The following is a 67,356-nucleotide window of genomic DNA, read 5'->3' as shown; positions in this document are numbered from 1 at the left end:
TACGACGACGTGTTCTCCGTTTGGGAAACCATCTGGGCGGCCAAGCACACCTCCTCGGAGCACTTCGTCCTCTTCATCGCGCTGGCACTGGTGGAGATGTACAGGGACATCATCCTGGAGAACAACATGGACTTCACCGACATCATCAAGTTCTTCAACGGTAAAGCCGCGTCGTGTACATACGTAGATGGTGGAGTGCGTCGGGGATCTTCTCCGAGCAGCGGCGACGGATGAGATGAGGTTAGACAGGGATCTCCGATGTTTGCAGATGACATCGTAGTAAGTCCAGGGAGCAGGTGGAGGAACATCTGTAGAGGTGGAGGGATGAAGGTGAGCCGCAGCAGGACAGAATACATGCGTGTGAATGAGAGGAACCCGAGCGGAGCGGTGAAGGTACGAGGCTTCTCCGCGGTTTCTCCTCCGATTCGCCCGATCGGACTCAAACTAGCAGGAGAACCAGATTGAAAATAGGTGAAGAACCCAGGCGGCGTGCAAGCTCACCTTAGATGATCCTCGGACCGCCCGGCGGGAGATAACCTCCACAAACTCTGGGTTAGGTCATAGAAACGATCCAAAAGTCAGATATCGAAAATCCTACATCTGCATTGTCTGACTTCACGTTGTTCTCCTCAGAAATGGCGGAGCGGCACAGCGTCCCTCAGGTCCTGACGATGGCGCGAGACCTGGTCCACAAGGTGCAGACGCTCATCGAGAACAAGTGATCCTCCGCGACCCCCCCGCTTCTTTTCGTCGTCGTTTTTTTTTTTAATTTTCAGCGCTGAATCGTTTGCAAAGACACGAACGTCCTCGCCGGGAGGAAGGATCTTCTCCGCATCTCCAGATCGTCCAACCCGCAGCTCCCCTCTCCCTGGTATCTCCAGCAGACTGGACCGTCGGCAGTAAATGTATTTCTAAGTATCCACCCGGTGAATGTACCGCTTCAGGATGTTGTTTATTTTGCCTTAAATGACGCTATTCTTTCAGGGACACAGCAACCAAATCATTCACCGTGTTGTCATCCTCCTGGCTCGCATCACGCGCCGCCACCAGCGTGGAGAGAAATATTCCCGTACGTTTCGGGTCGTGATCGAGGATTTGCGATCGCGAGCGCCGAGCGCGGCCGAACACGGGGTCGTGCTCGTCGTCCGTTTTCTCGAAGACCAAAACCGCGGCCGTCCGTTTTGCGTGGCGGCGGTGGAGATAACGGTGGTTCTCAAAGTCTTCTTCTCCTTTGGGCTTTGCCCTTCACAGCAGACCCACCTTCTCCATCTCACCCTCCTCTCTGGATCCTCCTCTCTCACGACATCCATCCATCTTCTCCTTGGTCTTCCTCTAGACCTCCACTCCCAGCATTCGTCCACCAATATATTCCCTCTCCCTCCTCTGTCCATGACCTGACCATGTCTCCAAAACATCTAGCCGTCCCTCTGATGGACTCCTTCCCGATCCTCTCCATCCCGGTCCCTCCCAAAGAGAACCTCGGCTTCTACATCACCAGTTCTCAAAGTGCTGGGAGACAATTCTCCTCGGAAACATCTCGCCACCGTCTCGAGCTGGGGTGAAGCATACTGCCTCGTGGACACTGAACACAACAGCTGGAAGAAGAACCTAAAATAAATTCCTTCATTCATTCTGTATTATCCTGCAGTCGGGGTAGCAGGTGGGGCTGGAGTGTATCTCAGCTGTCATTGGTCCAGAGGTCCATCACCGGGCCGTATGTTGAGACGTCCAACCGTTCACCCTCTCATCCGGACCATGTAGGGTCTCCAGTGAACCTCTCGCATGTGTTTGGACTGCGGAGGAACCCTGAGGAACCCCACGCTCCACACAGAAGGGCCTCCTGTGGGAATCCAACCAGGAACCTTCTGGGAGGCTCCAACCACTGAACCACCGCACCACTTTCCATCAAAGTGCCACACAAAGAGGAGATAGTAGTCCCGTTGCGGACGACCGGTTCCCGCTCTCCAGGGCCTCTGAGCCGACGTTCAGGTTAGATCTTCCGTGATCTTTCCTCCAAAAACACATCAGATGGCTAATTTGGCGTTTATCCGGCTGAATGCGACGCGTCGAGGTGTAAACTCACGTCACGTGATGCCGCGTCGTGGACGAGACCCGGCAGGTCGACCCGCCTCCGCTCCATGTTTTTCCGGCGAGCTGGTTTTCGAAGAGACGGCGGCGAGTCCCGGGCGCCCTGGAAACAAGCGGAATCGGGAGTCGATCCTTTCGAAGGCCGCCGTCTGATGGGTTCGGCCTCGAGAACCGACTCCCGCGCTATTTTTCTTTTGAATAAAACGCGCACACTCACGCTTGGTGTCACCAGTGTTTGGATATCACCGCTGACGTGTCTCCATTGGACCTTCTGAAACATGTTGCTGTTTTCGTGTATTGCCGTGTTTGTTGTCAGAAGATACGAGTCATCGCATTAAAAAAGAAGCTAGAACATAAAGTATTTACTCGATGCAATACAACGTGGCTGTATTGGCTGGATGGGAAGGTTAACGGGACACACATTTAGGCCATTGGAAATAAATATAATTTATTTTTTTCTGTCTTCTGGAAAACGTCACCTGTTATAATTAATCTATTGTGTATTAAAATAATCTATTTTGCATTCCATGTGTTTTTCAATGGATATTATTGTCATCCTTACCCGATCTTCCTATCAGATCGCCGGTCTCAGCGTTTTGCTGGTTGTTCCTTTTCAGAAAATCCCACCCAACTGAGATGATCAGAAAACAGCCAGAAACCGTTAGATTCCATTAAAATAAACAAAAAGCAGAGAATCTGCAGCCTCTGACGGCATTAGCAAAAACCCAATCAGTCAAAACAATTGGTAAGCAGTTGTAAGACAACCAGCTGGTTTCCTTAGAAAATGATCAAACTGACGGGGGGAAACTTTTACTAAATGTGCTCCTCCACGATTCAAGTTTTGAGGCCCAAAGAACGAAACAGTCAAAAAAATTTAAATTTGCATTTTATTGGTAAAGAAAAGGAAAAAAAATGTAAAATAAAACAAAAAAAAAATAACAATGCATACAAATTATAATACACCGACAGGCCGCCTCCGTCTGAGGGTCATATATTTGAGAAAAAAAAAAAAAAAGTAAATGCAAATAAAAGTAAATAAAAAGAAACACATACATACAAACACACACAACCCGAGAGGTGCGGCTCACAGTCACGTGTCACGACGCTAAAAAAGCTGGCGAATCCCACCTCTCTGAATCGGGGAGAGTCGGACGCCGATCGGCTTCACAGGTTGTCACGCTGCCGGTTCGCAAAGACGCCACGGGTTACGGAACTGATGAGGCCACGCAAAGGAACGGTTGAACGCCGGCTGCCTTGAAACCTCGTCGCAGCAGAGCCGCTTAAGAAAAGAAAAAACAACTCCGCTGGGATTTGAACTAAGACAGGCGTTTGAGAACCCAGAAAAGGCGGTTAAGGCCGTGAGAAGGAGCGGGGATTTGTCTGGGGAGGTTCCTGACCATGGAATGTATGCAGCATGAAAACATCTTTTCCAATGTGGAGGCCTGAGGTCCAAAAAAAGACAAAAAAAAAAAAAAAAAAAAAAAGTAAATGTACAAAAACATTTTCCCCAGTTGCTCTAGAAATGGCCGCTCTATCGATAATGACGGGGCGGCGGGCTATGGGGCGGGGGGTGCCTTCGCGGCGGCGGACTATGGCGCGACATGGGGTGGCGCGGGGGCGACTGGTAGCGGGGAGGGGGGGACCCCCTGTTATGGTAAGGGGGCGAGTAGCGACCCCGGGATCTGGAGCGGGACCGCGAGCGCCCCCAGTTCGGGGTGCCCCTCTCCTCGAAGACGCGGATGTACGCCGTTTCCCCCTGCGGACACAAGGAGCATCGTCACCGCCTCGACTCTCACACACCGCATCTGTGTGTGTGTGAGTGTGTGTGTGTGTGTGTGTGTGTCGCTCACCTGATGCGAGCGGAACTCGGTGCGGTCCAGCCGGCGTAAGGCGTACTCCATGTCCTCGCGGCGGAGGAATTCCACCACGCCCTCGCCGTCTCTCTGTACATCTGCAAAACAAACATCTCCCGCCTCGCGCATATGATCCTTCAGATCCTGCCAACTCCCGCTTGGTGGTAATCCTGAGATGTGAAAGACAGATATGAAAACGTTCCCGTGTTGACTTTAAACATCGAGAGGGTTTGAATTAAATATTACAGAAAAAAAAAAAAAAAAAAAAAAAAAAGGGAAATCAAAACATTTTGATCAACTGCATGAGAAAAAATCCCAATTTTGCTCCTTGTGGGATGTGATCTTATGCCAGTGGTCACGTCAAAGAGTTTTTGCAAATTTGAGAGAAATGTGACACAGCAAATAATGAAATGCAATGACAAAATGACACCTACCGGTGACTATAGCCGCTGTTTGGGATTACGCTGCAGACATGACCGATTTTCAGTAAACTGTTTTTGATTTCATGACTTAAGGAGCTGACTTGACCTCATCCACTTAGTCCCCTTGACCTCCAGTCCGCCATGTGAGAGAGAGAGTGAGACTCATATCTGCCTACGATTCACGGTGTCCATCTACTAGTCCTCCGGTCCGCCATGCCAGAGAGAGCGAGAGAGAGAGAGGGGGACCACATCTGCCTACGACTCGTCATGACGTCCAGCTACTAGTCCCTCAGTCCTCCGGTCCGCCGTCAGAGAGAGAAACTGATCTGCCTAGGACTCTTTTTTTATGTCCGCCTTCCTACTGGTCCCTTCCACTTCCAGGATGGCGTGCGAGAGGGTTACTGACTACCTGGCTACGACCCATGACGTCCACCTACCCGTCACTATGACGCGGAACTCAGATCTTCGAGTGGGGGGTCCAAATCGTCCTCTTGGTCCTCCTACTCCTCCACCTCCACCTCCACCTCCCATAGGGCCAAATTTAGAGCCAGAGGATCGGGGATATTCCACACGGAGCTTGGAGTCTCCATATCCATATCCATTCCTTCCAAAGACGGCATCGTCCGCATCCCTAGGAGGAGAGAGCAAACAACTCCTTACCAACGTACGCCTTCGTCGCTGCCGTCCGTTCCAGGCGCCGGTCGCTCGGGATGGCATTTTAGCTCAAGACTTAAGGTGTCCAGCGGCGGGCGGAGGGGGGGAACGAGATCGCACCGTCCTGAAAACTCACCGTGGGTCCTCAAATCGGATGAAGGCAAACGGGATAGTGCCCCTATTGTTCTTCAGTTCAATCTCACGGATTTTTCCGTATTTGTAGAAGAGGTCCTCAATGTCTCTCTCCTGGACATCCACAGGGAGATTGCCCACATAGATCCGGCCGTCGGACATGGTGGCGGTACTAGTTGCACTGCTGACACAGAATGGGGGGAGGGGAGGGGCACCTGAAGACTGTAAGATCACGTCTTGTTTGCACAAATAGCTGCGGAGGTGGTCCTTATCCTAATCCTAGATCCGATCCATTACTTAGTCCAGACGCCTCCAATTCCTTCAATTTAGACCCGAATAAAACCCTACACGCCGGGACTCAGCCAAGATAGTGGTAAATGATGATAGAAATGGCAGGGGACCTCGGATCCAAGCCTGCAAGCTTGAAAACACAGGGTGATGAAGGATAAAGAGGTTATATAGATTATAAAGTTCAGTGTGAACAGCAACTACACAAGAGACCTTAGTCAACCCGTGAAAGACTAGCTGATAAACGGGTAAGAAATTAAAAATGCTTCAGACACACTTAAACCCCATTCAGTTTTTCTATCCCAGCTGAAATGCATCGATTTCTCCCCCCTTTAACGACTGAAATGATTCTACATTCAAAACAAAATGCACACTTTTGCTCAGTTAGCTTTTTTTCCTTCTTCTTCTTCTTCTTCAAGGTTGAAAACACATTCTTTCCCTGGGAGGTTTTAAGAAAGTGGGCACCTGTCAATTCTTAATAATATGAAATTTACAGGGTGTAAGAAATATCTAACTTACAAAATACTGCATAAGACAATAAAATCTACACTGCGGTTGATCTGAACGATCCCACAGAGACACATTTGCATGATCAGGGAGAAATATTTGCTAACAGTCAAACATTTACTTTGAAAGTGAATGCATGAATCACAAAGAAGCACAACATTTACAAATACATGATATATGGGTTTAAATGCTTATTTCATGATAAACAGGTGTTCTGATCTTCACACTGGACACTTGGGGAAATAATTACACTTGCAACAGACATGGATTCATTTCACGACTGGTAACATTTGTCTTTTCCCCCCCAACATCATGCTGCTCTGGATTGTTTCATGATAGATAATTAAAACTGCACCTGAGCTGAGATAATCCCCCAAACAAACGTCAAAGACGAGGATAAAGCCGGATAAGATGCCAAACAGATATGTAATTCACTGTCTGTTTAGCTTCTGTTTAAACAGCCCTGGTCGTAGCAGATGTGTGTGTTTTTGTTGCACGGCGATGATGATACGAAGGCTAAAACACCGTGGATCGCATGGAAGTAATGCATTTTAACGCTATTCCTTCAAAAAACCTAACAATGTCTATTGCACGCCATGAACTCACAATCGGTGCAAAATTCTATGGAACACAGAAAATATCATTTTGAAGCTTAACGGTAAACATTTATCGTCAACAACAGATTGTATGGGATTTTTTTTACACAACGTCGTTTTGGGATGCGAGGGCGGAAATGCGGGCGATGTCGATTTCCCACGAACAGGCCCGAAACGTGGACTGTGACGATTGAATGGCAAAAGAAATATCAATTATAAAATTACCAACTGTTAAAAAAACGTCACTTTAGATAAAACTTGATGCATAACCGGTTTCCCGCTTAAGTTGCAATTCCCGAGTCAGTTGCCGCAGCGGGCCGGCCAGCGTTAGCTTGTGGCTAAAGCTAAAGTAGGCCGCAGATGCCTAACAATAAGCGCCTGTAGGAATAAAAGCCCAAGACATTTTAGAATTCGTCTGAGCAAGACAAAATATACACCTCTTACTTTTTTTAAATGAATGGGAAATATATTTTCGAGGTATATTATCTGCTCAAGAAAATACAAATCAAAAGCTGGTTTCTTTGTTAGGAATCTAAGGTCAGCCCGCTAAGCTAACAAGTGTCTGTGCTACAATCACCTCAAATCTGAAACTCTAGCTTAAACATGTAACTGTACGATTTGTGCTGGATTTGAAAATTAAAAGTTGAATTAAGTCCAGTCCGCAATTACCTTTTAAAATGAACAGGGGCCTCTTCCTTTCAATATTTTACAATTCGAGCAGAGCGCTGCTTCCTTCTAAGTTAGCAACATTAGCAAGCAGCCAAGAACATCGCGGCTTCTTCTCCTTGTCGTTTCCGGGACGCCGCCCGCGCGGTGCTGCCCCCTTGCGGCCGCTACGGGTACTGCAGGCAATCGGTAAACAACATTGTGACCAAGTATATAAGTAAAACAGACTTAACACTTATTTAAAATTATATTTTACGATCATCAGCTATACAAAACTCTAAGAAAAATTCGCACTCAGAAAGAGCTTTATTTCCACTTGGTTTTAATGTGGAAATGTTCATGGCCTGTTGGTGCAATAGACAAAAATAAGACAAGATAATACAATAATAATTTACTGATCCCCATAGAGGGAAGTCTTTTTTTCACGACAGGGCAACAATAACAATAAATATTCATATAAATAAGAGACGGGCATAAACGGGCAAAGGATGAAAATTGATAACAGACTGGCAACAAGGATAAAAATAGATAAACAGACTGACAATACAAATCCAAATGCACTGTGGTCCGCAAAGTAAGACTTTCATCATACAGGGAAACATGTGTCCACACTGTACATATGAAAATAAACACTAGGCACCTTGAGTCTTGAACAACAAGGACAAAGATAGATAAGGGAGTGAGGACCAGACGTGTGTGAATGAGTGAGGCAAGGAGGTCTTGGAAGCACAGATGCACCTCCGGCCGGTCAGAGTCGTGTGCCGTCCGGCCTGCCGTTCTCCGGTCTGACGGACCGGACCACAGCTCGTGGTGCAGCCAAAGATAGCTCCAGCTTTGTCCTTCACCCTCCCTCTCTGGTCCATGGTGGCCAAGAAGAGCGCCCTGGCCACCATGGAGCGGCAGAAGGTGTTGAAGAGCCCGCTGCAGACACCAGACGACCTCAGTCTCCTCAGGAAGAACATCCTGCTGTGACGTTTCCTGGAGATACCGGCTCTGATTATCTCGTGTTTTCGCCAAAATGTATAGAAACCATCGACAAAGTGACACTTTCTCTGATTGAACTATTCTTGAAATACGTAAACAACATGTCAAACGCCACCTCATGACAAAACACAAAACTCAATATCGAGACCAAAGTCCTTGGAAAGCACCAGAGCCAAAACAAAATGTCAAATCATCTTCTTAGTCCTCTTTGAGTCCAGCCAATCGCCTGCCTCGATGGAACCGACGGCCAATCGCCTTCTTCCGTCGAACCCAACTTCCTGTCCTCTTCCAGTCCATCCGTAAGCCTCCTCGGAGCTCGGAGAGGATCGGCAGAATCAGCGGATTCTCATTCTTCTTTTTCTGCTCTTTAGATTGAACTTGATCGTCATTACCCATGTAAGAGTAACAAAATGCAGTTTGCATCTAATCGGAAGTGCAAAAAGCAGATGTGCATATGTTCAGAATGTATGGTATTTACAGATGAACGCAGGGTTTACAGAATAAATACCATTTTTAAAACATGCATTTTTTTACAGCTGGTGCAAGTAGAGATGGATCATTGTTATGTGCACGTGATGTACAAATAGATTAGTGATTAGTATGATTAACAGATGGCAATATACAACTATAAATACAGTAACTCTACAGAAAGGATTATAAAGAGATGTGAGATATGAACAATTATACACAATGTCCGGGTACTCCGGTTTCCCCTTCCACTGAAAACATGTACGATAGATCAGGATGAATGAGAGTGTGTTTGTGAGCGCAACTGTGGGACAACGGATGCAAACCAGCCCATGGCTACAATCCGGAGTGGTGTGTTTACGTGCATGTCTCACGTGTGTTCACTAACATGCACTGTCCCAACCAAATACACAAATATATGAAAAAGTAACCCGATGAGCAGCTGCCAGATGCTGTTGAGGAGAATAAAAGTTATATAAACTTTATTGATCCCCATGGAGAAGGTCTTTTGTCACAGCAGCGTAACAGTTATAGCATCAATTAGAAGATAGTTAAATGATAGCAAAAGACATGTAGACAGCAGAGAGAACTACAACGACTTCAAGGATAAGAATGGATAATAGAATGGAAAAAAAATATGATTAGTTACTCTTAGTATTGCCATTATTAATAAAAATACTATTATTATGTGCTCCTCTGGGGTGCAGGAGGTTCCCAAGAACCTTCTTCCAGACTGCAGTGGCATCAGCTGTTTGCTTTGGCGTTTTCCGACAGAAAACGCCGATCAGAAAATTTTCATAAAATTAGAATATTGTGATAAAGTTCTTTATCTTCTGTAATGCAATTACAAAAACAACAATGTCATACATTCTGGATTCATTACAACTGAAACATTGCAAGCCTTTTATTATTTTAATAATGCTGATTATGGCTTACATCTTAAGAAAACTCAAAAATCCTATCTCAAAATATTAGAATATCATGAAAAAGCCATTTTTGTTTTTTTAATTGCATTACAGAAGATAAAGAACTTTATCATAATAATCTAATTTTCTGAGACAGCCCTGTATATGTGCTCCAAAAAATAAAGGCAACTCTAAAATAACATGAATGAATGAAATATTCTCACGAATCACTTTGTTCTTTGCATAGTTGAATGTGCCGACGACAAAATCCCACCGAAATGATGAATGGAAATGAAATGTCTGAACCCACGGAGGTCTGGACTCCAAATGGAGGTGTAAAAACACACTCCAGGCTGATCCAGCGTTGATGTAACGTCCTTAAAACAAGTCCGGATCAATCCGTGTTGCTTCCCAAGTGGACACAAGTGTGGTTGACTTGGACTTGCATTGTTTAAGGGTTCCCTTGTTTTTTCAGCAGTTTAGTTCTTTCTATTTTTGATCACTTCTCTTGCACTGTCCTCTTCTGCTGTGTGTGCTTGAAAACAAGTAAAGGAACATTCCTTGCGTGTCTGTCTGTGTGTGTGTGTGTGTGTGTGTGCGTGTGTGCGTGATGTGACGTCATAAAAGAGAGGCCACGGCCTGTGAGATCACGGCAGATTCGCCGTGGAGCTAAAATTAATAAAAAGTATTTATTTGTGAAAACCCTGGCGGATTGTTTTGCACTTTGCGTGCACGATGATCTCTGACGTCTTCTTTTGCTGGAGTTTTGTTTTTGTTTTTTTGCATGAGCGGAAGTGTGTGTGTGTGTGTGCGTGTGTTTGGGGGTGGGGATGGCGTGCACGGCCCCGCCCCCTTCCCGGGGTTCGAGCTGAGCGCTTCTCACGCACGGCTCACGCACGTCCCGTTACATAACAGCGGAACATCAAGTGCGCATCCGGAGTTCCGAGGCGAGCAGAGGCGAGCAGAGGCGGCGCAGACATGTCCTTCCCCCGGCTCCTGGCCGCGCTGCGCGGCACGACGATCCGCGCCGCCCCCGGGAGGTGCAGCTCCACGGTGGTGTCCACCAAGAGCCAGGAGGAGAAGCAGGAGAAGCTCGGGGGCTGCGCCGTGCTGGAAGCCGAGCCGGTGGAGCTGATCCGCGGCCACCGTGGAGCCGCCGGCCGGAAGGCGGCGGCGGGGGTCCGGGTGGACTTCACCAACACCGAGGAGGCCTACCGGAGCAAGAGCACCGGGGAGCTGCTGCGGAGCCTCATGGTCTTCAAGCTGTGCGCGATTGACGTCCTCGTCGAGAAGAACAAAGAGGTAACCGGAGTTGTGTGTGTGTGTGTGTGTTATAACTTTGTTATTGCCTGAAAAACGCTCAGGTTTCTGCAGGAATGTGACGCCCCTCTTGTTTTGTCTCCAGCTGATGGAGCTGAGCAAGAAGATCCTGGGCAGGAAGCTGTTTGAGAAGATGATGAAGATGACCTTCTACGGCCAGTTCGTGGCAGGGGAGGACCACAACGCCATCAAACCTCTCATCAGGAGGAACCAGGCCTTCGGCGTGGGCGCCGTGTTGGACTACAGCGTGGAGGAGGACCTGACGCAGGAGGAGGCCGAGAAGAAGGAGATGGAGTGAGTGAACGTCCGGAGAAGTTTCACAGCGGACACCTGATGCCAGTTAGAGTTACGCAACGCGGCGAATAGCAGAGGGCGGGGGTCTGGGTGGGACGGCACGCAGGCTTAAATCAACACGAACCAGCGGTCAGGAACATTAGAACGTCGAATGCGTAGAATTATAGCGAAAAGTGAAATCTCCAGACGTTGTGATGGTCCTCCAGCTTCACTCGGACAAACAGCGACGTTTCCTTCAAGCCCATCAGGACGCCAGTGTGAGTTATTCAGGGCGCGGCGGTGCCTCCGCCCCATTGGCCGCCCGCAGACCAGCCCCTCTGCTCCGATTGGCCGGCTGTGCGCAGCCCCCGCCGCCGCCGAGCTGAAGAAAAACAGCCGTCCTTGTATAGAAACCAGGATCCCAACGTGGGTTACGTAACGCCCCCAAAGCAGAAAACAAGATTGTTTTTTAACTCGAGGGGATCACTTTCATATCCAGTCAGCTCTCCGTTCACATTCTAGGAGGAATAAAAGCCTCGTAGTAACAAACCCGTGTAAAGTTCTTGTGGAAACCTTCTCGTCCCGGCAGCTGCAAATAGTCGGAGGTCTATATATGATGGTTGTGTCCGTATGATGTGTGAAGGAGAGGCCGTAATATCTGTCTGGAGGTTCTCAGTCAGCCAGCTCGTGGTGAATTCTTGTGGAAATCTTGGATTTCTTCCCCTGAAGATGTTTCAGCCCCCCGTCCCAGAGGCTTCTTCGCTTCTAATGAGCTGTGGCTTTCGGGCGGGTCTGGGGTTTGGTGGTTTGTTGTGCAAATGGAGGAGTTGATCTGCGGATTCCGGGTGTGAGGAGGGTTGTTGTGCTCGTGGGGAACAGGAAACTGAAAGTTATGTTGAGACAAGATGACCCAAAGATCTCAACAAGAGGTCACCGTGACCCGGACGGCTGAGAACCTCCACAGAAACCCGTGGAAACCACATGGAAGCTCATGAGCGGCGTCGCAATGTGATGTTTCTGCAGCCGTTGTGGTTCTAACGTGTTCCTCTCCCCGCAGGTCGTGTGTGTCCCAAGCGGAGAGAGAAAGTCCAGGTGTGTGTTTCACCCACTCATGCTGTGAGCGGTCGGTGTCGTTTGGTTTTCCCAGCCGGTGTTTGTCGTCCCGGGTTACCTCACATGCTCACATGCTCCCACCACAGCTTCCCCTCCCGTCTGGACCCCGCCGGTTCAATCCGGAACCCGGCGGGGTTTCAAATGTCGTTGTCTTTGCTGCTCTGGCTAAAAATTGATTTCCTCATAGCAGCGAGCACAGCGGCAGCTGAAAAGGGGAATGAGTCGAATGGGATTCCTGCGGATGAGGCGCTCTTTAATAAACACAACGTTGCCCGGAAGCAAAACGCTGCGACGACAGCGGCGAGGAAACAGGACGGTTAGATTGAGCTCGACGCGAGGCGGCCTTCTGCCTCGACCGGAGAGCCTGTCGTCCATAACAGTGACATGCTAATAGCTAACATGATACAAAAGTCCGTAAAGAAAACACCGGGAGCCACATGACCTTTTGGGAATTTAAAATGAATCAACACGGCATATAATATTATTATTCTTTTGCCTTCATGCTCTATGTGTTGCATTTTTTTTAAATCGATGAACAACATTATTTTTACTTCCGGCGTTGTCTCGGGCAGCCGCCTGCCAGAGTTTCTCCTCGCCTTCTTTTTCCTAAATTTTCTACTTTTTTTTTCTATTTACTTCTTCTTGCTTTAGTAACAATTCAGTTAAGAATTTTTTTTTGGAATATTCAAATCTTTCTACTTTTTAAGACCTTAAAACACTTTATAGCCTTGACTTTGACACTTTATAGTTTTATTTGTGTTTCTTATTCTCCCTCCTTCCTACTATTATTTATTATTGTTATGTTTGACTTGAAACTCTGGCACAACCATTTCCTTCGGGATAAATAAAGTTGTTCTTATTTTTAGTCTTAACTGCAGAGAAAACAAAATGACATTTCTGCATTGCAACAAAACAATTTGAACTACAAAAAAAGGCATCGGGTCTGAGGTTACGTCGAAGCAAAACACTCAATTTCTATTTGGGTCTTTCTTGTATTTATGAAAACAAACAGCAACCTTAAATGATCCACCGGCAGCAAAACCAAAAATGCCGTCTCTTTCTGCGTGTGGTCATCTTTTCACTGCAGTCGCTTATTAAGAGCCATAAAAATATTTTATTTTGATGTTTCAAGATAACCTTCACATTTAAAATGACATTTCCAAAATGAAATAAACTCAAATAAAATACATTGTAATGAAATGCTAGTTCATTATTTTCAAAAGCCGCAGGGAGTCGCGGGTTGGCGACCCGTGCAATAGTTGCTTTAATATTCATAAAATAAATAAGAATGGAAGGGGCCTCAGGAGGAGACTGGAGGTTCCTGTCATGCACTGACGAAGGGACACCAAGAAACACAACTACAGGCAGTTATTTCTGATTTATTTGTCCATAACATCCCTACGATATCGGCCAAAGAGCAGGAACTCTGAGGAAACGAACGTAGCGTTTAATATGCTAGAAATATAAGTATCTCTTGAAGACAGTTTGTGCTTTAGCGCCATGCTAAGTGTGTTTGCGTGCCCGCAGGCGCCGATCACCGGGAGAACCAGTACAAGGCCCACCGCCGCTTCGGGGACCGGCGCGGGGGGGTCGTCGGCGCTCGCACCTACTTCTACGCTGACGAGGCCAAGTGTGACAACCAGATGGAGACGTTCGTAAACTGCATCAAGGCCTCCGGTGAGCGGGAACCCCGGAAAACACCCAAAACGTCCCCAAATGTCGGGATTCAGTATCAAGTCTTGATAGCGAGTGGGAGGTGGATATGAAGGACGTATCCAGTATCTGAGCACAGGAGGTCAGCTCTCTGACACACACACACACACACACACACACACACACACTCTCTGAGCTAGGCAGTGTGCTGGGTCACACAGATATGCAACCATTCACCCTTTCATACAAAATCATGACAGAAATTCACTCATTCATTTCCAAGTTTTCTAAAGACATGACGTCATTCAGCCTCTCATTCACACGTCCTGCAGAGACATGAAGTCATTCACCCTTTCATCGACCCCTCACATAAAGACCTCCAAAAATACCTCTCATTCACATGTCATAGAAAGACTTACAAACATTCAGCCACTCATTCACAAGTAAAACAGACTCACATCATATACAGACACGCAACCATTCACCCTCTCATTCAGAAGTTCAAAAATTCACTCAGTCATTCAGGTGTCCTCTCATTCACATGTCACATGTAGAGTCATCTTGCTATTCATACGTCCACCAGAGACAGGTGACGTTCACCCGTTCATAGACCCCTCATATAGAGACCTACAAAAATTCACCCTCTCATTCACAGGTCCTACAAAGACCTACAAAATTCACCCTCTCATTTACATGTCATGGAGACATGAAGCCATTCACCCTCTCATTCACACGTCCCTACACACACATGCAACATTCACCCGTTCATACATAGAGATTTTTAAAAATTCACTCATATCATAAAAAGACACGCAGCCATTCACCCTCTCATTCACACGTCATACAAAAACCTACAAAAATGCACTTGCTCTTTCACGTCATAAGGAGACACGCCCGTGTTTTGGGCTGTGGGAGGAAACGCTAGAATTGAGATGTACAGTTTACTCTTGTTTTTCACGAGGTTACGTTCCAAAAAGAACCCGTGATGGGCAAAATCTGTGAAACCTTTATTTTTTTTTACAATTATTATACAATTAAATACTCTATTATACATTGAAAAGAAAGAACAAACCATTTTACAGGCTTAATCATTTGTTTCACAAATAAAAGTACTGTACTTTAGAAACTTTTTATTCAACAAATAACTTCTGAACTGTACTGTCAAATAATAATATTAATCATCAATGTGAACAGAAGGCTTCAAATAGCGGAGATTAGCTCCGCCCACCTGACCCAAGTAATTGGATTAAACGGGAGAAAATTAAAAATGATTATGAAAAAAATTGCGGACAGTTGCAACCCTTTTTGCATCCTTATTAAAACTTATCGCTGCTGTCGTCCTTATGTTTTTTTCTTCCTTCTTTATGGAATGAACAGAAGATTAATTAATTCCGTAATGGCGACCTACAGCCGCATAGCTTTTAGCTTCCCTTAGCATGTCCAGAAGTTTAGCTTTATCTGCCATAGATAGCATCTTCCTGCCGCAGGTGCTTTTGTTGCTCCAAAGCGTTTTGTCAACATTATTGGTTTTAGAGAAACTCGAAATTGCGAGAAAATTTGCACGTACGTCATGTCAATTTGTCAAGCTGTTTTACGTACGTGTACATATTAAACCGCAACGTTATTGACGCACAGGTAGAGGAGAAGCGGAGTGACTTTTTAGCCAATCAGAATGCAGAACACGATGCACCATGCAAATCTGTGAAGTAGCGAAACCGTGAAAAGTAAACGGCGTTCTAGCGAGGGATCGCTGTACTTGGATTCGCCCTCTCATTTCCGTGTGATATAGAAACACGTTCACCCCATTCAGAAGTTGAAATGTCGGTCTTGTGTCGCAGGTGGAGCGTCTGCGGATGGATTTTCCGCCATCAAAATGACGGCCCTGGGACGCCCCCAGTTCCTGGTAGGTCTTCCATTCCTCCGCTCATCCTAGCATGTTCTGGAAGGGTTCAGCTTCACGCGAGCGAGATGGGCTTCACGAATCTCTCGATGTCCAGCTCCAGTTCTCCGAGGTCCTGGTGAAATGGAGACGGTTCTTCAAACTGCTTGCAGCCCAGCAAGGAAAATCTGACATGACGGTCCTGGAGCAGAAGCTGGAACGGGAAGCGCTCAAGGTGGGTCTCCGGGACCTTCTCTGGTCCCACGAGGCTTCATCCACCTCCGTGATGTTCAAAGTGTCTTCGGGGCCGAAGGTGAATCGTTGGTGTCTCCGCAGGAGAGTCTGAAGGCGCTGGGAGTGGGTTCTGGTCCAGACATTGAGACCTGGTTCACTGGAGAGGAGCTGGGCTTGTCGGGGTAAGGACGCGAGAAGGTCCAAAGGTCATCCGGCCTGTTTGGACAAGCTGCATTTACTGGATTGGTTACGCCTTTTTTTTCCAGAACTATTGATCTGCTGGACTGGAACAGTTTGATTGACGACACCACAAAGATCTCCAACCTCCTGATGGTGCCAAACCTGGAGGTGAGATAGTCATTATTTGGTATTTGGCCCAGAGCTGGGAGGTGGCTGGGAGTTATTCTGAAGGTTCCCCTGGTTTCTCCTGGTCCATCAGAAGGTGGACGCTCCCCCTGTATGAAGAAGGAGATTCCAGTTTTGGCACAAAGCGTTGATCTTCTTTAAACTGTCCTTTTGAGAGCTCTAGCGGTTAGCATTAGCCTAGCCCCTAGTTTTGTTGCCACGGGCTGAGGGATATCCCATGATACACTCGTGTTTCTTCGTCAGCACGCGATCATCACCTCTTATCTTCTCCAGGGTCCAGGGCTCTCTCATGCCACAGCTTTCCAGGCGGCGTGTCTTGATCTTCTGCGGCGTCTCACCTGTTATCCACCATTGCTAAACCTTTTATGAATACTAAAGCTACGATCGTTTCATTTCAGCGATTAGCATGTAGCTGCTGGCGCTACCGGTACTACTAGATCACGAGAACCTCATGAACTTCATACCTCCTCTGCTCTATGTGGAAAGGGGAATTCCACAACCAAGTTGTGATTTGGCGCAGTAGAACATCTGACCTGACTTGACTGTAGATCCCACTTGGGACATCAGATGGTCTTGTGGTCACCCTCTGGAATGGGTGAGCGTTTCTGTGAAATGGGATAGGGGGGGCATGGTGGCCAGGCTCCTCCCCCTGCATGTCCCGTGGTGCCTCCTCTGAAGTTTGATCTTTCCACTTCACGGTGTTTGTTTTTTCCTCCAGACCGGCCAGCTGGAGCCGTTGTTGAACAAGTTCACAGCTGAGGAGGAGAGGCAGATGAAGAGGATGCTGCAGAGAGTGGACATTCTGGCCAACGTGAGGACAACAAAACTCCCAAGTTCTGATGAGTTTGTGGATAAGGTTAAGGGCCTATTGGTCCATTGGACAGTGCTTCCACCTCATGGCCAGAAGGTCCTTGGTTGGATTCCCACCTGAGACCTTCCTGTGCGGGGTCTCCATGCACTCCCCTTGTCTAGGTGGGGTTCCTCCCACAGTACAAACTCTGGATGGAGGTTCACTGGAGACCCTACATTGTCCAAACGTGTGGATGAGAGGGCGAAAGTTGTATGTCTATATATGGCATGTGAAGGAGAGGGCGAAACTTGTATGTCTTTATATGAAATCTAGATAAGAGAGTGATTGGTTGTGTCTGCATGACATGTGAATGAGAGGGCGAAACTCGTATGTCTTTGTATCTGTCTGTGGAGGTTCTCAGTCATCCAGGTCATGATGAATTCTTGTCGAAATCTTCTTGTCATGGCAACTGAGGTTCAATGTCTTCACTTGAAGACGTTATATTTGGAAGGCAGTTCTATTTGGAAACTCCCTGTAGGTCATTAAAACTGAAGAAGCCTCCGGGATGAGGGCCGAAACATCTTCGACGGAAGAAATTCAAGTCATTACATTACATCTCAGTCACTTGGCAGACACTTTTAACCAAAGTGACTTTCAGTGGAGATGCCAGGGACTGAATCCAGGACCTCATCTACCACTGAGCTTCATGCGACACAGGTCCAGTTGCCAAGACAAGATTTCCACAAGTATGTCTTTAAATGCTGAGGTAGCCTCAAGCTCCACCGCTGCCATGAGTGCAGCGGAGATAATTGAATGAATGAATAAATGACAGCCAAACAAGCTGCGATGCTCGGAAGTGATGGAACACGGTTCCGTGTCTGCCATCCAGCACGCCTTGGAGAACGGGGTCCGGCTCATGGTGGACGCCGAGCAGACCTACTTCCAACCGGCCATCAGTCGTCTGACGCTGGAGATGCAGAGGAAATTCAACCGGGAGAAGCCGGTGATCTTCAACACCTACCAGTGCTACCTCAAGGTGACTCCCGCCGCCCTCCCGTCGCTTTCTCGGAGTTCTAAAACCCGAGAAGGAAACGAGTTCTTCGGTCCTGATTCCTTTGTGTTGTGACTTCGACGCTTGCAGGAAGCCTACGACAACGTCACCGTGGACGTGGAGCTGTCGCGCAGGGAGGGCTGGTACTTTGGTGCCAAGCTGGTTCGCGGAGCATACATGTACCAGGAACGAGCCAGGGCGAAGGAGATCGGCTACGAAGACCCAATCAACGAAGACTACGAGGCCACGAACAGGATGTACCACAAGTGAGTTCAAGAGAGTTCTCGGGGTTCTTGGTGATGAAGCTCGGGGGGACGGAATCCTGACCTCCTCGCTCGTCCAGGTGCCTGCAGTACTTGCTCGAGGACATCGACCACAGCCGGAAAGCGAACATCATGGTGGCGACGCACAACGAGGACACCGTGAGATTTACCCTGGAAAAGTAAGTTTGCCGTGAGCCGTTCGGGGACGGGTTGGAGAAGGAGGACGATCCAGGACCTGAACCAGGACCAAAGTAGTCCTGTAGAACCTTCTAGCAGTTTCTGCTCACTCTCCCTGTAAATCCCGTTATCTACAACCCGTGGAGTCCCTCTTGGGATCTGGAGTTTGAAATAAATTCGGGCCGCTCGGTGGGCTCCTCCACCGCTGAGCTCCTCAACCACTGAGCGAGAAGGTCCTCGATGTTCCTCCAAAAACTTGCAAGAGGTTAATGGGAGGTCCTGCGTTGTCAGACAATATTTCCACGGACCGGCCTTTAAGATGATAAATACAACAAAAGAAAATGATAGCACCAACACAAAAACTGTGCTATTTGGTAAATCTAATATGAAATAACTGGATGTAACTTTATTAGCAGCGTCCTCCTGACATGGACCAACATCTCAAGAGTAGCCTCCTCTCCTCCCTCTCACACTCGCCATAAATCCATATTTTCAGTCGGTCTCCTGTTGTTGTCTGTTAAATGCAGCTTTTTTTGTCTTACAACCAGAATCAGAAAAACTTAATTTGTATGTGTATTATTCTCTTTTTTTTTTCGAATTAAAATTTTTTATTTCTCTTTTTTAATGTACAGTGATCCCTCGCTATAACGCGGTTTACTTTTCACGGTTTCGCTACTTCACAGATTTGCATCTCGCATTGTGTTCTGCATTCTGATTGGCTAAAAAGTCACTCCGCTTCTTCTCTACCTGTGCGTCAATAACGTTGCAGTTTAATATGTGCACGTACGTAAAACAGCTTGACAAATTTACATGACGTACATGCAAATTCTCTCGCAATTTCGAGTTTTTCTAAAACCCATAATGTTGACAAAACGCTCTGGAGCGACAAAAGTTAGCGGAAGATGCTATCTATGGCAGATAAAGCTAAACTTCTGGACATGCTAAGGGAAGCTAAAAGCTATGCGGCTGTAGGTCGGCATTACGGAATGAATGAATCTTCCGTTGGTGCCATAAAGAAGGAAGAAAAAAACATAAGGACGACAGCAGCGATGTATAATAGAGTATTTAATTGTATAATAATTGTAAAAAAAAAAAAGCTTTCTACTTCACGGATTTTGCCTATCACGCGTTCTTTTTAGAACGTAACCCCGCGAAAAACAAGGGTTTACTGTATATAGAAATTATATATATATATATATATATATATATACATGCGTGTGTGTATATGCATATATACATGTACATATAGGTACACTATTCTTTTTTTTTTTTAAATATATATGCGTGTGTGTGTGTGTGTGTGTATAAATTACTGTACAAAATTACTAGTGCAGTGTAGCATAATTACAAAATGCCTGGAAAATTACTGTACAAAATTGTGCAAATTGTTGTCGGTAAGCTCACTTTGTATTTATACAATAAATACATCACGAGCTTGTGGGTTTAATATTAGCATTAATGTATCACATGATCCAGACAAGAGTTTTGACAAGTGTCAAGAGCGAGTTATAGACAGATAAAACCGTTCATTTTCCCAAATAAAACAGAAATAATGCAAGCTATTTATTCCCGCAGTGCGTCCCGGGGTTTGAGGAACGCTGCTTTAACACACTTTTATTTTTATTTTTTCTTCTCCCCAGGATGGAGGAGATGGGCCTTTCACCCACTGAGAATAAAGTGTACTTCGGACAGCTGCTGGGCATGTGTGACCAGATCAGCTTCCCCCTCGGTATGTTCTCGTCCGTGGGGGGGGTTCGTTACGTCACCCCTCCGTCCAGCTGGAGGCGACCCGTCGAGCAACATCCGCGCTTTTAAGCTTGTTTGCTCAGCGATTAGATTTCAGCGTTCCGTTCCTCGCGCTGACCTTCACCCCGGTGTGTTCTAGACGCCGCGCCCCGTCGTACGATGCTAACGTTTCGCCGGCGTCTCCGCAGGTCAGGCGGGTTTCCCCGTCTACAAGTACGTCCCCTACGGCCCGGTCCAGGAGGTCATCCCCTACCTGTCCCGCCGCGCTCAGGAGAACCGCGGCTTCATGAAGGGGTCTCAGCGCGAGCGCAGCCTGCTGTGGAAGGAGCTGAAGCGCAGGGCCACCTCAGGCCAGATCTTCTACCAGCCCGTCTACTGAAGAGCGGCCAGAAGCTCCAAGAAATCTTAAGCATTCCACCGTCCTAGAATCCGTTTACCATCTGCTGTTTATTCCACCGTAGCGTGCCTCTTGTCTCAAATCAGAGACTAACGTTAGCCCGGGTGTGTGTGTGTGTGTGTGTGTGTGTGTGTGTGTGTGTGTGTGTGTGTGTGTGTGTGTGTGCACCAGCATCTTCCAGGTATCTCGCGAGCCTGTTTTCAAAGGAAAGAAAGTGTGTTTTCAGTGGATTGCAAGTGATGAAAGTGTATTGATTCGTGTTTCTCTGCACGGGGGTTTCAGTTCGGTCGATATTTCTCCGAGCCAAAGGTTACGTACGACTCGGGTGTTTCAGGCCGCGACGTCTCCGAGGTTCTCCGGCGTTCTTCAGCGCCCCTCAGAGGAGAACCTCTGGAGGAACATCTTTGCTGTCGTGCAAATGACAAACATCCGGCGGCGAGCTCGCATTTCAGGAGGACTGGTTGTGTCACTGTCTCCGGTTTCAACGCACAATTTAGACGTTTCCCTGCCGGCTCTCACAGAAGAAATGTCTTTTTATATATATATATATATATATCTTTAACTTTGAGATATTTTAACTTTTACAGATAAGCAGCTGTTTAGTTGGCTGTCTTAACATCGGCACATCTCAAGCTGAACCCACTTCCTGTCGGTTAGATATGGTTTCGGTTGTGTTCTTCTGCAGTCGTCAGGGTTTTTGCTGACATTTTGTACATGTTTTGATCAAAACAATAAAAAAGGCGAAAGGAAAACGACTGGTCTCTTGTCTTCGGCTCAGCCTGTCGGAGGGAAGCCTTTTCTGTGCTTTATTAGAATAGAATAGAACTTCATGAATGTTTTGCTGAAAGACTCCCACACTGTTCACTCAAAAACCCATAGTGATTTTGTTGCTGTCAGGATTCTTCATGCAGAAAAGGAAGGAGTTCTATAGCTTGACGGCCACAAGTAAGAAAAACCTCCTGTGGCGCTCTGGTTGGTTTTGTCCTGTTATTGAGTGGCTTCCTCAGCATCCTCCTCACACACACCTCCACCAACAAGCCCAGTTCTACGGCGTAGAAGATGACGCCGGACTCCGGCGTGTGATGAAAAATCTGTATCTGAAGAGTCTCCTGAGGAAGCAGAGGGGCTCTGGCCTGTTCTACGCTGTCTGTTCTGAGTCCAGGCTGGTTCATTTCTACATGGACGCCCAGGACGCCTTATCAGAAGAAGAAAACACTCTTTTTTTGGCTCACATTCTGTTTCACATGCAAGAAAACATCATGGATGAACCCTGAGCAGTCAAGGATTCAGCGTCTCAGCAGCACTTCGACAGGCTGGGAGGAGCTCGGCACTGAGGGGCCACAGTCAACACAACCAGCTCAGAGTGTGTGTGTGTGTGTGTGTGTGTGTGTGTTCATAGGAGAACTTATGCAGTGCTGATTTGAAGGTCCATTCATTCATTATGTAACTGTTTGCAGGGGTGCTGGATCATGTCTCCCTGCTGCAGGAGGCTTCACCCTGGACACAAGAGGAACGTGGGTGTGTGTTCGTCAGAATCCCACAGCAGTTCACACCATGTGGGCGGAGCCTTCGGTTTTCCCCTCTCGGCCAATCGGGCGCACCCGTGGCCGAAAGCGTGCGTGTGTGTGTGTTTAGGAGATGCGTGACAGCAGCTCTGGTCGAGATCTTCAGCCTGCCAGACGCCTCTGACGCCGCCGTCTTCAGGTGGACCGAGACCTTCCCGTGGGTTTCCCTCCGTCGGCCCGGACGTCTGACGGACTGGAGCCGATGAATCCCACCTGACGTCCTCCCGCCCACAGGTGAGACGCATTATTGGTTCCCAGCTTTCCATTTCCTTTCCCACCTTTTTCCCCAAGAGCAGGTGTTTGTGTGACTCTCCCTTCTGTCTTGTTTGTGGAGGTAAAGATAAGACCTCCCAGCGTGTTTAAAGTGTAAACACCGAGGCTTTTCACACGCAAGACTCGGCAGTTTTCTTTGTTTGTCCGACCCGTCTCCGCCTCCCTCTTGCACGAAGGCCGAGAGCTGAGGCCGTCACCTCACCTTCTCCGCACAGGAACGTGTGGAGACGATGGAGAAGAAGGCTTTCGATCTTCCGGCAGATCTGAGGATAATCGAACGCCCTCCGGCGTCTCCTTGGCGTTCGTCTTCTCAGGTTCCCTCCGAGGTCCTGAAAATGTCCGGCGCCGGAAGCAGCGGCCGCAGATGTGTGAGGAGAGAGGTGATCCTCTGGGTGCTCCTCACCAACGTCATGCTGCTGCTCTACTGCGCCACCAACCCCACCAAGGTCACCACCAGGTGATTATCGGTCGCGCCGCCGCCCGAGAGGCGACGCCGATCCCCTTAAGCTTGTGCTCCGTTCGCAGCGGCTCCCCCGAAGACACCTGTGCGTCGAGCGTGGCCAGATGGTCCGAGAAGAAGCCGTCTCAAAGCTCCGGAGGTCCGCCGGAGGCCTGCTCCCCGGCGGGGAACGTCATGTTCATGAAGACTCACAAAACGGCGAGCAGCACCGTCCTCAACATCCTCTTCCGGTTCGGAGAGAAGCACCGGTTGGCGTTTGCGTTCCCCGACGGGCGCAACGACTTCTTCTACCCCGCGCCGTTCCGCCGCTCCCAGGTGAAGGACTACAAGCCCGGGAGATGCTTCAACGTGGTCTGCAACCACATGCGCTTCGACCGGCGGGAGGTTTCCGCGCTGCTGCCGCCGGACGCCGTCTACGTCACCATCGTGCGCGACCCGGCGGACGTGTTCGAGTCCGCCTTCCACTACTACCGCAGGGCGGTGCCGCTCACCTGGGGGATCGGCGGCGAGGACAAACTGGTGGAGTTCCTGGAGCGACCCGAGGCCTTCTACCGACCGGAGGCCTTCAACTCCTTCTACCTCAAGAACCTTCTCTCCTTTGACTTTGGCCTGGACAACAACCTGGAGCCCCACGACCCCCGGGTGGAGGAGTTCATCGGCGATTTGTCGCAGCAGTTCCACCTGGTGCTCCTTTCCGAACATTTCGAGGAGTCCCTCATTCTTCTGAGGGACAGGCTCTGCTGGACGATGGAGGACATCCTGTATTTCAAGGTCAACGTCCGCAGGAGCTCGTCGGTCTCGCGGCTGACCCCGGAGCTGAGGGCCAAAGCCCGGCGGTGGAACGGAGCCGACTGGAAGCTCTATCGGCACTTCAACAGGAGCTTCTGGGAACGAGTGGAGGCGTTCGGACGACCACGGATGGAGCTGGAGGTGAAGGAGCTGAGGAGGAGAAACGCCGAGATGAGGGCCATCTGCGTCGAGGGAGGGGACGCCGTGGAGGCGGAGGACATCCGGGACGCTCGCTTCCTGCCCTGGCAGCCCGTGGGGGAGTCCTCCATCATGGGGTACAACCTGAGAAAGGACGTCGAGCCCAGGTTCAGGACCATCTGCCAAAAAATGCTCACGCCGGAGATCCAGTACCTGGCGGACCTGGGAGTGAGTCTGTGGCTCACCAGGCTGTGGGGTTGGCTCAAGGACGCTCTGTACTGAGAGCAGCGACTCATATCTGGCCTTCCTCACATGCAGAGCTCCGATCTTCACGGAGGTCTGCGGAGCATCCCCTCGGAGACGACGAGGAATCCCATTTATGCAGAAAACTAGGGCGAATCCAAGGGTGGGAATCCAGCCAGGGATCTTCTGGCTGTGAGAAGGAGGTGCAAACCGATCGTGCATCTTATCTAGTTTTCCCCTCTCAAAGAAACTGATTCTTACAGCGTGATAACTTTTAAAGATAATTAATTTCAAGCTTTCTCTTTTGTTGCTTGCGTGGAACTTTCCCATCACCGCAACCCATCGTGGGATCATCTCCCATTCCAAGCGGACGTCTACATCCCACATTATTGGACACTGTTACGTCTCGGTCATCCCTTGCTGGCTCTCTGTTAGCAAAATAAAATAAACCCATAAAAATTGTAAATGATTCAGTATAAATCCCGTGAAAAAAACATGAAGCCATTTTCATTTTCTAGCTATTTCGATTGTAACTGGAAGTTGCTTTTCCATTGAATTTGTGTACATCATCTCATAGGTGTGCCTTTTAGCCCAAAAGTCCAGTTTGGTAACCCATGTTTGTTTCCCAGAGGAGTCACTTGCTTATGACTGTGTGATTTTCACAAAATCACTCGCGGTGCAAAACATCGACTAAAAACGCAGCAAGTTGACACCCTTTTGCGAGTTTGGACTTCAAACTGCCAAGTTACCCTCTGATTTATAAAACTGTTTTCCTTAAACTGGTTCAGAAGCTGTTTCTTATATTACATGATGCATTTCTGTGCAGCTTGTTTATCTCGTCGTCCAGACAGAACTCAACCTTCAGCCCCTTTGAGGAAATTGCATTTTCTGTATGACGATCTATCTAAATTTGGGCTTGCACCAAATGAGGAAGTCTATCACCCAGTCACTCGTGGCTTCAGGTGAAATTGGAGGGACCTTTGGTATGACAGTGCCGCCCAAAGGCCGGGGAATTAACTGCAGGTCAGTCACATTCTCCTCACGCTTTGAACCATTTAGATTTTTTATTTTAAAGCGATCAGCAGTTTGATTGGACTTAAAATAAACTCAATGGAACGGGAGGTGGCCTCCTTTTATCGCTGTAGCCGCTGTGCTGGATTGTTTTAACACAAAAGGCAGAGGCCGGTTGTACTCGAAACACGACGCCAGTGTTGTAAATATACCGGTACCAGGTTTTCTCAAACTGCAAGGTAAACAAAACGCAACACGTTAATAATGCAGTTTGGATAACTCACTCCGTTTATGCACATTATCGCCCCTAGAAGTCCTACTGGATTCACACACATCAGACGCTCTCGTTAGGAGAGATAGACTGCACAGCAAATATCATATTAAGCTTCAAAATGCTTCATGACGCTGTCCATATTTGGTGACTCTTCAGCACGTAAGTTACATACAACATAAGTAATATTTATCCCGGTGCAAAGCGTGGAAGGCTGCATAACCCTGCTCCTGATGACTGGAAGAAAACAACGCAAAGATCAATGGAAACACTGCTAGATCTGCTAGACATTAACACGTTTAATATAATCATTTACAATGTGTGGGAACAACGCAAGCAATGGCAAATGACGGGAATGAGGGGAGATGAGACAGGAGGAGGTGTTGGGAGTCCATGGTCGTGGAGGTCCGGCGGTTTGTCTCCTCACAAAGGATCTTCACCTCCAGCACTGGGAGTCAGTCCATGTTGTGATTAGCTTGTTTCAGGTGTGACAGTTGTCTTAGATAACGCCGGTCCGCGTCCCCTTTACTCCTCCTTGTTCTCATAATTGTGTTTGATGTGCTTCCATAGTTTCTGCAATGAAAACAGCACACTTTATGTTGGACATTTAAAGATCGCACAGGTAAAAGCCGAGATGCTCGCTCAGCTGGAGCTAGCGGACGAGCTAGCTTAGCTCAAGCTAACGTACCGCCGTTTCGCCCTCTGCCTACAAGGTCAGGGTAAACTAAGCCATTAAACTCCGAATGACGGACTCACCCCTCGATTCATTTGCTCGAAAAGCGCGTCGCCGCCTTGGTCAAATATCCTCTCGAATAAAATGGCTCCAACCATGATGGTAACGGCGAACGTTGACGTCCTCCTAAAGAGAAGATTGTAGACCGACTTCGCCAGCGCCATGATGGAAGATGTGCGTACGAACTGCGCATGTGCGGAAGTGTTTCCACACGTCCGCCGCCGTTGTCGCGCTTCTCTCTATTTTGACCCTCTCGGGCTTCCGTATATTAGCATTAGTTAGCAGGGACAGCAAGTTAATGTTTGCAGTTGGTGTTTTTATCCGATAAAAGAAGTCACTGTCACTGCGTGAACCATTCCAGAAACCAACTGCATCGCTACATCTTTTAAGGTTTGTATTTTTTCTGGTTTCAAATGAACTATTTAAATCGATAATGAAAGCCCGAGGCGTGAGACGAGGCTAATGTCTAGATTCCCCCCACGATGCAGACTTCTATCGGGACATGGCTAACTCTGCTACTGGACTTATATCACTTATTTTACTTATTTTATCATTCATTTATCACCTTAATGCTGACATACAGCGACATACAATGACAACAATAATAATAATAATACACAAGACACCATCGATACCGAACCGCTAGATGCCAGCAAAATACGAGATACGATTCCTGCCCCTTTGATTGTTGTGGGCTGAAAGATTCATAAATGTAAGGAAAACAACGACTACCAGCTGTCCAAAACAATATAATTATGGTTTTATGCACCTGGTCAAACTAGACAAACTGGAGTTTGACTTGATAAAACTTGTGTTGTGTACACCCCCTCATTGTGACAACTTTTGTTGTACAGTTCAATCCCATTCCCGGCCGCATAATTGTTTTTACTTTATTATTGCCATAAAGGTGAGCTGTTGCTGCCTTTTGAAGACCCCAGCCATGGGGAAGAGGTACTACTGCGACTACTGTGACCGCTCCTTCCAGGACAACATGCACAACAGGAAGAAACATCTCAACGGCGTTCAGCACCACCGGGCGAAGAAGGCCTGGTTCGACCACTTTAGAGGTGGGCCTGCCATGGTCACCAGATATCTGTCCAGGCACATTCATTCATAAACTAGAGATTGTAGAGTTAAGCATGTGTATTTTCCAACGGCAGGAATAGCATGTGTATATATACCCTGACCCCCATCGTGAAAATGTGTCGACAAACGAACACAAGCATTTATAAAGCCATGCTGATATTGCAGACACACATTTGCAGGATAAGCGGTAAAGATAATCAATGAATGTATCAAAATCTGTCAATCTGCCCTATTCAGCTGCAGATAAACAATTCTTCAGGTCAATGTTGTTGTGTTAAAAGGGCAGATCAAGAGGCAGATTTTCCAGTATGGCACAAGTAAATGTTTTTGAATGAGGCGTCAGGGGATTCAATTATGGTGTATAATGATGGAGACCCAGGAAATCCCGACTGCTCATGCAAACCTTGTGCTTCTTTGAAGTCTCCCAGGTTGTTTTCCCCTCAGTCCCTGGAGAGCAGAGCAGAGCATCGCAGCAACAGCAGCAGCAGCAGTGCACTGGAAGCCTCTGAATAACCGGAGAACCTGTTTTCTTTCCACTGAATATCCAATTCGCAGCCATGAAATAACCCCCGACTTTTTCTTCCGCAGACTCCTCGGCCATTCTGTACGACGAGCAAGCCAAAAAACCTTGCAGAAAATATCTCTCAAAAGGTAGTGAAGCCGTTACATCAACATCCAAATGGCAGTGAACCCGTCCTAGTCAATAAATGAATTGACTTTATATGTTTATTTTTTCCCCGCTTCAGGAATTTGTGATTTTGGCCCGAATTGTCGCTTCTCTCACATGTCGGAGGAGGATCTGTCAAACCTGAAAAGAAGAGTGGAGGGTAAGTTGTAACCACACGGGGGCGCCGTCCGATCGTGTCCAGCTTCTGGTCTCCAACAGTATTTTGATACTCGTTCGGTTTACAATTCCATTTAAAATCTTTTTCATACCTGCTTGGGCTCATATTTGTCCGCCCGACAACAAGTATGAACCTGGGTTCGCCTGGAGCCTCGCCTCCTCGGCGCCACGGGTCGGGACTTGCGTTAAAAGCCACGCTTTGTCGTCTCTCAATTTAAAACCGCAAACGTCTGATTTGAAGTGTTGATTCGATGAACATGTGTGTCGTGGATGAACGGGATGGGTTTGGGGCGTTTCAGATCTGTTTATCTTTTAATGCAGAAGCAGCGAGTTGTCCTGCACCGAGCTGATCCCCTGCGATAAACGCAGCAGGGTCTTCGGTCGACCGTTTTCCGTCAACAGCGCGCCCTCAGTACTTGTGCTGTATCCCTGCATTTGTAAATACTGTCGTACCTTCACTTGGGCGTGGAGTGTGTTCTGTGAACGAGCCCGTGACTCACTTTGCTGGTATATCAAATTAATGTTCCTCATTGAAATTAATCAAAACGCTATGAATCCGTTCCAGCTCTGGTTTTGATACGTGTGTTTAAATAAGAAAAAAGTATGTAAAGGAGAACGTAATGAAAGTGAGTGTATTTACCTTGAAGGGCTGCCGGTGGAGATGGGCGGCGGAGTTTTCATTTCATCCTCTATCACTTAACCGACTAATGCTGCAATGCTATGCTAAATGTAACTTTGCTCCACTCTATGTCTAAACTCCATTTATGGAGTGGCTCCTCTTTCTAAATCAGTCAAACCGGCCCCGACCGGCTTTGACGCCTCTTTGGGCGCCTCGTCCGTCCACGTTCCCGCCGTCCGCCGCACAGAATCCCCGTAAACGTCTCCCGCCTTCTCACAGACGATGCTCTCCGTCTCCGTATCTCACACACAACAACTTCACGGACGGGTTCACGACACACACACACACCTCGCTCGTGTTTTTCCACGTTGTTCTTTAAACGCCACTTCACGGACAGCGGCGTCCAAACACCCATCCCCTGTCTCAGATCCGGGCTCCGGTCGCAAAGCTTAACATCCGCTGAGCCTCGGCTCGGATCTCGGAGAACTCCAAAGCTGATGCCGTCGGAAGTCAAGGTTCCACCATACCGTAATTTTCGGACTATACGCCGCTCCGGATAATAAGTTGCACCAGCCAAAAATGCATTAAAAAAAAAAAACATATATAAGTTGCACTGGAGTATAAGTCGCATTTTTGGGGGATATTGATTTTATAAAATCTAACACCAAGAATAGACATTTCATCTTGATAGCCAATTTAAAATAAAAATAGAATAGAGAACAACAGGCTGAATAAGTATAGCCAAGTATAGCCTATATGACGCATAAACAACAAACTGAGAACATGTCTGCTAGGCTACGTTAACATAACATAGTACGGTAAGAGTCATTCAAATAACATATAGCACATGCATATAGCATATAGCATATAGCACATGCTACAACCAAACAGTCGGAGTCACTCTTAATCACTAAATCCAACGAAATCTTCTTCTTTGGTGTCACTTCTGAACAACTCCGCCAACTCTGAAGGTAGACAGTGCGCCGCTTCCTCATCTACCATTAAGTCTTACGTCATTGTCATCGTCAATTATTCCAGCCTTTCTGGATCCCGACAGGACGGCGTCCTTGCTCCGATAGAGAGGCGATGGCGTTGCATGAAGCGGTAACACCAGGAAGCTCCTCCCGCAGAGTCATTTATATTCATCTCCTTGGCAATTACCTGGGAGTGAAGACGCAACTGTCCTGTTGACAAGCCTCTCCAGGCAGCACCTCGTTCAAGCACCAAGTGTGAACTCCTTCCTCTCGCCGTGGCCAGCTAGCTTTTAGCCTGCGATTAGCTTTTTTAGTTTTCTTCATTTCAGTAAGAGTAACCTCTGTTTTTCACCAGTCCCTTACAAGTTTCTCACTAACTTCAAATTTCCTTTTTGCCGCTCGATTGCCGTTTCCGGCTGCATATTTCACTCCTTCCGGCTTGTAACCTGCAGAACATGATTTTCTTTTCGGTGCCATTTTTGTTCAGCCCTTCTCAGTTGTTTTTATAAGTTAGCACGAATGTTGAATGTAGCATCTTTTTTAACAAAGCACCTCTGCCATGACCCGCCCCCGCTGAATTTTGATTGGTTGGTGTGTGTGTGTGAGACGATCACTGTTATATTGAAGACACAAACACACACACACATCAGAGCAAGAGAGCTCACTTATTTCACACATAAGTCGCTCCAGAGTGTAAGTCGCACCCCCGGACAAACTATGAAAAAAACTGCGACTTATAGTCCGAAAAATACGGTATTTGAACACACGTGTGTTGGATGGCGTGGACGGGCTTCCTGCAGAATTGCGTTTGTGGCATTTCATTAAAGAACATGACAGTTTAAAATGTTGTTCTGCTCCAAACTGATCTTCTGCGCTAAACGCAGCAGGTCCTTCAGTCTGCTGCGGCCTGTCGACAGGCAGGATCTGGATCTGCATGCGTGACGTCCGTCCGTGTTATTTCCCGAATCCCCGTCTCGTCGGCGGAACCCGGAGAGGAAACGGCTCGGTGGATGCAAATGTCCGCGGCGGGCTAAAGAAAAGCTCTCGCTGGGTTTTTCTCGCCGACCTCCAATAAGCGGCGTTCTATTTCACGGCGGCGCGCGTCCTCCGGGAAACGACCCACTCAGCCATCATCATTTCATTAGCGAGCTCCGATAACATTTTCAAACTCCGGAAGAGCCGCTAGATTAAATCATTTTATTGCTAATAATGCGGCCGTGGGTTAAAGCGCGCGCCGGTAGCAGCAGGCTCTAGTTTGTAAGATTAATGGCGTATGCCCGACTTTTATTATTTTTTAAGCGCGGCGTGCCTCCGAGCACCTTGAAAGGAACGAAGGGAGACCCCGGCGCCCACTCCGTGTCCACAGCCCATAACTCACCGAGTGGGAGTGGGGTACTTCTTCTTGTCACGTCCTAAAATTGCACGGTCCATCCTGAGCCGCGGCGGTTGGAGCCTCGGCCTCGCGGCGGGAGGGTTTCCACGGCGGTCGTACGTCGGTGTGACGGCTGAATGTTTGGACGTCTCCGGAAGAAATGGGAATCTTCTCGTTTCTGCTCGCTCTTCCTCTTAATCCCGTCATCTACAACCCGCGGAGTCGTTCTTGGGATCTGGAGTTCGAGATGAATTTGGGCGGCTGGTTGATGCAGCGCTTAGCTCCTCCACCTCGCAGCAAGAAGGTCCCTGGTGGGATCTGGGTGGGGTTCCTGCAGGAGGTTCATTGGAGATCCTGTGTTGTCTGGATGTGTCAATGCTTCATCATCTCTCATCTTCTTTGTCCTTCAGGTGTCACCACAGTGAATCCTCCCCACCATTATTCTCTGCGTGCTCTTCTCTCACAACAGCTTCATATCCTCCTTCACTCCATCCATAAACCTCTCTGGTCCTCCTCTGGACCTCCTTCCTGGCAGCTTCAACCTTCACTCTGTTCATGACCCAACCATCTCAGTCCGGCTTTGACCTTCTCCCCAAAAGTGCCGTCCCTCTGGTGGACTCGTTCCTCGCCGTCTCCGTTCCTGTCCTCCCAAAGAGAACCTCCACATCTTCAACTCCATGTGATGTGCGAATGAGAAAGCAACACTCGTCTTCTTCATCGTCTTCCTTTCCTTTGGTCTTTAACCTTCAGGGTCTCCACAGTGAACCCACCTTCTCCATCGAAGCCTCACACTTTTTCAGCGTGTGAGCTACTTTATAAAATGACCAAGTCAAACTGATCTACCCACAACCAAAATGTAGAATATTCTTTATATGTACAATATATGTTGTGTGAGAAATGACTGCTGTTTGGACAACAGGGATTTCAGATCCTTCACCTTTCTCTTTCTCCGCTCGCTTTTCGGCAGGACGTCCGTGTCCTATTTTTCCACCGACGGTCCGAACTGCCGCTCCACATTGCCCTTCTTTGGTCATGAGGAAAACACACTTGGAAAATGTCACCATGAAAAAAAAAAGTCCTCCCATGAAAGTGATAAGTTTTGTCTTCTCACTTGGTCCGACTCATTTTATACTCTTTCTTAAGTTCAAGAGAAAAAACCCAGGGTTGAAAATTGGAGGTTCCTTTCTGCTGCACTTGGTTGCAGAACTCAGACGTCATCCGACCGGCTGTCCTGTAAGTCAGTCAAGTGATGGGATGGAAGATAAACTGACTTTTTATTTTTAATGTCATTCCATCTACCAGTATTACCTTGTGATGGATGTATTGAGCGTCCACTGGTCTGGACCTCCAGTTCCAGCATCCATCTACCAGTATCTTCTCTCTCCCTCCTCTGTCCATGAACCAACCATGTCTCCAGAACATCTACCATGTGTCGTCCCTCTGATGGACTCATTCCTGATCCTCTCCATCCTGGTCGCTCCCAAAGAGAACCTCAACATCTTCATCTCTGGCACCTCCAGCTCTGCCTCCTGTCTTCTCCTCATTGCCGGTGTTTGTAGATCATCTCACCACCTTCTCCTCCTCCACCTTTCCTTTCCTTCTGGCTGATGTTCTTCTATGTCTTCACTTTTCTCCACCCATTCCAACCTGCTTGAACCCGAGGTGACTTATCTGAGCCCAGGTACGGAGAACATGAAGTTCAGACTCGACCGTCGTATGGTCCATCAGGAACATACACAATGCTTTGGCATGCTGACGGTGTGTGTGTGTGTGTGTGTGTGTGTGTGTGTGTGTGTGTGTGTGTGTGTGTGTGTGTGTGTGTGTGTGTGTGTGTGTGTGTGTGTGTGTGTGTGTGTGTGTGTGTGTGTGTGTCGCCGCTTCCTGCAAATAGAATCAGATTGCCAGATAAATTGATGGTACACAACTTCCAAGCTCAGGCTATCCGGCGCCATTTTACCTGGAGATGCGAGTGCGGTGACTTCACGGCGTGAACTTCTGGCAAAACTTTCCTTCTCAGATGAGCGGCAGCACCGAGAGGACGGCGAGGACGGGCCGGCGCCCGGACGGAATATTGAAGAATGGCTCTCTCGGAGGGAGAAGAGGCGGCGCGCCCTCGGTAGCAAAGGGTAGGGACGCTCGCTCGCTCGGACGCGCTTAGCATGGCTAACGCTTCGCCCCGTTCATCTGGAATTCCATGGTTTATCTCCGCAGCCGCGCGAAAAGTCAGGAGGACGCCGAAGACGAGCGAGCGGAAAGCGCGGTCCCCCCGCAGCTCCTCTCCATCCCAGACCTCCCGCCCTCGCTGCTGCCGCCTCCTCCGGGCGGCTGGAGAGCCGGCGGGAGCACCGAGTGGGGCTGAGATGTTCGGTTCAGATGGGTGAAAGACGTGGTGTTTAGAGAAGGTGCGAGGGTTCTGCGCTTGCTCGGAGATGTTGTTTCCCTTGATCGGATGGATGGATGGATGGAGCTGAGCCCATGTTTGCTTCATGATGCTAATACAGCAAAGTCCTGATTAAAACTGGTCAAATTTTATCTCTGGCTTTGCGGGTTTGATGTCTTTTTTTTTTAATTTTTGACGAGGTCTTCAACCTGAGGTTCTTGGACGCGGAGAAGTTTCACGACTTTCAGCCGATTCAATTTGATCAGCGGAGGAAATGGAATTCTGTAAAAACTGATCCGATCTTCTTCTCCTGCCTCCATCTACCCCAGGGGTGGGCAAACCTTTTGGCTCGGGGGCAACGCTGACTTTTAAGATTTGACCGACGGGCCGGGTCACCACAAGATACCATACATATAATTTAAAAAATGTATTCGTAAAGGTGGAGGTGGGACTCCATCAGGGATCAGCTCTGAGATCCTTCTTGTTCGCAATGGTGTTGGACAGGCTGACAGATGAGGTGAGACAGGAATCCCCATGGACCATGATGTTTGTAGATGATGTGATCTGTAGTGAGAGCAGACAACAGGTGGAGGAACATCTAGAGAGGTGGAGGTATGCTCTGGAAAGGAGAGGAATGAAGGTTTGTCGCAGCAAGACAGAATATATGTGTGTGAATGAGAGGAACTCGGGTGGAACGGTGAGGCTACAGGGAGTGGAGATCAAGAAGCTGGAGGATTTCAGGTACTTGGGGTCAACAGTCCAGAGCGTAGGAGAGTGTGGAATATGTGATAGAAGAACATCAGCCAGAATAAAAGGAAAGGTGTACAAGACAGTGGTGAGACCAGCGATGATGTTTGGACTAGAAACTGTTCCAATGACCAAAAGACAGCAGGCAGAACTAGAGGTTGCAGAGATGAAGATGTTGAGGTTCTCTTTGGGAGTGACCAGGATGGAGAGGATCAGGAATGAGTCTATCAGAGGAACGGCACATGTTAGATGTTTTGGAGAGAAGGTCAGAGAAGCCAGACTGAGATGGTTGGGTCATGGACAGAGGAGGGATAGAGAATATATTGGTAGACGGATGCTGGAGTTGGAGCTGCCAGGCAAGAGGTCTGGAGGAAGACCAAAGAGAAGATTTATGGACGCAGTGAGAGAAGATATGAAGGTAGTTGGTGTGAGAGAGGAGGATCCAGAGAATAGGGTGAGATGGAGAAAGTGGACTCGCTGTGGCGACACCTGAAGGGAAAAGCCCAAAGAAGAAGAAGAAGAAGATTTGTAAAGGATACATATCAGAATAATCCAACATTTGCTTTGAAAATAAAAGCAGCTTGGTTTTGAAGACTCTGGCGTTTGCTGGCATTTCATGGACAAACCAGTTCTTTCCCTCGTAGCTTCACGTCCAGCGAGTTCATGTGTGTCGGTATGTTCACTGTAAAAGTTATTTTCAACCGTTTTTGAGCCGCGGCACATTTTTCACACTCACAAAATCCTGGGGCACAACACCAACAAAATACTCTTACCCACTCTTAACAGTACATATAATACATATGGTTATTAATACTGTTTTCAACGGATATCCTGGCAGTGATGGTGGAAAGACACACGAAGCTCTTGCTCAAGCTTTCCAAGCCTTCAGTATTCATGTTTCTGCCACCGTGTGGGACTTGTTTTGATTTAGCTACGAGTTCAGCACCAAGGTAGCTAGCTTGGAGGGTTCTCTTGTTTACCTTTGTGGTTTTTCTCCCCAAAAATCGCCCCTTTCTCATTGTTTGTGCGTAAGCGTACAAAATAGTCCATCAGCTTGTTGTGAACAGAAAGGATTTTTGGTTTGGAGCTGACGTTTAAACTTGCTTGGCGCTATCGGCTAGCTTCTCACCGCACACCACGCCGGTGCCGTCCATCCCTGGTGAAAGTGAATCCAAATGAAAGATAGCTTTCGCCGTATTGCCTGGAGCTCACCGTCTTCCCATTTTTGTTTTGTCCGTCTCCATCACTGTCACTCGCTGCGATTCCAAACTGCCGCTGTCGCGCAGCGCTACCGCTAACGTTGACCTCTATTCTCAAGTAGCTCCAAAAAAAGAAATCATCTCCCGTTTGAGGTCCCACATTCATGGATCCAATCATTCAATCGTTCACATCAAGGATGAATTCTGTCCCGATCTTTGGCGGGCCGGATTAAAAAGACGGACGTACCGTTTGTGGCCCTCGGACCGTGGTTTGCCCACCAAGATCCAACTCTCTCTGGTCGTCCACTTTTCCTTTGACACTCTTTCCTGCACACGTGCCTCCACCTCTTCTCCACCCTCTGTCGCTCTGGACTGTGGACCTTAAAACCCTCCAACTTCTTCATCTCGTCCACCCTCAAAAGTCCACAGGTCTGATTCTGGAGCTCGTCTCCTTCACGGCCTTTGATTTCCACACCTCCTTTCCAGGCCGAGCGTCTCCGCTCTTCACTCGTTAGATCCGACGCTGCTCATTAGGCTTCATGGAATCCACCGGAGACATCGGTTGTTTATCCGCAGACCCAGTTCAGATGATCCTCCTCACGTCGACCTGGTTTTTTTTTTTTTTTCCCGTCTCCAGCTGGAACACGAATGTCTGTCTGACGTCCGTCAGAGCGTCCCGTTACCGCCTTTGACACCAACCCCACCTCCAAGATTCAGATGTTCCTGTGCCGGGCTACAGCCCGACAGGGATCTCCGTGGACCCTGACGTTTGCGGATGACATTGCGATCTAACGAAGAGCAGGGAGCAGGTGGAGGAACATCTAGAGAGGTGGAGGAATGGAGGTTGGCGGAATACAGGAGAACGGTGAGGCTACGTGGGTGGAGATGAAGAAGGTGGAGGAGTTTAAGTAGCGACCGGTCAACAGTTCCAGAGCAAAGGAGGGTCGGAGAAACATGGAAGGTTAAAAAATAGCAGCTGGAGGAGAAGATGGAGATGGTTTGGTTTGGAGACCTTGGAGAAAAGACAGGAGGTGGAGATGGAGATGTGGAGGTTCCTCTTTTGGAGTGAGGAGGATGGAGAGGATCAGGAATGAGTCCCATCAGAGGGACAGCACTTTGGAGATGAAGATCTGGGTGGAAGGATGCTGAGGTTGGTGAGGTTTGTGGAAGAGAGAGGAGAAGGTTTGATGGCCGTGGAGACCTGAAGGAGAAGAATAAGAGGAAACGACGGCTCAGGCTTCTTGGTAATGCCTTTTGTTTTTATTGGACCACATGCATCCAGACACCACTTACATCAGTGTATAATTGTCGTTGTCATGGTAACAGGTGCGCGTTCTTGGGGGCGGGGCTCCGACGATCCGCCAATCGGAGCGTCGTCGATATCGGAAGCCGTCGTTTGAGAAACGTCCTTTTATTTTCCTCTCAAGGTCCTCCACCATGAGGTAACGATAGTGCAGGTTGTTTTTTTTTTTCTTCTTTAAATATTGTAAATAAAGGCACCGGACAGAAGACGACCACGGCCTCAAATCATAGTCTGGACGATCAAGACAACCAGTGGACAAGAGTACGGAAATCTGAATATTAGCACACGGCAACGGAAGAGGACAAGGTACGAGCTTACACGGCTACAAACAGGATGTTGGCGCGGCCACTATATTTAAACATTCCCATAAACCTTTACATGATATGTTGCCGCGGTGTGTACAAGGAACAGCTACAACACACCAGATCGGACGCCAGTTATTATTGCCAGGATGATTCCCCGCCGGATAACCCGCCAGATAAAAAGATATATAGAAAAGGAAGAAAAAAAATAGAGAGAGTGAGATAGATATAGTCATTTGTAAATCTCTCAGGAAAAAAAAAAAAGCTTTCAGGAAAATGAACCTTTAAATCAGAGGAGTTAATGAAAGTGCATGACCTTAAGAGAACTTGCATTTGAAAGTCCAGCCAGTCTGGAAATAATACAAAAAAAAAAATCAGAAACCTGAAAAATAAATATATTTATATATATGTATATATATATATATATATATATATATATATGTATAGTGCTTTTTTTAAAATTTTGTTTAACCATGTTTTTCTAGAAAACGTTCTGCTACATTCATAATAAAATTCCATAGATTTTAACGTGTAACTTTTGCAGAGTAAGAAAATATAACCGTGTTATATTTCAAACAATCTTTTTTTTTTTTTTTTTTTTTTTTTTAGTGGTCCGATGGAAAAGCCGGAAAAACTTTTCACGATATGTTAACTCATTTATCACAGCGTTCCGCAACATCTTATAATATCATGGTATCGTCGGCATATCCACAACAAGTCCACACTGACAGGAAAATGTCCTTTTTTTTTTTTCTTTCTTTTTTTTCTTTTTTTTTTTTTTTTGCAACGGATCACTCTGCAAATTGCATAATTATTCCAGTACATACATGATAATTCAGAATGATCTCACAGATAGAACACACACCTACATCTAATCTGATGTGCATGCAAGAGCGTTGGATTCCGCGTAAAGCACAGAGTTTGTCGGTTGGTCGCTTCCGTCGCACAATCTTGGAGAAGTGACACCAGGCGAAGTCTAACAAGGTGTTTCTCCAGGTTGTGCGAGAAGAACGGTGTCTACATTTTGCGTTAATCTATCTGATCGGCGAGGATTTTGTGATTTTTCTGTCTGACGGTGGATTTGGAGAAACGATTTTAGATACTCAGAAACACGTCTGCTGAACTCGCTCGGTGTCGGGAAATGATCGAACGAAATGTTTTTTTTTTTAACTTCTATTTGCAAATCACGCCGGGATTCTGTAATAACCCGCTGCGCCTCTGGTTAGCAGCTCAGCGTGACCTTCTTATCTCACATGTCATAATGCACCACCTCCACAAGTGTTTTATTTGAAGATGCAGCATTCTGACACAATAAATGTGTATGTTTTGGTCAATAAATAGAATTATAATGGAAATAGCATGCATGGAAGGAGGTGGAGGTTTGCTGGTGGAGGTGGGAGGGCATCAGGGATCTCCTCTGAGCCCCTTCTTCTTGACTATGGCTGACAGATGAGCTCAGGAAGGGATCTCCGTGATGATGTTTGCAGATGACACTGTGATCAGTGGTGAAAGCAGGGAGCAGGAGGAGCAACATCTCGAGAGGTGGAGGTGTGATCTGGAGAGGGAGGAGATGGACAGAGAGGGATCGTATGGCTACCGGGAGGTGGAGAAGGTGGAGGACTTTAAGATGTGAGGGTGGGAAGAGGTGGAGGAACATCTGCATCAGGTTGGAGAAAAGTGTCAGGCGCCATGAATGAGTTTCAGAAGACAGGAGGCAGAGATGGAGAGGATCCATCAGAGGTCCAGCACATGTTAGATGTTCTGGAGATGCGGTGGGAGAAGCCAGCAGAATCACCTTCATGAATCCTACTTTTACACAATGTGGGTTTTGTTCAAGATATTTCTTACAAAGATTCCCCAAATACTTGATTTCTCAGCAGGTATTAAAGTTCGGAGAAATGTCAGGAATGATGTAAACGTCAGCCGTTCAGCAATTCCACCGATCAATATTTTATTTGTAAGAGACGCCGTGTTCTTGTCGCGTTTACTACGGCCCCGATGTTTTCTTTTTTGCTGTATTCCCCTTTGGTGTTCACCGGAAAATAAAGGACACACACACACACACACACACACACACACACTCGAGGAAGACTTGGGTTAGCATCACAAAGCAACTCCGACTCGACTCCTCTTTCCCGTTTCCCTGGATTTCAATTCACTTTCACTTTCACTTTCACTTTCACTTTCGACAGTTTCACCATCCGACAAAATAAAGTGCGGTGGCGCCGCAGCTGCTACGTTAGCATGCCGGCGCTCCCGCGACATCAACATGCTGATGTTTGGCGGTCGAACCGGTAGCTTAGCATGCTAATTCTAATGTTTGCAAAGGAGCATGAAGTACAACTAGCGGCGAAACCTCCTCCATTGTTGGAGAAAAAAAAAAAAGACCAGACTGTCATTCAAAGATTTGAAGAAAAATTTGCGGGGAATCGTTGAATCCATTTCCAGGGGACCGGATGCAACTTTGAGACAAACGGAGAGGTTTTATGCCGTCAGGGTCATGGTGGATGCCTGAAAATGAGTAATGCGTCTGTATAATAACCGAGTCCGGGACCCGGAAGGAAGCGGTCGCCGCGTTCTGCCGCGCCGGAATCACAGAAAACCTCCAGTCCGATTCCTGCCGGGGGGAAAAAACGAAACAAACGGCGGCTGGATTCCATGCTAATCAGCCCTTCGGACGCCTCCTTGCGTTCCGCCATGTTTTGCGGCGGCGTCCCGGACGCCGGCCCCGCCGAGCCGCCTCGTGACATCATTTCTTGCGTGGTGGAGACGAGCTGGGATTGAATCCTCGTGAGTCTTTTAGGGGCCAAAACACTGAAAAACGCCGGATACGAGGGTTTTTTTTTTTTTTTTTTTTTTGGTCGCCTTTCTTAAGAGTCCGTCGCTCCCGGGTTTACTTCATCCCCCTTCGGAGCATCTGATTGGCCGCGATGAGCATCACGCTGATGATGAACGCAATGGCGAAGGCACAGATCAGGCTTTTGCGCACGCATGTATGTTTCTCCTGCTGCGTCGGGCTCGCTGAGGGAAGATTGAGGAGAACATGTGAGAACATCGGGTGGGAGAAGATCTGACGGAAGTGCGACGGCGTGACCTACTGTCGATGGCCACGTGGGACTCCGGACTGTTCAGGTGGTTCTCCTCGGTCATGATGATGTTCTCGATGTCCTTCATCGTGAGGTGGTCGCGGAAGGTGTCGTAGAGCAGCCTCTTCAGCTCGTCCACGGTCAGTTTCTGCATGTCGCACTGGAGGGAAAGGAGCTTTCATGAGCGGGGAAACCACCCAGGGGACAAATGTTCACTGAGGAACATTTAACATCTACGATGTTCTTCTCTCAACACTGGGCGGCACGGCGGTGCAGTGGTTAGACCAGGGGTGGCAAACGTACGGCCCGTGGGCCACTACCGGCCCGCCAGGGGGTCCAATCCGGTCCGTGGAATTAATCAACAATTTAAAAAAAAACAACATTAAAATCATGAACAACTTTTAAATAAAAATGCAGTTCTTATATTGTCCGCTTTAGCCAGTTTTAGCAACAAGGCTCAACACCATGTGACGCAGAACTTGCAGCAGATGGCAGCAATGCTCCTTCCGGGTCTGTAAATATTTTTTATTTTTATTTTAAAATGAGAAACGGGGACATGGAGTGTTGGGTTTGCCAAGATAAATAGGCCACTTCTTATTTGTTGGTTGAGGTTAATAAGAAACTTGTATGCTCGGCGTGGAAGCAGCAAGTTTCAGTGGCGCTAGGAGACTCGTTATGGAGAAAAATACAACAAAATGCACAGAGAAGTGAAGACAGAAGTGAGGAGGAGTGTTGTTGAAATTGCACTTACTTTTCTTGATGAATCTCTGGTTGTTCATCATGATTTGTTTCAAGCAACGGTTCATCACATAGAAAGACTTTTATAGTGTACCTGCTCTCCTTTACACTAAAAAACGAATGAATAATTCAATGTTTCTTTTATATATCTAACGATATCAGTAGCGTTGGCTTCCACGGATCAGGGTGCTGGAATATGAAGCGATGCCTTCTTGTATTGTTCACTGCCGTGTCCGAGTCTTAAGGCGACGTCCTGTCCAAGCTTCTCCTTGCAGGGATTTCAAGAATGTCACGCTTGTGGAGCCGAGACAAATCGATGAAGTTCTCATGTAAGTATCTCTTGAATTGGGGACTCATCAGACTCGTCTGGACGTCCTGGACTTGAGTCCAACTAAAGCTCATGTCTTTGTCCTTCACCTCCAGCCGACTCCTTCATCGCCTGAGTCATTTCCCGCTTTGACGTCCGGAAACACCGCGAGATACAATCAGCAACTCTGACAAAACATGGATGCTAGTTTTTTGGGCCCAGTGCCCGTCCCCTGCCAGCATCTCTTTGAAAACCATATATATATATATATATGTTCAAATGTATTAAGGTGGAAAGGTGCATCCTTCATTCAAGCTTCTCCAAACTTGTGATTCAATGCAGCACTTAGTGTATTAAAAACACAACAAATCAGTTTAGCGCCGAAGCCATGAAAGCGTCCAAATAACCGAGTCTTTTCCGATTAAGCTTGTTGTAAAGTTATCTCGGTCGACGGGTAATGAGTTGGAAGTCAGAGATTTGATATGAACCTGCAGGAAGTGCTTGCAGAGAGGGAGGTCTCATGATGTAATGAAGACGTTTACCTTCCAAAACACCGAGTCAAAGTCGGCCCCGTGGAATTTATCTGGCATCCCTGCGGCGGAGAGCTTTGGACCGAGTAACGTGACAAACTCCTCGAAGCCAACCTGGCCGTCACCTGATGGAACACAACAGAATGAAACAAATGTGCCGGCGGCGCCCGTCGAGCCACGGGACGCGAGCTCACCGTCCATGTCCAGTCTCTGGATGATGACCTCCAGCTCCACCTCGTTGGGCATGTAGCCCAGGGAGCGCATGGCCATGCCCAGCTCCTGCTTGGAGATGAAGCCGTTGCCGTCTCGGTCGAAAACCTTGAAGGCCTCGCGAATCTCTGTTGGAGGAGAGCAGCGAGCGTGTTAGCGGCGGGAACGGAGGAGGCCCGGAGCTGCCGGCACCTTTCTGGGGGTTTGTTGTGAGGAAAGATCTAGACGTGTTTCGTCACCAAAGGACACCAAGATCGTTCCTGACTTTGTGAGTGCATTATTGTAGTGCCCTTTTCTTCAGGTTGCCCAAGAAGAGCATCGTGCTGTCAGGCCTGCAAACGGTCCTGACAGCAGGAGGCCAGGTTCTGACCGGAGCAGGTCCACCTGAACACCTGACTCCGGTTCTGGCCTCCGTCCGTCTCCGACACTTCAAGGTGTTGGTCCTCCCCTCTGGAATTGCCAATGGAAAAGCACCGTCTGAGCTGGCGAAGCTGCCTACAAGTACACTGCCCTCGCCGGGTTTGACTCTTCTGTGTCCTGATGGTCCAGAAAATGACCGTTGGCGCCAACAGTTTGTTCCTGGACATCAGACCTGATCTGTCGGGTCTTCAAAGCACAGCTGAGGACCCACTTGTTGGCTGCAGCATACAAGTCCAGAGTATCTATTGTCATGATTTGGGTGCAAAAAGATCCCTCACAGATCCAACACAGCTTGTCTGTGTGGAATCCCCCATGTTCTCCCCGACCAAACACAGTCCAAACACATGCAGGAGCTTCACCGGAGACCCTAAATTATCCAAACATGTGAACGATCGGCTGTCTGGGACACGCAGGAGGTCCATCGGAGGCTTCGAACCCGTCCGAGTACTCGTTGCAAGAAAGACAGAACAAAAGAACTGACTGTTTATCTTTGTTTACTTGCGTCCTTCTCCTGAACCTTCTCACATCCTTCGTGGAAGCTGCTTTATTATTATTATTATTTTAACAGCGTAGAACGCCGTTCACCTCTTGATAAGTTCTCTGGTGACTGCACCAGCCATCTGCTGGTCTGCTCGCAGCTTCTGCCAACACCGACAACGGATTTCGCGTCTTTCATTAACCTCAACTTTCTGGTAAACATCGCCATTCGGCTCCTCTCGGCGCCGCCGCCTCCTCCCGCTCTTCTGAAAGAGCAGCGGCGGATCGGACGCGAAGGCGGCGTTTCTTTTTGATGCAGATCCGCTCGTACGCAAGACTCCTCGCCGCTCGCCCGTCACGATCCATAAAGAAACCACAAACCGGCGCGCGGATGTGAAATCTTTGCGCGCCGCGAACAGATTTCAAGGCGGAAACAGGCGAATTCATATCCTTTACCCGACGTGGAGAGCTTGGATGAACTTTATTTGAACCTCATCTGCACCTGAAGTGCCTGACCGTACCAGCTGTTGCCTTCACACATCCATACCTTCACTGGCGCGCAAAAAAAACCCCTGAGCTTTTAATTTGTATGCTAATCCAGCGGCGCGCCCGACCTCGCCGAGTATCTTGTCCACTGGAATGACACACTCCTTGTTTCGGGTTGATAGCCGGTGGCGGCCGGCGTCCCCGCGGGGAAATGGAGGAGGCTGCGGCGACGGGCCGCCGAGGTCCTCCCGGAGTAGCGACACCGACGGCGCGGCACGACGACAGATCAGGCGCAACGTATTTGTCTAAATTACAGCCGGCGGCGCTGCCGGGTTTTGTTATCTTCCTCCGGATTGGACGCGGTGACCTCTGGTTCCTCTGACGAATGATGGATTCACCCGGCGGCTCGGCGGCGGACGGACTGCTGATTGTCTGGCGCTATCAGGAGTGGATGTATCAAAGTAACTAAACAAAGGCTGCGCCGTAAGAATGCCCTCTTTAAAAGCAGTCAACTTCTTCCCTACGGCATCTTCTTCAAGATCAACATGCGCTTTGCAGACGTCCGTCCTCTTGTTCTGCACCAGCAGAAACCAGCGATGTGAAGAGGAAGCCGGAGGAATCAGACCCGAGTCTTGGGGTGATTCTGATTTGACCATTTTGGTGTCAACTTGGACTCCAATAGTCACTTTCGGATGGAAAAGATTGAGGAACTGTTGAAAAAGCCCAGAAGAAGAAGAGGAAGAGGAAGAGGAAGAGGAAGAGGAAGACACCCTGGAGGTGGAAGAATAACAACTATTGGATTGTTGAGGTGTTTAGGTTCAACTTGTGAAGAAGCCCGTTAGCCGTTAGCTAACTCTGCGGTTATTCTGGTCCGAAAGGTAGATGTTCGAAGCAGGACAGAAGAACTTGGACCTCTGGGTCGCTTCTTCTCTCACTGCTGTCCACTTTGTCCCAAGAAAACATCTGAGCAGTGACCAGGGTAGCTTCTAAAACGGCGCTCTACAAGAAGTATCAGGTAGTAGCTTATGAGTTCCGTCCCGCCCGGGAGGAGGAGCTCGGATGGTTCCAGGTTCCCGGGGTTCTTCTGCCGCCTGAATACACCGAGAACCCGCCCGCTTCCTGAGAAGCTTGGAGGAGCTGCAGAAGCTCCGACAATGTTCATCTGCTTGTTTCTCAGAAGCATGACTTGGAATCCGTGATGTTCTGACAGACGTCTTTGGGCTGAAGATCATCGTTGGAAACACGCGCTTTTAAATCCGCTGTGTGAAGAACCCTGCTAGCCGTTAGCTAACGCCACTTATTCTGGTCCAAACTGTAGATGTTCCTCTGCGAGCCGTGGAAAGCCCTCTGAGGTGGAACGGGTCAAAGAGCTCAGAGGTCTTCGGCGCCGCCTTTCTTGCTGCTTCTGTCCGTTTTGTCCCAAGAAAACATCCGAGCCGTGACCAGGATCACTTTTTAAAATGTGGCTCCGCAGTCCATGAGAAGAATCTGCTCGTGGCCTCGGCTGGTGAGCTCCACCAACTGGCACCAAGGAGCTCCAAGGGAAGCCTAGAGACACCCCGCCAGGGAGGAGGAGCTCAGATGGTTCCAGAAGCCCGGGTTCCTGGGGTTCCTCTGCCGTCCGAATGCGGGTTCCTGAGAAGATGCTCGGAAATGCAAAAAGTTCCCGGGGTGAGAAAGTGTCCGAGGACCAGGCACTCCAGAGGAGACACGGTGACTCCCTGACATATTAGATATAAGATGATACAAACAGTGGACCCTTGAGATACCCATCCCTTTAGATACCAGTTTTTTTCAAGATGCAAAACACAATTCCAGCACGTTTTATCCTTGAAATACGAGAAAAAACTTCACGATACGAATACGAGAGCGAGAGAATCAAAATTGGAAACGCCGACACGCCTCATGACGCCGGCGCAGCTTCTGAATGGACTCGCCGCTCTCGCCTTGAGGAACATCTGGCAGCTTCAGCCGCCCCTCGGACACTTGGTCCACCTCGTTGGTACCGGACGCGGATCTGAAATTATTTCCGTAGCATTTTAAGAAACGGGCAAAAGCAAACTTCAAGAGTGTAATCTAGCGACAGCGGCTCAGAGGAAAATTCAACCCAAAAAAGAAAAGCTAGTGAAGAAAACTAAAACTCTAAAGTTAAATGAATTGAACAAAGTTAATAATCATCATAAGTTCATTATAATGTTGATTTTATTGTACGTGTGTGTTTTTGTCTCAGTGTCTTATCTTCTTGGCTTCGTAAGCACAATTTACAACACTTTACAATAACAATGATTTTCTTTTTAATGTCCCTTGCATTATTAATAGCCTTCTTTTTCAGGCTTTTTCCAGATGAATGTCCTTATTTTGTGAGTTTTTGGGTGGTTTGGAATGAATTGATTCATTTTCTGTTACTTGAAATGGAGAAAATTCATTGAAGATCCCAAAAAGAATCCTCCTCCAGACTTCAGGAACAGCTGAATGTGGTATCTTCAGAGCAGGGCTGTCAGATCGCGCCGGATCTGGAATCAAACACCAGCGGGTCTTAAATTGTCAAGAAATTTTAAGAAATTTTTCATCCCATTTTATCATTGAAACACAAAAACAATCATGATACAAATACGAGAGCGAGAGAATCAAAATTCAACTTCTGCACGCTACCAACAAGCGAGCTCCCGCTTCATGACGCCGCCGCAGCTTCTGAATGGACTCGCCGCTCTCGCCTTGAGGAACATCTGGCAGCTTCTGCCACCATCCACCACTCGGTCCAGGTCGCCGGTAGCGTCAGCAGATCTGGCGAGATGTTCCGAGCTCGCTCTCTCACAGAAAAAGTGCAGACCGGCCGTGTTTGAACCCAATTCAACATCTTATGCTGAAATCATTTCCATTTTAAGAAACGGACAAAAGCAAACTTTCTATCCGGAGCGATTCATGATCTGACGGACGTCTTCGAGCTGGAGATCATCGTTGGAAAGGTACCTGCGTGAGAGCACGGCGGCTGGCTTTTATTGCCCGGAAGCTCGTGGACGTTCTTCACCCACGCAACAACAACAACAACCCCGATGAATCACTCTCTCCTGACAGAAAGGTCAGGAGGATCTGTTGGACTTCGTGATTTGTTTCATCTGGCTCTGAAGGTCAGAGGACTTTCAAGTCCCGGCTTTCAGATCTGGGCATCTTCCCCTCCTCCCCCCCGTGAGGAGCTCGAGTTCATGTCGGATTAAACAACAAGGAGTGGGTTTGTGAAGATCCTTCAGACAGTAGGAGGAGGCATCAGGGAGCACAGAAGAAGAAGAAGGAGGAGGTCACCTGATTCCCCAAGATGGCCAAGGTGGATAAGAAAGCGGTTAAAGTGACAACGGGCTGGAGAACCCTGGGAACAAATAAACATCGTAAATCCCGTCCTTCGCCACAAAGTCGGGTGAGTTGGGAAAAACAGTCGCGGCGTCGTTTTGGACGCTTTGCTTTTTCTCCTCCGACGTTTGCAGACGTGAAACATCTCGTGGCGGCAAATTAACAGCGATTAAAGCCGGGATCTTGATCTTCTGCCGTCTCAGAGGCGTCCCTCAAGTCCGGGCGGTTGTCCTCGAAGTGGCGTCCAATCAGGCCATTGTTGTCTGAAGACACTCTGTGGACCCAACCTTCAAGATCTTCTCGTCCTTCAGGGGTCACCACAACCAATCGGCTTTCTCCATCCAACCCTTTTCTCTGTCCTCTTCCTTCACACAATCTCACTTCACTCCATCAGTAGATCTTCTCTCCGATCTTCCTCCAGACCTCCTGGAGCGCCAACCTTTGCATCCTTCTCTTAATATATTCACAATCCCTTTGTCGATGACCCAACCATCTCAGTCTGGCTTGGACCTTCTCTCCGAAACATCTACCACCGGCCGTCCCTCCGATGGACTCCTTCCCGATCCTCTCCATCCTGGTCATTCCCAAAGAAAACCTCCACATCTTCATCTCTGCCACCTCCAGCTCCTGGCCCTGTCTTGTCCTCAAGCCGCTGGACCACACCTTTGAGATGATCCACAGAGACCCGACAGGAGCGAGCGCTCGGTGAGGAAGCACCAGTCCAGGAACCTGGTGCAGATCCCAGCCTTCTGCCTGGACCGGTTGGGGTTAAAGGAGGTAGAAACCAAGAGTCTGATAGAGACAGAAGGTCCAGGAGATGAAGCATACCGTCATCACACCTGGAGCTCCACCGTGCATCTGCTCAGACCATCAGCTCCTCCAACCGTGAAGCCAACACCTCTCAGAACGTTGACGCCTGAAAGGCCGGAAAACATTTGGACTAAATTGCTGCCCAATCATGTTCGGTGGCGGCGGTGGCGGCGCTGACCCGGAACGCCTGGTGCATCTCAAGGATGGCTTAATGCGGGCGGATTACCTCGCCTGGTTACCTCCCTAACTCCAAGGTGAGGTCGTTTAGCTGGTAATGATGACAAACAGCAGCCGCTGACCAGAGGTTTTCCAGACCAGCAGGATTTCACTTCACTGGACACCGAGAGCTCCTGCAGGGCCGCATGAAGGTGAATCCCAAGGGACGCCTCTCGCCGCCGCCGCCGCCGCCGCCACTACATCCTTGAAGAGCGGCGTCCGGAGCGCCAGCGGTCGTTTTTCTGCCGGGTGTCACGACGCCGGTCGCCTCCGTGGGGTTTGGCAGATTGCGAGGTCTGGTTCCTCCGCCATCTTCAGTCAATGTCATGAGCTCGCGGCGCACAATCTGGCATCTTGTAGTCCTGCATCTTTAACGCCCTTCCTGCCGAGACCCGCGTCAGATTCCACGCCGACCGCGACCCCGTCCGACGGGAACCGCAGTTCGGAAGATCGTCCGAATTTTCCCGTCCGGACGTCAAACAAATGAAACAAACGAAGCGGCCTAATTTGCCGCGGCGGCGGGGAAATATTGAATTATTCATAAATCTCCATAATTACACGCAGCTCCCAGATAATCACCGGCTGTCCTGACTCGAGGTGTCGCCGCCGCACCTTCTCAGGAGGACCAGCCTGTCCAGACAAAAACAAGACCCGCTGGTGTTTGATTCCAGATCCGGCGCGATCTGACAGCCCTGCTCTGAAGATACCACATTCAGCTGTTCCTGAAGTCTGGAGGAGGATTCTTTTTTGGATCTTCAATGAATTTTCTCCATTTCAAGTAACAGAAAATGAATCAATTCATTCCAAACCACCCAAAAACTCACAAAATAAGGACATTCATCTGGAAAAAGCCTGAAAAAGAAGGCTATTAATAATGCAAGGGACATTAAAAAGAAAATCATTGTTATTGTAAAGTGTTGTAAATTGTGCTTACGAAGCCAAGAAGATAAGACACTGAGACAAAAACACACACGTACAATAAAATCAACATTATAATGAACTTATGATGATTATTAACTTTGTTCAATTAATTTTACTTTAGAGTTTTAGTTTTCTTCACTAGCTTTTCTTTTTTGGGTTGAATTTTCCTCTGAGCCGCTGTCGCTAGATTACACTTGAAGTTTGCTTTTGCCCGTTTCTTAAAATGCTACGGAAATAATTTCAGATCCGCGTCCGGTACCAACGAGGTGGACCAAGTGTCCGAGGGGCGGCTGAAGCTGCCAGATGTTCCTCAAGGCGAGAGCGGCGAGTCCATTCAGAAGCTGCGCCGGCGTCATGAGGCGTGTCGGCGTTTCCAATTTTGATTCTCTCGCTCTCGTATTCGTATCGTGAAGTTTTTTCTCGTATTTCAAGGATAAAATGTGCTGGAATTGTGCTTTGCATCTTGAAAAAAACTGGTATCTAAAGGGATGGGTATCTCAAGGGTCCACTGTTTGTATCATCTTATATCTAATATGTCAGGGAGTCACCGTGTCTCCTCTGGAGTGCCTGGTCCTCGGACACTTTCTCACCCCGGGAACTTTTTGCATTTCCGAGCATCTTCTCCGGAACCCGCATTCGGACGGCAGAGGAACCCCAGGAACCCGGGCTTCTGGAACCATCTGAGCTCCTCCTCCCTGGCGGGGTGTCTCTAGGCTTCCCTTGGAGCTCCTTGGTGCCAGTTGGTGGAGCTCACCAGCCGAGGCCACGAGCAGATTCTTCTCATCGACTGCGGAGCCACATTTTAAAAAGTGATCCTGGTCACGGCTCGGATGTTTTCTTGGGACAAAACGGACAGAAGCAGCAAGAAAGGCGGCGCCGAAGACCTCTGAGCTCTTTGACCCGTTCCACCTCAGAGGGCTTTCCACGGCTCGCAGAGGAACATCTACAGTTTGGACCAGAATAAGTGGCGTTAGCTAACGGCTAGCAGGGTTCTTCACACAGCGGATTTAAAAGCGCGTGTTTCCAACGATGATCTTCAGCCCAAAGACGTCTGTCAGAACATCACGGATTCCAAGTCATGCTTCTGGGAAACAAGCAGATGAACATTGTCGGAGCTTCTGCAGCTCCTCCAAGCTTCTCAGGAAGCGGGCGGGTTCTCGGTGTATTCAGGCGGCAGAAGAACCCCGGGAACCTGGAACCATCCGAGCTCCTCCTCCCGGGCGGGACGGAACTCATAAGCTACTACCTGATACTTCTTGTAGAGCGCTGTTTTAGAAGCTATCCTGGTCACTGCTCAGATGTTTTCTTGGGACAAAGTGGACAGCAGAAGCAGCGAGAGGAGAAGTGACCCAGAGGTCCAAGCTCTTCTGTCCTGCTTCAAACATCTACACTTTGGAGCAGAATCACCGCCGAGTTAGCTAACGGCTAACGGGCTTCTCAGCAAGGTGAAGATAAACACCTCAACCATCTGATAGTTATTATTCCATGAATGCTGTGGCGGCTTCCACCTCCACGGTGTCCACACCTCTGGTCCGTCAGGGGTTCGTTTTGGAGCGTGGAGCTGAAGGTGCAGGACCCAGTGGTCCATCTCGTGGTCCCTCTCCGCCAGAGGGGATGCACAGCCACAGAAGCTCCTCTGAAGGAGGCTACTTCCTGGAACTATACTGGAACCACACATTTTTGAGAACTTTTTAACTTGAAGACAACAACCGTGGACTGACAGGAAGAAGGACGACTCGTGATGAATCACACGTCCTACTGGAACCATCTGCTGGACGCAAGTGAAGGTCCCTCACGGTGAACGTTGTAGGATCACATTGTCCCTAATATAAAAATCCGAGTTGTTTTTGCAGCATCTCCCTCCATCTAACCTTCTCCTCTCACTTCCTGTCCTTCTTCCCCTCATCCATGAAGCTCCTCTCAGGTCTTCCTCCAGACCTCCTCCACCCTCAGCATCCTTCCCCATCCCTCCTCTGTCCATGTCCGAACCATCTCAGTGTGCCTTCATCTCCAGAACATCTCACACATGCTGTCCCTCAGGTGGACTCACCCTGATCCTCTCCATCCTCCTCGCTCTCACAGAGGAACCTCCACATCTCCACCTCTACTGTCTATCTTCTCCTCAGTGTTTGTGCTCTCACCTTCATCTTCTCTACCTTCTGATACCTTCCATCACCCCTGACACGCCACCCATTCCAACCTGCTTGTTCACGTTCCTCCACCTCTTCTCCACCCCGTCCATCGCTCTGGACTGTTGACCCTCAGAACTTAAACTCCTCCACCTTCTTTATCTCCGCTCACCGTTCCTGTCGGGTTCCTCTCAGGTTCCTCTCGTCCACACATGTATCCTGTCTTGCTCCCGCTGCTCTCTCCAGATCATACCTCCACCTCTCTAGATGTTCCTCCACCTGTTCTCTGCTCTCACTGAAGATCACACTGTCATCTGCAAACATCTCGGTCCATGGAGATCCCTGTCTAACCTCATCTGTCAGCCTGTCCATCACCACTGAGGACAAGAAGGGGCCCAGAAGGTTCCTCCACCTTCTCCATCTCCCCGTAGCCTCACCGTTCCTCTTGGGTTCCTGTCCTCCACACATGCACATCCTGTTTTGCTGCTGCTAACCTTCATCCCCGTCCTCCTCGGAGCAAACCTCCACCTCTGGAGATCTCCTTCCACCTGCTCTCACTGCAGATCACAGTGTCGTCTGCAAACATCATCTTGGAGATCCCTTTCTAAGCCATAGCAAAGAAGAAGGGGCTCAGAGGAGATCCCTGATCCACCTTGAACAAAAATATGGACTGCATTTAAATTGTCCGCATGAATATGTGGCCTGAACCAACAAGCTAACACGCAAGCTAGCTAGCTAGCTAGCTAACTAGCTAACCAGAACTGCTTGTAAACAATGATTCGCATGAATTCAAGAGGTCGACAGACCCATAAAAACCCCTGCTTTAATCTAAACCAGTTAAAAGTGAAAGTCGCTACCAGCTAGTTATGATAGTTACCATCCTCTGAGCGTTTGCGTTTCCTGATTTCCTTGGATTTTCTGGCGGGTCGTCACTCTAAGCACACAGATGGTTGCACTGATGAAAGGGATGCAAATGAATGCGTCGGGGAAGAAAAAAAAAAAAAAACTGTCCTCCTTCTCAGAAAGAGGAAAAAAAAACCCAGATTAGCGAAGCTTGCGGCAAAAGCCCGACGTCACGTCCAGAGACGTCCGGATCGCTCCGGCTTAATTGGCGAAGTGAGGATGTAAATTTCCTAAACACAAGAGCGTAATTGACTCATTAAGGTAGTTACCGCAAATTGGTCGGGGGAAATAAAACAACAACAAAAAAAAAAGAGGACAAGCGATAAATCCCAGCGTTTCCTTCAGAGGAGGAACCGTTAATAATGTTTTGATGACGCTTTGACGAGAAGGACGAGAAGGATGGGGAGAAGAAAACAAACAAAGATGAATCCCGTCCGTCAGAAGGGGTGTGAATGGCGGCGAGGCGACATGAACCTCCCAGGAGGTCGCGGAGATGCTCATGAGGGACCAGCGGGTTTGGTTCTGAAGCTAAAAACAAGAAGATTCAGTAGATCCGATGTGTGATCAGTCCGATCCGCTCGCTGTGTGATTAGCTGAGCGAACATCTCCTTTGGGGGCTCGGCGCTCTTCTGGGGTCTCCAGGGACACGTTCACGCCTCGTTCGTGCAAGAACTGATGAATTCATCTCGGCTGGAGGTCCGAGAAGGAAACCGAGGCGGTTTGGATATCAAGAGCCAGAAGGAACTCGCCCGCTCGTTCTTTCGTTCGTTCTCGCGGCCGCTAATCCTGCTTTCGGAGTCGTCGGAGACCAGGAGCCATCCTGGACCAATCAGAGCCTCGTCCAACCGTCCACCCTCTCATCCTGGACCGTGGAGGAACCCCAGGCAGACACGGTGAGAACATGGAGACTGGGAATCCGACCCGGACCTTTTCGCTGTGCCGCCGTGATTTCCGAGTCTGATTTGGGAAACGTTATGCTAAAGCTAGCATCTGCAGGACGCGTCTCCATCCGAGACCAACTTCATCCACGTTGGTGACGCCCGCCAAAGCCGGACCCGTGAATCCCTGAGAAAGCGTGAGAAAGGCCAGAAGGTTTTCCCCTGTTGCTCACATCGCATTGGAGCTGGAGAACCCTGAGGAACCCTTCGCAGATACGAGGAGAACATGGAGACTCCACACTGAAAGGAACCTGGAGGGAATCCAAGCAGGGACCTTCTGGACACACCTTCTGGGACCTCAGTCCTTCCTCATCTGACCTCCATGAACATCCCATAACTTCACCGTGTTCCACCTGAATCTTACACCACACCTTGCATCCAGTTTCTGCACACACACACACACACACACACACACACACACACACACACACACACTCTCCAGCTAATACGTTAGCCACGCCGCAGTCGGGTGATGTATGTATGCCTCCTCCCGGCCTCTAATTGGATCTCATTATTCAGAGACGGCTCGTCGTCGGAGATCTTCATGTCGACGTCGGTTCTTCTTGTTCCTCGTTCCTGACCTTGTGTTTCTGCTAAACCTCCAGCTGACGCTTCATATCCGGTCTGCTGTCAATCAATCAAGCGAGGAGGCAAACCTATCGAGGCCACGTTCTTCTACCCGTCCTTCCATCTAACTTCACGCCTTTTTCCATCTCTTAACCCGAATCAGTCACAAACACATCGCTAACAAACAGCCCTCCTGGTGGCATCTCCTCCCCCACCCTGGATCTTCAAGAGTTCCCACCGTACCACGTCTGGATTTATATTCGTGTTCCGCGACCTGTCAGGTACTCCTCAACAAAAACAAACAAACGGAAATAGGTCAAAAATGAAGCGTCCCGTGGGGAGGTGAACACACCCGGTCTGTGCTTGTGGAAACCTTCTTGTCGTGGCAACTGGACTTGAATTTCCTCACTTGAAGATGTTTCAGCCCTCAGCAGAGAGGCGTCTTCACTTCTAATGACCTGTGTGGAGTTCCTGAATAGAAGTGCCAGGTTTTTGGGCGGGTCGAGGTGACGGCAGCTGGTTTTGCAACTTGAAGAGTTGATGTGCAGAAGCTAGCTGTGAGGAGGTTGCTATGCTAACGGGGGTGTCGTTGGTTGGAACAGAAGAGCAACTCAGTGGGATAACCTGGATGTGAAAAGGTAAGGCCAAACAAAGAGGGAAACCTGTTGGATCCCATGAACCGAGGCTCATGTGGACGTCACCAGGACTGCTTCTGGTGCTGGGTCTGGTGCTGGGTCTGGTGCTGGGTCTGGTGCTGGGTCTGGTGCTGGGTCTTCCCTGGTTGTTTGGAGGCTGCAGACCGGGCTGGTCCGTGGGTGCAAACCCATCTTGGTATTGATCCGCCACGGCGTGGTATGTTTGTGAAAGGTCGTGTCTGAGGCTCCTGAAACAGAGAACTCATCTGTTTGGTCGCCAAAGATGGCTTCTTGGACTCCTCTCTCCAACCATCTGTCTTCTCTGGACACATGGACATTGCTGTCCTCAGAGGAGTTGTCCTTGTCCTTCAGGTGTAGGTGGACCGTGGTGGAGGCTCTCCTGTGTCGTTGTTTGGTCTCCTGGATGAAGACATCTGAGATCCTCAGTGACGCTGCGTCTCCATCTTCTCGCAGGGTGTTTGGTCCTCAGGGTGCTCCTGTTCTTCCCTCAGGGTTTGAAATGTACCGGTATCTGGTGTTTGTCAAACTCCCTTCGGAGTTTCTTCAAACCACCAGCAACATACAACGATATGACGACGTTCTTTCGTTTGTCGTCGTCTTCCTCCTGTTCTACGTTCCTGTGTTTTTTCTGATTTGGCGAAATCCCAGTTAGGCCTCGAGGCTTTCCTAATGAGTTGTATTTCGATCTTTTGTTTCCTCCGCCGGTTGATGGGATGTTCTTGCCCCGGTGGTGTAGATTTCTGATCACCCCCCGGTTTGTGGCGTGTCGAGAAGTAGATACTGGTTGACCTTTTCTTCTCAGACAAGAATTAATCTTTTAGACGCCGTTTGAAGGAGCCGCCGGCAGCGCTGGACCGTCCCGCCGATTCGGACGGTGGTTTCTTCTCCGCCCCCTCGTTACGGCGGCCCCCCGTCGGACCCGCCGATGCCGCAGAGACGTGACCGGAGTGCTAATGTTTGACGGCGACCTGCTGCAAAGGTCCTGCAGGCAGAGAAACCCCTGCTGTCCACAGCGCTAACGCCGCCGCCGCCGCCACCTGCACTACTATGCTAATGCTCCGGAAGTGGCCTGACCTTGTCTGGTCTCCTTGAGAGAATGCAAAACTTGACAGGAGGTCTCTGATCCTGGGCCTCATTAGGAGATTCCTTTTTGCAAAACCGAATCGAAGGTCTAGTCCAGCGGCTCTCGGTGAATCACGACCGTCCAGACGTCTGCGGACGCCTTCGGGAAGAGAAGTTCTAAGATGCGCAAAGTCAAAGTTGATTCCAGGAAGTAGCCTCCCCCAGGGGAACCTCTCAAAAACAAACCACCGGAGCAGAAGAAGAGGAACTCGAGGTGGAAGCTGCCACAGCGTTCCTTCAATAACAACCGTGGACCATCAGCTGGTCTGAGTGTTTTTATCTTCACCCGTTGGCCGTTAGCTAACTCTGCGCTTATTGTGGTCCAAAATGTAGATGTTCCTCTGCGAGCCCTGGAGACCCTTCTGGCCAGAAGATCTCGGACCTCTTTGCTGCTCCACATCTCGCCGCTTCTGTCCATTTTGTCCCAAGAGAACATCTGGGGGCGTTGTGTCCAGGAGACGGAGCTGGTTTTCCTGGAGCCCGAGGTGGATCCATCAGACTTCATCGCGCCTTGCTTTCACCGTTCTCAGTTAGCATTCTGTCGTTCTGTTGTCCACATCTCCACATCTCCGCCTCCTGCTTCCCTGTGAATCTCCCTCCCGTATTCCTCTCATCAAGCGCTCACAACCCCGACTACTTTCCGCTTATTTCCTCCAAATTCTCCTCTAAAAGTGATTTTTGGTGGCTGATGCCCAAGAGAGGTCTCCTCTGACTGCTGCAATTTGAAACTCCGCTGATGTTTCATCATCGAGATCCAGATGAGAACATGAAATATGAAAGCGGTGAAATGTTTGTTTCCATTGTCCTACTTTTTAATCTTGAAATCCATCGATGAAAAAAGAAGGAGACATCTGCCGGAGGGTTGGAAGGTGCTGATCGACCAGGTTCCTTCACACGTTGATGGTCTTCTTGATGTCGTCCACATTTTCTGCTTATTTACAATTAGTGTGAATAACAATTTACAATGATTCTTTGCTTTTTATAACACCACTACATAACTTGCTATTCATGCAATCTTGAGTGGCTTGATGGATTATAAAGGAGTTTCTGCAGAGTGTTAGCGGCTAGCCTTCAAATGATCGGTTGTTAGCATAGTTAGCATTTAGCATAGTTAGCTAAATGCTATACGCCGGGCCGTCATTCAGCTGAGACTGACTCCGCCGTCCTTTCTGTGTTGAAAACCCGATACTGGCCGCCCTTTTTCCGCCTGTTTGACGGCTTTTGTTGCCGCCGTTCCCCCGGAAATTTATCGAGAAAGTCTCGTTCCGTTATTCCGACGTGCACATTTTGCGCCGTAATTTTGCACGGGAACTATTTGGCGAGTAGAGCGGACCGATGCGTCACAAAATGAAAGAGAGACGGCGTTGTTTCCGTTCGCCAGCTGCACGTCATATTGGATTGTGCTACATTTGCTTGCGCGGTGTTAGCCTAGCTGAGCGACAGAGGTACTCATGTAGAGGTACTTATTCTATTATCATTCTTATTATTATTTATTCACTTATGTACCTGATTTCTAATTTGAATTAGGGGTATCTCTATTGAATTTTAGATTTGTTTCTATTTCCTGTCATTTACGGACTATTAGCCGCTACTTTTTTCCCACAATTTGAACACTGCAGCTTTAACAACCATGCGGCTAATCGATAGATTTTTGGGGGGCTAAGGAGCTTCACCCCGCTAAACATTTAGCCTCGTCACATCCGACCGATGAAATTCTGAGGTCGCTCAATTCCGACGCGGAAGAAGACGACTTTTATTGGTTTTAGCGCGCGGGAGGAGGAGCGAGATAGCCATCAGCTGGCGGAGGACAAAGCGGGGATTGAAAATGGATGGAATTTTCCGTGTCTTATTTATTATTCATCTTTTTCATCAGCACTGTTTGGAAAAAAAGCATTTCCAGTACATATTTGTGGATGTTACCGGTATATATTTAATTAAAAGTAAAAAAAAAAAATGTTTCTGTGTAATTATATATATTATATATATATAGATTTGTTGAGTTATTTTCAGCAGGTGCAGCTTATATTCCGGTGCCCTCGACAATCTGAAGATGAGGGTATTTGTAACGTGTAAAGCACATGAATCGGGTGACGTGGTGTCTTATAAATTAATGACATCGGTAAAAACGACGCCTTTCCATTTCTTTTGGAAGCAAACGTGAATCGGTGTGGGACGTCACACGGGTTCGGGTCGGTCGCGGCGCGAGGTGACGCAGGAGAAGAAGAAGGACTTCGCATTAGAAAAGGCCCTGCTGTAAATGTGCTGCACCATCTCCTAATAGGTATAGCTGGGGGGGGATTAGCCTGAGATGAATGCTAGCCCACGTCAGCCGCCGCCGCCGCCACAAAAAAAAAGAAAAAAAAAACACCACAAGAGCCGTCGCTATGGAAATCCAGCACAATGTTCAGAGCGGAATTCTTTGCGCTGAAATGTCAAGAGCGAGAATGTCCCTTTTTTTTTAATTTTATTTTTTTATTTTAGAAAGCACTAAAAGCCGAGAGGGCGGCAGAGAGGAAAAGAACATCCCGGGCCCTAGAAAGCTCCAGAAAGTGTCAGTAGAAGCCGTTAGAAAACAGGATGGGGGTCTGAAGCTCCTGCTGACCTGCAGATTAACATCCACGTTTTACGGGTCAAAACCTGCCGACCCACTCCGGGTGAAGGTGTTAGTAACCATGGCGATAAAACTCGCCAACAGCCTCGCTAAAACATCCATTAGCGGTGGTTGAGAGACGCCACGGCTTTGACGCGGCGTCGCACTTACAACATTATTGCGATCTTGTAACATCTAAATAAAACCTGTTGAAATATTTTTGTCGCTCTTAATAAGCGACTGCGCAGAGACGATTGTGTTTTCGCTTTTTGTATTTTCGCTTTTCGCTGTATTTTAGCTAACTATGCCGGTGCGTCATTTAAGTTTGGCTTTTTTTTCATAAATACAAGAAGTACTCAAACGGACACTGAGTATTTTGCTTCAAAGTAACCTTCAACCCAATATCATTATTTTTCGGAGTTCAAAAATGTTTAGTTGCGTGCAGAAATGTCATTTTGTTTTTTTCTTCACTTCATCGATTTAAAAAAATGCAACACATATTTTGTTTTGTTTGTTTTGTAGCCTTACTTGCCGTGTTCATTCGTTTTAAATTTCAACATTTTTTGGAGCTCCCAGTGGCCGATCACCACAAGGATAGCCCCCCCACACACACCACACACACCACACACACACACACACACACACACACACACACACACACACACACACACCACATGACACTCAGTGCAAGATTAGCAGTGTAGCTCATGAATGAATGAATGGTCTTACACAGCCTGACACAGTTGACAAATTCAGTTTACTCACTTTGAGATGCCTTTTGACTCGCTGTGTGTGTGTGTGTGTGTGTGTGTGTGTGTGTGTGTGTGTGTGTGTGTGTGTGTGTTACCAGACCGTCCCTTGCAAACTTCACAAAGACTGAATGACAGCCTCACATTTAATTACTCCAGATCCTTGGTGACTCTTCAAAGTTGTTGTTATTTTATTGTTTACGTTCCCCCTCCCGTTCGGGCCGCGAATAAAAGCCGTCTGTCGTCCGCGGACGCCAAAGTAAGGACGAAATCCCGTAATCAATTAACATCTTGTAAATGACGTCTGCCTGGACGGTAATGACCAGACATTACTCTCCTCCCCGGGAGGACGTTTCGCTCTTCGCCGTTGTTGCCGTGGGAACGCTACACCGTGAATGACAACTGTCACTTTTTTTCCCCTTCTTGTTAACCTTGTTGTTGTTGTTGTTATTGGCGAGGACAAAACGTGGACGTTTAACATTGACTCGATCTCATCGCCGAATGTTTATCTGATGGCGCCGTCGAGTGTAAACTCATCCATTTCCCAAACAAGCGACAGATCGGGAACCTTTGCCGCCGATAGAATGACACGCGAGGACTTTTTACGACGCGGCTAAACACCTTCCATCTGTGCTGAGAGCTAAGCTCGGCGGCGGCGGCGGCGGCGGCGGCGGCGGCGGCGGCGTCCCCGTCCTCTGCGCCGCTTAGTTCCTGTTGTGTTGGCGTCCTTCCGCTGCGGCGACGGCTGACAGCGAGCCTCGCCGACGCCGCGGCCAGCCAGCCGTAAAATGAGATTCTTATCTAAGTCGACGTGTGGCGTTAAGATATCCGTCTGTTTACTAGGATTTGCGGCGGCAGCAGATCCTTTGCTGTTTGAAATGGAGTACAAGTGAACGCTAGCATCATTAGCTAACCGTTTGTTTACCGACTGGAAGGCTTCTCGCGTGGCCGCTGTTGTTATTCCTAATAATCCCGACCTTCAAACCGCCTCTATCTCCATCTCGCGCCGTCTCTTTGTCCACTTTTTACCCCGACTGGTCGAGGCAGAAGGTTTCCGTCCGAGGTTTCCCTCCCGCTAAAAGCCGGTGTTTTCCGAGTGGCGTTGCCAAACGCCTGCTCCCGGGGCGCCGGAGATCACCTTAAAGAGTTCGCTCGACAGGGAAAGTGTCTTTGGACGACTGTGTTGTGATTTGCCGGCCTAGAAATAGAATAAATAAATCTTGCTAATGTGCTAAAACCCCCCGTGAATACGAGAGGCCGGCATTTACAGTGAGTGGCCGCGTAAATCCAAACATCAATTGGCGCTGGCGGAGCGCCGCCGCCGCCGCCGCCATCGATCTCTCCTTTCACGGAGGCCCTCGGGTGCATCGCGCTCAGGAAAACGGGAAGCACTTGCGGCTTCGTACTCGACAGAAGCGCGAGTGCGTCGAAGGCAACGTTCTGAAGCGTAGCGCTTTGCTACCATTCAAGTATTCTCCCATTTGACAGGAAGGGACCGGAAGCCGGTGCGAGGGAAGAGCAGGACGTCTTGGCACTGACCCATCCCTACCTGAGCAACCATCTGCTCGCAAAAAAAAAAAAAAAAAACAAACATCCCGGACGACCGCGGATTGCTGAAACGCTCCGGGTCCGCCGTCGGCCCAGAAGCTCGAAAAGGATAAACCGCCCTTCCGCCGTTCGGCCAAAGAATACCGTCCACCTGTTGCGTCCCGTCTGAACCCTGCAGAGAAGGTGCCGAGGAGCCGGCGTCCTTGGACGGGACAGGAATTCATGGAATTCTCTGCAGATGTTGAGAACGTTTACAAATGGAAGGGTGAAAAAAAGAGCAGCTCGCCGTCACGCCGAGCGCAGCGCGCCTCGTATATTAGCAGTACTTTTCATTCATTTATTCATTCATTCACTCGTTCATTCATTCATTCATTCATTCACTCATTCGTTGTTGATTCATTCACTGATTTGTTCATTCATTCACTCATTCATTCATTCATTCACTGATTTGTTCATTAATTCATTCACTCGTTCATTCATTCATTCATTCATTCACTTATTGTTGTTCATTCATTCATTCATTCACTCACTGATTTGTTCATTCATTCACTCATTCATTCATTCACTCATTCGTTGTTCATTCATTCACTGATTTGTTCATTCATTCATTCACTCATTCGTTGTTCATTCATTCATTCTTTCATTCACTGATTCATCCATTCATTCATTACTTATCTACGGCGCTTATCCTGCAGCCAGAGCTCTGGAGGTTGTGGACCGGTGGATCCATTCACCCTTTCATTCATACAGACGTGCAACCATTCACCCTCTCACTTGGGTCATAAACAGAAAAGCAACATTCACTCATTCATTCCCGTCACAGCAACGTACAACCATTCACCCTCTCGTTCATGTTATGTAGAGACAACCGGGCATTCACTCATTCATTCACGTGTTGCTTACAGATCTGCAAGCACTCACCCTCTCACTCTGTTCACAGAGACAAACATCACCCTCTCATTCAGACATTTCACAGAGCAGCTGTTCACCTTCTGACTCATTTCATAAAGAGGAGAAGCGACATTCACCCTCGCGCCGACGTCGTACGCGGACATACAAGCGTTCACTCATTCATTCACACGTCGTACGCGGACATACAAGCGTTCACCCTGTCGTTCACGCCGTGCAGAGACGAATCACCTCGGCCTCTCGTTCACACGGAACACTGAGACGTGGCGGTTCACCCTCTCATTTCAAATGTAGGACGAAGCGATTCCGCCGGGAAAGAGGCGACGACTTGCGGCGGCGACGACTTGCGGCGTCGGACCGTCAGATCGTCAGACTGCCAGACAGCCCTTGCCCTCTCTCTCCTCGCTGCCTTCAGGGGCCGTCGTGAGATTCATTTATTTATTTAGTTGTTTGTTTATTTTCCCCCGCAGACACCGAGGCGTTTGTGCAGACAGGCATCATTTTTATCTGCCCTGTGGGAGCAGAGACCAACATCGCCGAGGCTTTGGAGAGCTGGATCTATAACACCTGTTACACCGCAAAGTGTGTGTGTGTGTGTGTGTGTGCTGCAATATCTCAAAAAGTAACAGATTAATGGTGTAATAGTTCAGGTGCTTTTTTTTTTGTTATCCTTAATGTTTCCAACAGTTTTAAGCCGGCGTGATGTTATTAAACAAGCCGACAGCTCGAAACAGAAGCAGGCTGTCCTCTGATTGGACGGAACCCAGGGAGAAATCCCACGGGATTTAAATGTTATGAATTTTAGTGAATTCTGCACCGAAAAGCATCGGACGGTCGTCGTCAGGGAGACGGATCCGTCGTCCGGGACGCTTTTTCCGGTCATTTTTCGTTGGACACGTGGAGCCGGGAATCCAACCGCCAACCTTTAAAGGGTCCATCCTCGCCGCCGCCGCCATCCGCGGGGGTTTGGGCTCCGAGCCTCCCCGCGCACCGCCGCCGCCGAACAGCGAGCCTGGATTTTCAAATTATTTGGGGTTCGACCTTGCTGCCGACCTTTTAATGAGCAACCGGCTTTCCAATCCAAACAGTCAGACGGCGGGCGGGAGGAGGGGGAGGCGGGCGGCTACGAGCAGTAGGGGGCGCTACATCGCCAGCGCGCCGCTGAAAGCGTCTCCTGGATCCCGTATCCCGGTGGCCGAGGATGTTTTTTTTCAGGAGGCGGATTTTAACAGAGCCACCTGGTTTATTTTTGACGTTATTGTTACCAACCAAAAAAAAAGAAGCGCCTCTCAAAGTGGAATTTATTGCACTTCACTGATTGGTTTGTAATCTATCCCTCCGGATCAGACCAAACATGGCGGCGCAGACGATACGTCCAGGGGGAGCGCCGTTAGCCGCTACCGTAAACATGATTAGGGAGAATAATTGCGGGAGTTGAGCAATCGGGGAACTTTGGACCGACGGTAATTACAGATTCAGCGGCTAAAACAATATTTATTGTCAGGCTCGCCGAGAGGAAGGAAGGGGCCGGAACAGGAAGTGTCGGGGAGACGGGGTGACGTTTGAGGGGCGCAGATAATAGAAGAGTCTTTGGCACCTTCAGCAGAAAGGGCTGCTTAACACTCTGAACGCGACCTGAGGGGCGGCTCGCCGTTTCCTCCCCCGGCGAGGTGGGAGGCCAACGCCAACCTCAATTAATCCTCCATCTCTTTGTGGTCGGAGGCGTTGCCCCCCCCCCCCCCCCCCCCCGACGAGTCGCCATTGTTTCAATCTCTTCATATCGAAACCTTTTAATTAAATTTGTGTCGTCAGCGCAGATAGCGGATTTTCAATGTCAAACGTCCGTCTCGAAGCAAGGGCAGGCAGCTGGGTTCGGGGGGGCAGGGGGGGGGGTACAGATGGATGGGGGGGGGGCGGAGGGGGTGGAATTCCCTTCGCATAAAAGGACTTTGCGATATCAAATCTGATATGACTTATCTGTCCGGCGTGGCCAGCTGTGCTTCCTCATTGTAAACCGGTTTCTAAAGGGGGGGTGCTGGGGGGGGGGGGGGGGGGGGGGGTTGGCTCGGCGGCGACATCAGGTCATTGTTGTATTATTGATTGCGGAAAAAGGAAATGTCATACGTCAAAGCGAAGGAGACGAGAGCGCAAGATTAATAGCATGAGAGGGATGGATTTTCTCTCTCTGTATGCAGACGATGTTGTCGTATTCTGACCCGTTTGACTTGAAAACGCCGTCGAAGGCGAGGTTTAATCAACGAAGGGGAGAAATTTGGGGGTCCCGAGTCGAGTCGCGACCCGTTTTTGTGAGCGAGTTTTCCTGAGGAGGCGGAATCCAGAGCGGGAAGCTGATTTTGTAGATTTCTGTCGAAAGTGAGACGTCACGACATCCTTGACCCCGACGCTCCGCGGCGAGTTTGAAAGGTCACAGCCTCGGGAGGCCATCTTTGCAAATTAAAAGTGAATTAAATATTCATAAACTGCAGGTTTTAGCTGAGGTAGAAAGATCAGGTGAGTCCATCCTCCCTTTTTCACCGCGAGGAGGCTCCGAGCCTCTTCTTCTTCGCCTGAAGACGTCAAACCAACCATTGGAAGACCTCAAACGCTCGGGGTCCAGCTGCAGACCCATCGCACCCGGACATCCAACCGCTCACTTTCTCATTCACACGTCTGGACCAGAGAGGAACCCAGAGGAACCCGGAGGAACCCGGAGGAACCCGGAGGAACCTGGAGGAACCTGGAGGAACCTGGAGGAACCCCGCTAAGACACGGGGCGACCGCGGAAACGCCGCCCAGAAAGTGGTAATAGAACCGAGGACCTTCTGGCTGTGAGCTGGAAGCCCTGACGGCTGCACCCACATCCTGACCGAGTGAAGATCAAGAGCCAAAAAAACAGAAAGGACCAAAAAATCCCTTTAAAAATCACAAATGAAGATTAAAAACAAAGCAGAGACGCGGCTCGAACGGGAGCGCGGACGGTAAGAAGAAACGGATTGTTCCTCTCCAACAAAGTGAAGAGGAGCCCGGAGCTCCGCGGGGTCCCTGCGGGGTCCCTGCGGGGTCCCTGCGGGTCCCTGCTGGGTCCCTGCGGGGTCCCGGCCGGCGGACTCACCCTCCACCTCGTCCTCTGGCAGGCTGACGGGGCTCCGGTAGGTGAGGACATCCGGGATAGTGCAAAGTCCCTTGTACATGAACCTGGTGGTCACGGCGCGCACTGGCATCTCTGCGTGGGGAAACCAGCGGCGGCGGCGCGGCGTGCATAAACCCTGCTCCCGCAGCTGCAGCGCACACCCACGGCGGCCGCGCCTCCACAGACCCACGGAAAAAAAAACAAAAACAAAAAAAAAAAAAAAAAAAAAAACGGAGCTCCGGCGCTCACTCTGGATATCACCTCCAAAAAAAAATTGAATTAATAATAAAAAAAAATAAAAATAAAAAATTGAAAAATATTAATAGTGTTGTTGCGCGGAGAGAAAAAGCACGACTTGAAAAAATAAATTCCCTAAAAGAAAAAAAAAGAAAATCACATTTCCAACTTTCAGGCGTGACTCCGATCCATCCTCCGATCAACGGAGAAAGAAGGAGGAGGAGGAGGAGGAAGAGATGTCGCGGCTTCTACGAGGCGTCTTCCTCCCAGAAACCGTCCTCTCCCGTCTCCCTCACCCCTCCCGCCTCCTTCGGCATCTCCTCATCACCGGGTGAAGCGGGAGGAGATGATCGATGGGCCGAATCGGCGATCGATACTTGATTGGGGTTTGTTCTGGAGAATCCTGGGTGACCCCCTTCCGGTCTGACGAGGACGCGCCGAGTCTCCCTCTCTTTCTCCTCCTCCTCCCTCTCTTTTCTCTCTCTCTCTCTCTCTCTCTCTCTTCTCTCTCTCTCCGTGTTGCGTTCAGGTGCTCCTCCTCGCAACAGGTGAGCGGCGGCGAGCGGAAGGTCGGCGGTCCGATTCCTCCACAAAGACCCTGAACGCAACGCTTCTCCTCCTGCTCTGCATCACCCTCTCATTTATAACTTTATAGAGATAAAACTCTCACCCTCTCATTTGTATGCACATTGATAAAAGCATTCACCCTCTCATATAAATGTCATAACGAGACACATTCACCCTCTCGTTCACATCAAATCAATAAATTCACTCTTTCATCCAAAGGTCATATAAAGACAAAGATTCACCAAGTGATTTTACACGTCATATGGAGATAAAAACATTCACCCTCTCATTTAAATGTCATTCAGAGACACATTCATCCTCTCATTCACATCAAATCAGAGACATCAATAAATTCACTCTTTCATCCAAAGTTCATATAAAGACAAAGACTCATCCCGCCATTCACTCATCATATGGAGATAAAAACATTCACCCTCTCATTCACATGTCAAATAGAGACATAAACAAATTCACTCATTCATCCATATGCCTACAGAGAAAACGATTCATCCTCTCATTCACACGTCATATGGAGATAAAAACATTCACCCTGTCATCCAAAGTTCAAATAAAGACAAAGATTCACCCTCTCATTCACATGTCAAATAGAGACATCAATAAATTCACTCTTTCATCCAAAATTCATATAAAGACAAAGATTCACCAAGACATTTACATGTCAAATAGACATCAATAAATTCACCCTGTCATCCAAAGTTCATATAAAGACAAAGATTCATCCTCTCATTCACACATCATATGGAGACAAAAACATTCACCCTCTCATCTAAATGTCTTAAAGAGACACATTCACCCTCTCATTCACATGTCAAATAGAGACATCAATAAATTCACTCTTTCACCCTTTTTCCCCCCACAGTCCAAACACATGCAGGGAATGAGAGGGTGAACGCTTGCGTGTCTGTAGATGCGCACGAATGAAAGTGTGAATGGTTTTATGTTTGTACGTGTCGGTGAATGTTTGCAAGGATCTTTTTGCACTTGAGTGAAAGAGTGAGTTTATTTATGTTGCGTATGAAGGAAACTGCTTTCTGTCTGTATCTGATGTGTGAATGAATGGGTGAATTGTTTTCTCTACTTGAATCTCTCTGAATCAATCATTGATCTATCATGTCTGCTAATCATGATTTTCTGTATGTATTGTTGACGATGGAACAGACACAGGAGAGATGTGAGCATTATTTGATTTACCGAAAACAAATTCCACCAACGCTGTCGTGTGGCCTTTAATAACGATTCTGATTCTGATTCTGATGACCCATGGATGAGAGGGTGAATGCTTTTAGCTCGATGTGATGTTTGAGTGAGAGGGTAAATGATGGGATGTTTCTCTGACACTTAAATAAGAAAGGGAAGGTTTTTTTATCTGTATTTGAGGTGTGGATGAGAGGGTGAATGGTTGCACGGCTCCATATGTGCTTAAATGAAAGGGTGAATTCATTTATGTCGGCATATGACGTGTGAATGACTGGGTGAATCTTTGTCTTTATATGACCTTTGGATGAATGAGTGAATTATTTATGTCTTCATTTGATGTGAATGAGAGGGTGAATCTTTGTCTTTATATGACCTTTGGATGAAAGAGTGAATTATTTATGTCTTTATTTGATGTGAATGAGAGGGTGAATCTTTGTCTTTATATGACCTTTGGATGACAGGGTGAATGTTTTTATCTCCATATGATGTGTGAATGAGAGGCTGAATCATTTTCTCTGTATGTTTATGGATGACAGAGTGAATTTATTGATGTCTCTATTTGACATGTGAATGAGAGGGTGAATGGTCGGATGTCTCTTTATGACATTTAAACGAGAGGGTGAATGTTTTTATCTCCATATGACGTGTGAATGACTTGGTGAATCTTTGTCTTTATATGACCTTTGGATGAAAGAGTGAATTTATTGATGTCTCTGATTTGATGTGAATGAGAGGGTGAATGTGTTTCTGTATGACATTTAAATGAGAGGGGGAATGTTTTTATCTCTATATGACCTGCAGATGAGAGCATGAATGCTTTTATCAATGTGCATAAAAATGAGAGGCTGAATTTTTTTTATCTCTATAAAGGTATAAATGAGAGGGTGATGTTTCTTATGTATGCATATAAAAGAGAGGGTGAATATGTGCACGCATGAGAGGGGAATGTTTTTCTATCTATGCGACGTGTGAATGAGAGGGTGAATGGTTGAACTGTCATGGCGTGAAGGTGGAGATGCTAATGCAGCTAACATCCCCTGTCATATTGTAGTTAGCTAACGGCACCAGCTGCTAGTGTTAGCATTGGTTGAAGGACGCCCCCCCCCCTTGACTCCGCCCCCTCCTCTTCATCGCCTGAAACTTAACCCCCCCCCTGCTTTTTCTCTTTGGCCCGGAGCGTCCTAAGCATCCGATGCTAATTCTTCCCATTCTTTGCTTTTGGCCTGTTTGTGTCCAAATGTGACAACAAAAAAAAAAAAATCCACCAGTGACCCTTTTTTTTTTTTCTGCAAGGCTCGAACAAATGGGATTTTCTGAAGTTGGGCTGTTGGAGAGGGAGATGATCTGTGCAGCTGCAGAGATCATCTCCTCACCGCAGATACCAGGACGGTGCAGCTTCTCATTAAACCTCAG

The 67,356-nt window shown here is 48.3% G+C and overlaps 7 protein-coding genes and 1 long non-coding RNA gene across 12 annotated transcripts in view; 5 read left to right on the top strand and 3 right to left on the bottom strand.

Moving 5' to 3' along the window:
• sgsm1b (small G protein signaling modulator 1b) overlaps positions 1-2,610 on the top strand; it is a 14,936-nt gene extending 12,326 nt beyond the window's left edge. Inside the window, exons 24-25 of the mRNA XM_086151784.1 lie at positions 1-160; positions 634-2,610. The exon at positions 1-160 is cut by the window's left edge and continues 8 nt beyond it. Of these exons, the coding sequence (XP_086007910.1) occupies positions 1-160; positions 634-722 (249 nt within the window). The 3' untranslated portion in view covers positions 723-2,610. The remainder of the gene's footprint in view (positions 161-633) is intronic.
• A 347-nt stretch (positions 2,611-2,957) lies between these two features.
• Positions 2,958-7,322, bottom strand: srsf9 (serine and arginine rich splicing factor 9). Of its 3 annotated transcripts, none has more exons than XM_086151776.1 (5): positions 7,210-7,322; positions 5,154-5,330; positions 4,801-4,994; positions 3,939-4,111; positions 2,958-3,844 (listed from the first exon to the last, which is right to left on the bottom strand). In XM_086151776.1, the coding sequence occupies exons 2-5, from the start codon at positions 5,309-5,311 to the stop codon at positions 3,620-3,622; spliced, it is 750 nt and encodes a 249-aa protein (XP_086007902.1). In that variant the 5' UTR covers positions 5,312-5,330; positions 7,210-7,322; the 3' UTR covers positions 2,958-3,619. The 3 variants fall into 3 exon arrangements, with proteins under 3 accessions (XP_086007902.1, XP_086007900.1, XP_086007901.1); XM_086151774.1 differs by having other exon boundaries at positions 5,154-5,570; positions 7,210-7,320; XM_086151775.1 differs by lacking the exon at positions 7,210-7,322 and having other exon boundaries at positions 5,154-7,199.
• Positions 7,323-10,459: 3,137 nt separating this feature from the next.
• prodha (proline dehydrogenase (oxidase) 1a) lies at positions 10,460-21,577 on the top strand. Its single transcript, XM_086151778.1, has 14 exons — positions 10,460-10,865; positions 10,969-11,177; positions 12,214-12,248; positions 13,797-13,946; positions 15,761-15,825; positions 15,920-16,036; positions 16,138-16,217; positions 16,302-16,383; positions 17,120-17,212; positions 18,081-18,227; positions 18,333-18,508; positions 18,586-18,684; positions 20,323-20,411; positions 20,617-21,577. Exons 1-14 carry the CDS (start codon positions 10,542-10,544, stop codon positions 20,805-20,807), a joined length of 1,857 nt encoding a protein of 618 aa, XP_086007904.1. The 5' UTR covers positions 10,460-10,541; the 3' UTR covers positions 20,808-21,577.
• A 903-nt stretch (positions 21,578-22,480) lies between these two features.
• Positions 22,481-25,797, top strand: gal3st1b (galactose-3-O-sulfotransferase 1b). 3 transcript variants are annotated; one of them, XM_086151782.1, is made up of 3 exons: positions 22,481-22,624; positions 22,978-23,120; positions 23,189-25,797. In XM_086151782.1, exons 2-3 carry the CDS (start codon positions 22,999-23,001, stop codon positions 24,330-24,332), a joined length of 1,266 nt encoding a protein of 421 aa, XP_086007908.1. In that variant the 5' UTR covers positions 22,481-22,624; positions 22,978-22,998; the 3' UTR covers positions 24,333-25,797. The 3 variants fall into 3 exon arrangements, with proteins under 3 accessions (XP_086007908.1, XP_086007905.1, XP_086007907.1); XM_086151779.1 differs by having other exon boundaries at positions 22,879-23,120; XM_086151781.1 differs by having other exon boundaries at positions 22,978-25,797.
• Positions 25,798-25,856: 59 nt separating this feature from the next.
• On the bottom strand, positions 25,857-26,494 carry uqcr10 (ubiquinol-cytochrome c reductase, complex III subunit X). The gene is made up of 2 exons (XM_086151783.1): positions 26,332-26,494; positions 25,857-26,148 (listed from the first exon to the last, which is right to left on the bottom strand). Exons 1-2 carry the CDS (start codon positions 26,470-26,472, stop codon positions 26,101-26,103), a joined length of 189 nt encoding a protein of 62 aa, XP_086007909.1. The 5' UTR covers positions 26,473-26,494; the 3' UTR covers positions 25,857-26,100.
• Positions 26,495-26,559: 65 nt separating this feature from the next.
• Positions 26,560-34,757, top strand: zmat5 (zinc finger, matrin-type 5). Its single transcript, XM_086151777.1, has 6 exons — positions 26,560-26,698; positions 27,216-27,375; positions 27,983-28,045; positions 28,141-28,221; positions 33,221-33,329; positions 33,415-34,757. The coding sequence occupies exons 2-6, from the start codon at positions 27,249-27,251 to the stop codon at positions 33,560-33,562; spliced, it is 528 nt and encodes a 175-aa protein (XP_086007903.1). The 5' UTR covers positions 26,560-26,698; positions 27,216-27,248; the 3' UTR covers positions 33,563-34,757.
• A 2,010-nt stretch (positions 34,758-36,767) lies between these two features.
• cabp7b (calcium binding protein 7b) lies at positions 36,768-64,154 on the bottom strand. The gene is made up of 5 exons (XM_086151773.1): positions 63,904-64,154; positions 41,990-42,133; positions 41,808-41,920; positions 40,233-40,380; positions 36,768-40,155 (listed from the first exon to the last, which is right to left on the bottom strand). Exons 1-5 carry the CDS (start codon positions 64,010-64,012, stop codon positions 40,028-40,030), a joined length of 642 nt encoding a protein of 213 aa, XP_086007899.1. The 5' UTR covers positions 64,013-64,154; the 3' UTR covers positions 36,768-40,027.
• LOC147230868 (uncharacterized) lies at positions 39,972-42,745 on the top strand. The gene is made up of 2 exons (XR_015106556.1): positions 39,972-41,287; positions 41,382-42,745. It is a non-coding gene; the product is annotated as an uncharacterized LOC147230868 (long non-coding RNA).
• Positions 64,155-67,356: the final 3,202 nt, after the last annotated feature.

This window comes from Fistularia commersonii, chromosome 9 (assembly GCF_037954325.1).
Source record: "Fistularia commersonii isolate RoL2024-O1a breed Wild chromosome 9, RoL_Fcom_v1.0, whole genome shotgun sequence".
Classification (NCBI taxonomy): domain Eukaryota; kingdom Metazoa; phylum Chordata; class Actinopteri; order Syngnathiformes; family Fistulariidae; genus Fistularia; species Fistularia commersonii.
Note: the sequence above shows the minus strand (reverse complement) of the source record. Positions and strands in the feature narration are given on the sequence as shown.

What these genes read in the sequence shown, in the direction of transcription:
- srsf9 (XM_086151776.1), bottom strand. Translation starts at nt 5,311, where the DNA reads ATGTCCGACGGCCGGATCTATGTGGGCAATCTCCCTGTGGATGTCCAG. An exon ending in GTTCCGCGTCATAGTGACGG is followed by an intron (nt 4,112 to 4,800) that starts GTAGGTGGACGT and finishes TTCACATCTCAG; the next exon opens with GATTACCACCAAGCGGGAGT. An exon ending in CCGAGTTCCGCTCGCATCAG is followed by an intron (nt 3,845 to 3,938) that starts GTGAGCGACACA and finishes TTGTGTCCGCAG; the next exon opens with GGGGAAACGGCGTACATCCG.
- prodha (XM_086151778.1), top strand. Translation starts at nt 10,542, where the DNA reads ATGTCCTTCCCCCGGCTCCTGGCCGCGCTGCGCGGCACGACGATCCGC. An exon ending in GAGGAGCTGGGCTTGTCGGG is followed by an intron (nt 16,218 to 16,301) that starts GTAAGGACGCGA and finishes TTTTTTTTCCAG; the next exon opens with AACTATTGATCTGCTGGACT. An exon ending in CCAGATCAGCTTCCCCCTCG is followed by an intron (nt 20,412 to 20,616) that starts GTATGTTCTCGT and finishes GCGTCTCCGCAG; the next exon opens with GTCAGGCGGGTTTCCCCGTC.
- gal3st1b (XM_086151779.1), top strand. Translation starts at nt 22,894, where the DNA reads ATGGAGAAGAAGGCTTTCGATCTTCCGGCAGATCTGAGGATAATCGAA. An exon ending in CCCACCAAGGTCACCACCAG is followed by an intron (nt 23,121 to 23,188) that starts GTGATTATCGGT and finishes CTCCGTTCGCAG; the next exon opens with CGGCTCCCCCGAAGACACCT.
- uqcr10 (XM_086151783.1), bottom strand. Translation starts at nt 26,472, where the DNA reads ATGGCGCTGGCGAAGTCGGTCTACAATCTTCTCTTTAGGAGGACGTCA. An exon ending in TCGAGCAAATGAATCGAGGG is followed by an intron (nt 26,149 to 26,331) that starts GTGAGTCCGTCA and finishes TTTTCATTGCAG; the next exon opens with AAACTATGGAAGCACATCAA.
- zmat5 (XM_086151777.1), top strand. Translation starts at nt 27,249, where the DNA reads ATGGGGAAGAGGTACTACTGCGACTACTGTGACCGCTCCTTCCAGGAC. An exon ending in CTGGTTCGACCACTTTAGAG is followed by an intron (nt 27,376 to 27,982) that starts GTGGGCCTGCCA and finishes TTTCTTCCGCAG; the next exon opens with ACTCCTCGGCCATTCTGTAC. An exon ending in CCTGAAAAGAAGAGTGGAGG is followed by an intron (nt 28,222 to 33,220) that starts GTAAGTTGTAAC and finishes TTTCCTTCTCAG; the next exon opens with ATGAGCGGCAGCACCGAGAG.
- cabp7b (XM_086151773.1), bottom strand. Translation starts at nt 64,012, where the DNA reads ATGCCAGTGCGCGCCGTGACCACCAGGTTCATGTACAAGGGACTTTGC. An exon ending in GCCAGAGGACGAGGTGGAGG is followed by an intron (nt 42,134 to 63,903) that starts GTGAGTCCGCCG and finishes CTCCTCCAACAG; the next exon opens with AGATTCGCGAGGCCTTCAAG. An exon ending in TTGACTCGGTGTTTTGGAAG is followed by an intron (nt 40,381 to 41,807) that starts GTAAACGTCTTC and finishes CTTTCCCTCCAG; the next exon opens with TGCGACATGCAGAAACTGAC.